The 67105-nt window shown below is 39.3% G+C and overlaps 2 protein-coding genes across 3 annotated transcripts; one reads left to right on the top strand and one right to left on the bottom strand.

Annotated features, from left to right (window-relative positions):
• Nucleotides 1-21581: 21581 nt before the first annotated feature.
• Nucleotides 21582-53751, bottom strand: LOC137272796 (phosphoribosylformylglycinamidine synthase-like). The gene is made up of 25 exons (XM_067805192.1): nucleotides 53665-53751; nucleotides 51552-51711; nucleotides 48054-48180; nucleotides 44333-44631; nucleotides 42174-42282; nucleotides 41687-41827; nucleotides 39542-39669; nucleotides 38512-38640; nucleotides 37534-37794; nucleotides 36855-37085; nucleotides 36277-36500; nucleotides 35566-35691; nucleotides 34420-34551; nucleotides 33671-33775; nucleotides 33041-33166; nucleotides 31783-31963; nucleotides 30387-30470; nucleotides 29839-29991; nucleotides 28906-29025; nucleotides 26617-26762; nucleotides 25736-25946; nucleotides 24616-24819; nucleotides 23630-23773; nucleotides 22889-23044; nucleotides 21582-21963 (listed from the first exon to the last, which is right to left on the bottom strand). Exons 2-25 carry the CDS (start codon nucleotides 51700-51702, stop codon nucleotides 21659-21661), a joined length of 3993 nt encoding a protein of 1330 aa, XP_067661293.1. The 5' UTR covers nucleotides 51703-51711; nucleotides 53665-53751; the 3' UTR covers nucleotides 21582-21658.
• A 3573-nt stretch (nucleotides 53752-57324) lies between these two features.
• Nucleotides 57325-66597, top strand: LOC137272795 (beta-1,3-galactosyltransferase 5-like). 2 transcript variants are annotated; one of them, XM_067805190.1, is made up of 2 exons: nucleotides 57325-57370; nucleotides 64433-66597. In XM_067805190.1, the coding sequence occupies exon 2, from the start codon at nucleotides 64463-64465 to the stop codon at nucleotides 65861-65863; it is 1401 nt and encodes a 466-aa protein (XP_067661291.1). In that variant the 5' UTR covers nucleotides 57325-57370; nucleotides 64433-64462; the 3' UTR covers nucleotides 65864-66597. The 2 variants fall into 2 exon arrangements, with proteins under 2 accessions (XP_067661291.1, XP_067661292.1); XM_067805191.1 differs by lacking the exon at nucleotides 57325-57370 and adding an exon at nucleotides 58038-58120 and having other exon boundaries at nucleotides 64433-65944.
• Nucleotides 66598-67105: the final 508 nt, after the last annotated feature.

Genomic DNA, 67105 nt, shown 5'->3' with positions numbered 1-67105 from the left:
AAATACCTTCTTGTTTCAGACGCCCTTGTGGCCGGGGAAGATGGGGAAGTAGAAGTCTAGAATAAAACCCTTCTTAGGAATGTCTTATACTTGAATAAATGGTTCAGTTTAAACAAAATATGCACTTCTGTTCATGTGTTAAGAGGCCTGAAAGTATGCAGTTTGAAAAAATCCAAACGGCACTTTTATAATTGCCGAAATAATATTTACAATTGTTGATGATCACTTGACCATTTTGTCTGCACAGCAAATTTGATTATAAAATAACCAAGGAAACAAAGTAACTTTTAGCCCTGGATATTGTTATGAGCATGGGGCACCAACCAAGAAACCATTTATCACATACTTATCCTCAGTCTACAGGACTCAGTGAGGTCTATATGTCTGTTATTTTAAAACTATGATTCTTTCCTACCATATCTTAACAGAAATGTTTCAGCAATGGTGGTGAATACGTATATTACCCATACACTTTAAATAACGTCGTGACAACGTTATGTTTATGACGTTTTTCTTTGGTCGCGTGAACGTACAAAATAACGTTGTGAGGACGCGTTTTCGACACTAAACAAGGGACGTTATATGATGACGTTCTGGGGTCGTAAACGTAACTTTGTGACAAAGTTCTCACAACGTAATTCTGTTAGTTGGGTAGCCCTACAACAGGTCCTCTCGGTGTGCAGCGACCTTGACCTTGCCGTTTTTGCATTCATACGCTTCCAGGCTATATTTAGATCACTCTCGACATTCGAACTGCTGGTAAAACAATACTACTCGCAATTAAAGCCTTCTTACTAGTAGGGGATAATAAAGAACGTAATACACTGGCCTAGATGTCATATTGTATTCGCAACATTCATGCCAGAAAATATGGTGTTTATCCCGCTCTCGCCCGAGGATTATCATTTTTCAGACACTTGTGTTGTAAATACAATATGACATCTACGCTCGGGTATAAATCTCTACTTACAGCACTTAAAATACAAGACACATAAACATAAAACATAGCCATCCTCAGTCTGCAGTTTCAACATTCAATACTTAAGTCAACGATCTAGGTTGTTTCGAAACTACGCTGAATGGTATCATAGCTTTTATCACGTTCAATATTTCGATTGTTAACTGTGTGAAACCGTCTGAATATTTAATGTTGGTGGATGGGAGAGAAAAGACGTCAAACCGTTTCAGGTTTTAAGCCATAACTTAAACAGTAGACCCTTTTCATTAGCTGGCTAAGCATCACTTCTGACACAGGTGAGTTAAAAGTCCTCAAAAACGTTTTGTCTACCATTTGTCTATTCTCGCCCCATGTTGTTTTTCCTGTGAAGACATAAATGTAAAGCATCACTTGAAACCATTACCCCTTAGTTACATCAACCGCGTATAAGACAGATTTGTTGATGACCCAAATATTGTTAAAGCGAACACGATAGAGAAGATTATATTCGTTGTCCCTTCATTTACCCTCAGCTTTCGGACATCACGTGCTCTTGTTCCTTCTATATAAATGGATACAAGAAACAACGGAAATGAGGATTTTAGTCTTCTTACACAAAGTGAAACCAGCAGAATTTTATTTGATAAATCGAGTAGTGTGAAATACCTCTGATACTCCAGTTTAAAACTGATCATAAACAACAGTTTGAACTTTCTAGTTAATGTGTATGATGTGTTTACATCACTGAGACAGACAGACAGACAGACAGACAGACTGACATGTATTTGGGGATAAAAGGAATTTGAAGTGAAAACGTGTGCAAGATTACACTTTTTTAAATGAAAGAGGCTGAGCGTGAGTTTCATCTATACTGTTTGGTGCTAAGCCTGCTCTGTAAATCATGGCCACAGGTTGATCAGTATTTGTAGGTGCTATGTTAGGTTATGTCATTTTATATATGCGGTGCCCGGGACGATACCTGTCACTTCTCAAAATACAGTGGAAAAACTGGTTCGTTGATTGCTTTGTTTTTTAACTCGGCACTCAGCAATACTGCAGCTATATGGCGATGGTCATGTAAATAATCGAATCTCGACCAGACTAACCAGTGGTCAACACCATGAGCTTCGATCTACACAATTGGAATACGATGCCACGAGTCCATCAAGTCTGTGAGGCTGACCACCCGATCCCATCAGTCGTCTTTTACCACAACGGCTGCGGAACACCAAGTCTTACCGGGATCGCCACGGGCCATATGCATCGTGAAGCTATGTTGTGTGGCGGTTTACATATAGTCTGGTTCATAATTATTGAGAATTTTTCTTCTTACTTTGAGCTATCCTAACACCTCAACTGATTCACTGATACTTAAAACTAAGTAATGGTATAAGGGAGGGAACTCATCTTGGCCTACTGAGTATAGTACAATTAGAGTTACCTCCCCTGAATTTGTAGCAGACGTCATTTTCCTCAGCACTGTCAACAATGTCTGCTGAAGATAAAAGAAGGTTGATTTTTGAATCAAGGAATTGATGATGTAAATACATTGGCAGAGAGAACAGGAACTCCTCTTTCTACTGTGTATAGGATTAGGAAGAATTTTAAAGAGGGAAAGGATTTGGGGCACCAGAAAGGAGCAGGGAGACCCAGAAAATTGGACTTCTCAGATCGCGTCCGGCTGGGAATTTTAGCGTCTAAAAAGCAAAGGGCAAGCATCTCCAACATCAGGTATGAAATGATAGAAAGGGGATCAACAGTTGTATCAAAATCTACAGTTAGAAGAAATTTGATTGATCTTGGATGGGAGAAAAAGACTGGAATTCCTTCTCCTCTCATGAAACAAGAACATAAAGACAGGCGTGTTGAGTGGTGTTTGGCACATGAAAACTTTGACTGGGAAAATGTGATTTTTACTGATGAAAGCTCAATATGGGTATATCCCAATAATGTGAAAATATGGACAAAGTCTGCATCAGCACCGTTGTATCAACGACCTAAATACAGCCCAAAGTTTCATGTATGGGGAGGGATATCCTTATTAGGAACGACCCCGCTGTGTGTGTTTGAGGGAAATCTGACAAGTCAACGCTACACTAACATATTAGATAATTTTCTGCTTCCAAGTGCACATGTGTTTTATGGAAATGACTGGATTTTGCAGCAAGATAATGATCCTAAACACATCGCAAAACATGCCAAGCAGTGGTTTCAGGAGAAAAATGTGACTGCATTACCATTTCCTGCATATAGTCCTGACTTAATCCCATTGAGAACATTTGGGGGATGATGAAGGAATGTGTGAATCAATAGGGGTTGACAGAAATTGAAGACATGAAGAGAGAAGTGGTCCGATACTGTGACAGCATAACTCACGAAACACTAACCTCTCTGATAGGAAGTATGCCTACCCGTCTTAGACTGTGCCGTGAAGCTCAAGGAGACTTGATAAAATATTAAATTGTTACCTACACAACATGAAAAGGTCAGTTCACTTTCACAATACATTCAATTTTATCTGATTTGTTCTCGTTTAATAATATGAAATGCTTTAGCTATTCTCAATAATTTTGAACCATACTGTATATTCTCGGTTAATCTGTGATTACGGACGGTCGGTCGGTCAAACAGACAGACATACTGAAAGATTGAAATACTGATGACAATATATATACCACGTTGGTATATTCGAAAGGATAAAAATCAAACTGACTAGGTTTTGTATAATTGTAACAGTGATCGTCATGAGCAACTTGAGTATCATCATCAACAGCATCGTCATCTCCCGGTAATGATGTCCGAAGAGTACCTGCAATATGTACAGGTACGAGGGTTGGCTGAAAAGTTCTCAGCCTGAGTGGGTTTTCCCCACCAGGTAGAGACAGGTGTTTGCCACCAATGAGGACAATCATTTAGTGACTCACAGACACAAGAACTACAAACGTACTAATAGTTTTATCTCAACTACAGCTCTTTTGGTAAACCTACCCTCTGAAATCATCAGAAATGGACAAAACTGAATACAGGGCAGTCATCAAGTACTTGCGAAAGAAAGGGATGTCCCCAACACAGATACATGCTGACATGGTCTCCACTCTAGGGGATGATGCTCCTTCATTTTCCACAGTAAAGAAGTGGGCTGCAGAATTTAAGTGTGGCAGACAAAGCCTTGATGATGACCCACGCTCAGGAAGGCCTTCAACAGCAACCACTCCAGAAAACATCACGCGAGTGCTCGATATGTTGATGGATGATCGACGATTGACTACTCGACATATTGCTAGTGTAGTGGGCATCTCTCATGAGAGGGTTGAGCATATTATCACCAACGAATTAGGAATGACGAAAGTTTCTGCAAGATGGGTGCCAAAGCTCTTGACAGCAGAACAGAAACGTGTCAGGTTCCAGACGTCCCTTGACAATTTGCGTCGTTTTGCTGATCTACTGAACTAGTTGCGAGAAGCAATCAAAGCCAAACGACGAGGGATGATCGCTAAAGGTGTCCTCTTCCACCAAGACAATGCGCCTGTCCACAAATCGGTGGTGGCCATGTCAACAATCCGCGATTGTGGCTTTGAACTCATTGACCATCCTCCTTATTCACCTGATTAGGCTCGTTCTGACTTCCACCTGTTCCCCAAAATGAAAAAGGAACTCGCCGGTCGCCATTTTGCAAGTACTGATGACGTCATTTCCGCTGTGACTGATTTTTAGGGTAGCTGAAGAAGATTTCTTCCTGACCGGGATTCGGGCCTTGCAGCATCGCTGGCAAAAGTGTGTGAACTTGGAAGGGGACTATGTAGAAAAATAAATTACAAACGTGGACTTTGTAAATTTTTTTCACAGTGAGGCTTAGAACTTTTCAGCCAACCCTCGTAAACTCGGTGACATAAATTGTTCCTGACGATATGAGTGACATGCGATATTATTCCTGGCCACACATGCCGAAAGAGTGTTGCCTGTACATATTTCGAATGACCACCCTACCTTTTCAGACATCTACAATGACCTTTTGATGACATGGCGTATTGGTGTGATGTTGTAGCGTTGTGCCTGCATGTGGCCGGTTCCGTCGCGAGGGCTGACTTGCAGCAGTATACGAGAAAACCATTTGGTCCTGCAATGTGTAACTTGCTCTGTTGTCAGATTGTTGGATGCTCCGCCTTCTCTTTATCAGAATCACATCTGACTTGTCAGATAAAGAGTACACTTCATGAAATAACAAAGGTAAGTTCTAAAACATCCGCACCACTCATTCCTTTCAATATCACCTCCTTTCAACACATGCCTTTCTGGAATATTGCTAAATGTGGTGAATAATCACACTCGTTCGCTCACTCTCTTCGCTTCAGATCAGAGTGTGTCTGAGCACGGACATATTTTGTTTATTTCTGAACAGTGTGAAAGTATATGCATGTCTCATATTTCATTTTCTTGTTTGTGATATAATGCATCCATCAAACGTCCAAGGTCAGTCTCGAAACACAAAAGCTCACCTTTCTTGAATGTTTAATGAAACTCTTATTAAAGTCAAATCTTTGTACTTGCTTCTTCTACACGAAAACTGGGAACATCCTGTTACAGGTCATGTCAGAATGAACTTACACCAACTAATGAATAACTAACCGGGTTAGACATTAATCAGTCAGGAGACACCTTTCCCCAAGTTCCTTGGGCCCCGTCTGGTTCCAGGGTGTAACCTAGTGCTTGCTGATAAAAATAACACATACTTTTTTATATGGACCCAGTTTTCGTGTGACATGTATCCGTTTTGTGGTGAGGGAATGGTATGAGTAATATAGCGTGAGTCTGAAGTCAAGAGCATGTGAGTTAGACGGATAAACATCACTCATATGTAACCATCAATGAGGCCTCAGATCTTGTGTAGCGTAAGTGAGCACTAAGATTTGATTTTGTAGAAAGGGAATCTCTGAAAATGTTTGTCAGGAAATCCGGAACTGGACAACACCTAGTGGAAAGGAATGCCCGCCATTCTCGCGCCTCATCTTCACTCGGACTAAAAATGTGCAATGTGTTTGGGGTAAGTGCACACTAGATACTACCGACAATTAAAATGATTATTACTCTTGTATACATTTTGTTTGTTAGTGAGTGAGTGAGTGAGTGATTTTAATTTTACGCCGCACTTAATATTCCACAAGTCGCCTCTGTGTTCTGTGGCATCATCACCTTCAAACTGGGGATGCGTTCATTATAAGCAAAAAATTGACGCATTACTGGTACTACAAATGGAACAATAATATAGCTGAGCTGTGAGATTTCCTTCCAAATGAATTGTCCTACAACGTACCATCACTGAACAGGCACCAAGTTGGTCATGGGCTGCTACTGTTATATCAGCAAAACGCTCAGTCTCACGTCGATAAACCCAACTACGACCGTGATGAAATGATCGGTTAAACCTGCTCTCGTCGGAATAAAAGAACAGATGACCAACCGACTGATTCCAACGAATTGAATATGAGCAAAACCGAACGCCATTCGTGCCTTGCGATGACCTTGTCCATGACCTGTTGCAGACACGATTCCGGAGAAAAAACTTTCCTAGCGTGCTTGTCTTGACGTTGCGCAGTGGCACGAGATCGACCTGGTCCTGTGGCATATGCCACAGTTCCTGTCGCCTGGAATCGTTGCTACAGTCTCCTCATGACACCCTAAGGCACATGAAAGTCGTTGACTATGTCCTATATTAAGCATTCCTAATGTTCGTTAACAGGAACAATAGGAATCTCATTTCTAAAGCACGCTGTGATCAAAGATATAGAATCTAAAGTGTCCAATGTCACTTGAAAACTCTCATTACACATTTTCCACGTGCAATGACATGCCACTGGGTGTGCTCTTTTGAACTGTTTTGAGCACTGTTCACAACACACCAAATTTAAGGAAAGTGATCTTCATTCAATCATCGGTTTGGGAATTGTGAACTAACCAAACGTGGAGACACAAGTGCATGCGACAAAGTAAGGTCACGTGGATTGCTAGTCGGCGGCTAGATGACTACAATACCATTACCAACATAAATGAAAACTGATGTAAATTAAAACATCAAAATACTAGTATATAATTGACCCTAGACTTCTGTTAGCATGGTGTAATAAATTGTCGTTATTCCCATGTGTTAATAATATATGGATATAGTTTTTTTCCTGTTTCAGGAACAGACAATCGGGAATATGTACAATTGTTTAAGAAAGGTGGGAAAAGAATACTGTTTGTCCCCATTACCCATGACAAATCACACCTTAATGTGCTGCTTCCTTACAACAGATCAGTCAGTAGCTACAGGAATATACAGCTGAAGTCTGTTCGGACCATAGCCTACGTGGAAACGAAAAGGTGGCTTATGGTATCCACACCCACACAGATCCTCTCCTACACCGAGAAAAACATAAATCCTAGTGTTTTTTGGATTAGTTCCGCATTCGCCATTGTGGTTGATCAACCTAGGGTACTCCTCTTTGTGCTGTCAGAATTGTCACAAACGAAGGGGTATGTAGTCTTCCGCATGAACAGCAATGGGAGGAACAAAAAGATTATTTTCATGAACCCCATTCGCCCTCGAGCAGTTACCATTAGTCCTAGAGTTCAAAGGGTTTACGTAAGTTTTGATGATAAGCTGACTTCTTTCAGCTATACAGGAATGAATGTGCGCCCTATCGCAAGAGGTGCCGTAATCGATAGCCTAACCGCAGATCCGTTTGGGGAGACATTATATTACCTCTCTGATCAGTGCCTATATAAATATTCGTTCAAGATGAAGACCGCAACCAAACTGAAACATGTCGGAGAGAAATTCCACCAGCTCCATCTCTATGTAAGTAATGTATTGCTTCTTACCATGAAAGGAAGAAATATAATCCTCGCTTTGGATTTTCTGAACCATGATGCCAAACTTCTGACGGTGACGGCAGCTGAGGGCAAAGCTAACGGCACAGCTATGTGTCTTATTCCATGAAACATACAATTCAGAAACAGAGGATTGATAAGACTCCAAAGATTGATGGAACAACACTGAGCAACCACATATGTTGTTGGACACGTCATATAGCTTTTTCGTAATACATGCAATCAGAATACGAAGTGAAGTGACATTAGTGCTGTGGTAGCTCAACAAATATACTGTATGTCTGTATTCAAAAGTGCCAAGCTTCATACTCTTGTACGACAACAAATATAATGGAGAACATGTGCACAGTTACGTTTGGGTGAAACGTTAATTCTTCAAAAAAAAACGGAAATAAAACAATCAAACAAACAAACAAAAAACACCTGAAAGAAACCGATAAACGTCCTTTCATGAAAGTCTCTGAAATTCAGATTCTTGAACTCGAGATAACAGTACAGTTTACAGTAAACAATATTCAAATTGAACTAACGAATATAACGAACGTGTGTCTTGTCCACTTGCTGTATAATTTCAATGGAATTCATGTAACGTAATGTGCTTATAATGATCTTACACTGAGTGCGTTTAAGCCGTACCTTGTAGTAATTCTGTACGTATTTATCAGATCATAAACAATTGGAGAAAAACAAAACGTCTGAATAAATATTAGAACTCATCTCCAATTGCAACTGAAACACAAAGAGGATACTGGTAGTGGTTCCTGGGAATGATCAGCCATTTACAGCTTTCAATCTATTGTTAGATCTTCTGGATGTCAATAAAGCAACAACTATTGATTCTGAACGAGTGTTTGTTCTTCAGTTATCTTTAGTACAATGCACATCATGTTGTTTTTTCAAAGAAACATTTTGACACAGCAACAACAACTTCACATGCTACTGTTTAGCGTGTGTTACTGAGTGAGTGAATGAGTTTAGTTTTACGCCGCTTTTAGCAATATTCCAGCAATATCATGGCGGGGTACACCAGAAAATGAACTTAACACATTGTACCCATGTGGGGAATCGAACCCAGGTCTTCGGCGTGACGAGCGAACGCTTTAAACACTAGACTACCCCACCGCCACTTAGGGTGTGTTAAAAATGTCTTGATACAAGGGTTGGCTGAAAAGTTCTCAGCCTGAGTGGTTTTTCCCCACCAGGTAGAGACAGGACTTTTGCCACCAATGAGGACAATCATTTAGTGAATCATAGACAAAAGAACTACAAACGTACTAAAAGTTTTATCTCAACTACAGCTCTTTTGGTAAACCTACCCTCTGAAATCATCAGAAATGGACAAAACTGAATACAGGGCAGTCATCAAGTACTTGCGAAAGAAAGGGATGTCCCCAACACAGATACATGCTGACATGGTCTCCACTCTAGGGGATGATGCTCCTTCATTTTCCACAGTAAAGAAGTGGGCTGCAGAATTTAAGTGTGGCAGACAAAGCCTTGATGATGACCCACGCTCAGGAAGGCCTTCAACAGCAACCACTCCAGAAAACATCACGCGAGTGCTCGATATGTTGATGGATGATCGACGATTGACTACTCGACATATTGCTAGTGTAGTGGGCATCTCTCATGAGAGGGTTGAGCATATTATCACCAACGAATTAGGAATGACTAAAGGATCTGCAAGATGGGTGCCAAAGCTCCTGACAGCAGAACAGAAACGTGTCAGGTTCCAGACGTCCCTTGACAATTTGCGTCGTTTTGAAGCAGATCCCGATGATTTTGTGGCATGATTTGAAACCATGGATGAGACCTGGATACATCACTTTCAACCAGAAACAAAACTACAGTCAAAACAGTGGAAGCATCCTGATTCACCAGCTCCGAAGAAAGCCAAGTCTGTTCCTTCAGCTGGAAAGGTGATGGCATCAGTCTTTTGGGATTCCAGGGGTATTCTGCTCATTGATTATCTTGGAAAATGTCAAACTATCAACGGCAGATACTACGCTGATCTACTGAACCAGTTGCGAGAAGCAATCAAAGCCAAACGACGAGGGATGATCGCTAAAGTTGTCCTCTTCCACCAAGACAATGCGCCTGTTCACAAATCGGTGGTGGCCATGTCAACAATCCGCGATTGTGGCTTTGAACTCATTGACCATCCTCCTTATTCACCTGATTAGGCTCGTTCTGACTTCCACCTGTTCCCCAAAATGAAAAAGGAACTCGCCGGTCGCCATTTTGCAAGTACTGATGACGTCATTTCCGCTGTGACTGATTTTTTTAGGGTAGCTGAAGAAGATTTCTTCCTGACCGGGATTCGGGCCTTGCAGCATCGCTGGCAAAAGTGTGTGAACTTGGAAGGGGACTATGTAGAAAAATAAATTACAAACGCGGACTTTGTAACTTTTTTTCACAGTGAGGCTTAGAACCTTTCAGCCAACCCTCGTACAAACACAACTAGAAGCCAAGAACGAAATCTAAATTCACTATATTTCTAAACGGTAGTCGGCTACTCGAACACATAAACAAAGTAAACAATCATGAAGTTCTAACGACTTCTAGAAGCAGATTAATTCACTTCAATTCCAAATTACAACTTTTATCAATAATTAAACTTAAAGTTGTATCGTGTGACAACGAGTGACAACGCCCCATGAAGACCTTTACTCCTGGTTATAACACCTTAGGAACCGCTCTGTCACAGCGATGTCCACGGCGGCTACAGCAATGGGTCACATGTTCAGTCGACAGACCGTGTACAGAAGACTCCGACAACATGGTATCCGGCCACGTCATCCCTGCCGCGGACCGCTCCTGACACTTCGACACCGGACCCACAGTTTGCTATGGACCAGGTGAGTTCGACCTTGGCAACAGCGGGACTGGATCATCAGGAGGGATGGTCGGCAGCTTGTGTACCGAAGATATGGTGAACGTTTGGCTCCCAGTTGTGTCCACCAAGTCCGGTCGTTTGGAGGCGAAGGGATAATGGTTTGGGGTGGGATATGTGGTGACGTCAAAACGAGGCTAGTCGTAATATTTCGAGGAAACTTGATTGCACAACGTCATCGCGATGACATTTTACAGCCAGTTGTGGTATCATTTCTTCAACAACAGCCTCGTGGAATAATTTTTCGGCATGATAGTCAAGGTCCCACACAGCAAGATTGACTTAAAACTTCCTCGCCAACGCCAACGTTCTGGTTTTGCCATGGCCCGCATGTTCACCGGACATGAACCCTATCGAGCACTTATGGAACCATCTCAATCGGCAAATCAGACGTCACCGGTCAACCTCCAGGAACTGGAATGATGCCTTTTCGAGGAATGGCAACACATCACCCCCAACGTCATTAGACGTTTGAGGTCGTCAGTCCGTAGACGTGTTTTGATGCCCTCAGTGGACATACCAGTTACTGACGTGACTTTGAGACGTGTGGTATGACATTTCTTTTTGATCAGTGTTTTAACGAAATGTCCATTTTTGGACCCCGTCCATCTTTATATTCTTGTCCTAATGTTACACATTTATTTGAAATGACTTTGTGTGCACGTTGTGGAAAGGTCTCTCAAGAGAATTACACAAATTTAAAATGCCTGCATTGTTTTGTTTTTATTTCATGTCATTGCAAACATGTGATATCGTTTCCTCTGGATACTAGTTTATTTACAACACTATTCGTACACTTTTTTTGCATCGTTACACCATTTTATGAAACAGACCACGGCACGACAAGGTACACTTTTGAATAGTGTATAGTCAATACTGTATTTCTTGGCACTGTTTATCAGTCAGCATGAACACTGATCTACACAACTGGGATATACGTGTCAACATTATCAGCGAGCTTGACCACCTGATCCTGTCACTCGCCTCTCACGACAAGTATGGATTGCTGAACATCAATTCTAATGTGGAGCTTCACGGGTTGAGCAGCATGGATTCCCATGTGTTGCTGGCAGTGAAAGACAAAACCACCATAAATACATTCAAAATTTAACACAATATTTATTGTTTGATAAATGATAATGTTACAAGCAGTTGCTGCTATTATTTGACATAAACAATGGATACATAGCAAAACAATATACTAGCCATACAGAGTTCGTGAATGTTTTTAATGATGCTATATGTAGAGCAGAGGTTCACTGCAATGTGCAAAGCAACAATAACAGTTCCTGAAGGACCTGGCAGTTAGGGTTCTGGTCAAAGTGGATCTCACCTGATACAGGTCCTGAAAATGTGAGCAGGTAACTGGGGCTTAGGGTTGCTTTGATCAGTCCTTCAGTTTCATCAAGGTATGTCAGCTTCATTGTGAAGAAAGTCAAAAGTGATACATACTGCCAGGATTATTAACTAAAGAATACTACTAATCATGGTCCTGTTTCGCTAAACTTCTGTAGTGCTATGACTATTGTAAGTCAACTGTTACAGTATGGGAAATACAAACCATATGGGAACATTGTGAAACAGGGTCCTGCGGTTCAATGCCACAATCATCAGATCCTGGTGTGCCCAAGGCCCATAACTTGTCAAAAAACAAATGAACAGCCGGGGCAGGGTTCTCATGAAAAATGTGACACATATGATAATTATTTTGTCTGTTGTAAGTACAACACAGGATGAATGACCAAAAAGCCATGGGATGGAAAAAATGATATTTTTTTAAAACACTGAAGTATGACAATCTAGGCCAATCCATCCTTACTATAAATGACAGGTTCCTTCAGGATACAATTACAGGCTGTCATATTATATATGACAACCTAAACAAACATTTGTATCTGAAAATAAAACTGATGCAGAATTAAAACATTCAGCACATATATATACCAGATACACACAAAATCTACCATCCTTCTTAAAGGAGGTTCCACTACAGCTTCCATGGTTACAACTGCAACACCAGGTCATATTGGGATATCATTTTAAGTCCAGCAGACTTTCACGTGAAACAATACACAAAACAAAAAACCCAATTTGAACAATCATTAATAATTGAAAGAATTAACAAATACAAGTACTGATAAACAGCCCAACAGGGCTGGACCTGAACTGGATACTAGTGCATGGAATCTACTGTCAGAAAAGCTGCTTACAACACGGATATGTTAAAATACAATTCAACACACACACACACAAAAAAAAAAATCAAGAACAGAAAGATTTAACACTAAGCCTAATGATATCAACACCACAATGTCATCATTAGAGGATACATACAGTTCACCCCCGTAGCATGTTAAGGTGAGAGAAGTATGCATTTTGAGAAAACTTAAAAGAATAGTTAACAAGTTTCAAACAAGTCCATTTTAACATCATGTCCAAAATGCAACATTGGTTGGAACAAACACGCTATATTTCTGAGAAGATGCTCAGGATAAATGATGCATAATGCTTGATATTGTTCAAAATGACAAATGTGATTTCCCACTACAAGAGAGAAAAGTGCAAAATTACACATCATTATCTTGTACCATCAAGAGCAGATCACCGACCTAAAAGTGTTGCTGAAGATTACAAAATTTTCTTTTAATCTGGCAATCAAATGAAACTTCAATTTTCATGCTTTGGACCAATTAGCACACACTCATGACACTAAACATCCACACAAAATTTCAGCTGAGGCAAATGTTGGAAGAGTGAAAATAATGACAGATCTTATGGTCTTACTAGACAGTGACCTAAAGAGAGAAAAAAAGGAAAGAAAACCCCTTCCCCCAAAACTAAAAAAAAAGAAAGAAAAAAAAAAGAAGAAGAAGAAAAGAAAAAAAAAAATCCTGTTACAGTCTCACAGCTTGCCTGATTTGGGCATACTGTACCCAATATATTAAAGGTTTGCAATGACAGGTTTGCATCACGACTAATGAAAATTAACTGGGGTTTGGACTTTAATGAATCCCAATACACCCACTTAGATATGTATGGCTGCAATGTGAACTGTAATTAAAACATATTACACTAGTACAAATGAAATCAATGAATCTTGCAGAGTATACGTAGTAGCGCCAATTTTACAAGGACAAGAGGATACACTGAAGGTTAAACGATGACAACATCTTAAAACGGCTGTAATAAATGGTACTCCAGCAAACAGTTTCAAATGGCATGGTGACCACAGTAAGAAAACATTAATGCAGAATTTTACCACAGTATTTTGTAGCAGTGATTAGAAATGTAATACATGTTTGACCAACACAAGGGAGCAGCTTAAAGAAACAGTTAAATCTTTTGGAAATCAGGAAATTTAATAACTGCCATGTGCACATACACATAATGCGATTTTGCTCACTTAAATGTGCTTGACTTTTACAACATAGATTGTAAGTTAAAAGAAACCCAAACATGACTTTACATGTCATAGAGAATAGAACTTGTCCTAAACAGCTACACTTAAAGAGCCACAAACAGTGTGCTGAGTCTCACTACAATGGGCACACATTCCAGAGTTTTCCAATATTTGTATTGAGGAAAGGTGAACTACATTCCACTCATATTATAATATGTATATATCCATGTGACTGCCTGTACTAGTCACCACTGATGCTGGTTTTACAGTGCTACCTCACTCAAACACTAAGGAGGAGTTAAACATGGACACAGACTAAGAACTGACCGGTCTTTGTTGTAGCCCCATGATCGGTTTAATCCACTATCTTCAACTCTCTGGGCACTCTTTTCGTTTGTCCCGAGGCTGTTCGTTACAGTTTGCACTAAAAAGGCATAACAATGGCCACAACTATCGTTACACAATATTGCAGCCATATCGTACACTGTACCCAAACATTCCAATCAATTTAGTGTGTCATCGCTGGTAGGAACAAGCATTTGAAGTGTCAGCTTCATTTGACAAGTTGTTTCGATGGAAAAAATGACTACAATGTTGAACAAACATGTCATTATATAAGCTCACTTGATGTTCAGTCAGGCGAGATAATAGATGCTTCTTTCCAACCATTAGAACATGGCTTATGACATTCACACAAATATTTCAAAGTTCTTAACCTTACCCTTCTACGTCTCATTTGCCATGACAACATGACACAAGAAATATTGAATATTATTGAGTATTATTAGTAATGACATATGAAGCCAATAAAAAATTCATATTAACAGATAACTAAGTATATGAATTCAGGAAAATGTTTTATAACAATTTGATGACAATGGAAATATTTGTTTAGGCCAGACCAATTTTATTTCTTGCTTTACGGATCTGCATGCCGTATTTTTTCAAGAATGAGAAAAAAAAAAAAAATTAATTTCCCCTGCTCAAAAAGTACAATCCTAATGTTTTTATTGGCTAAAAACGTAAACTCACAAGAAAATACTTTTGGGTTTTTTTTTTACCCATATTCATTTCATAAATAGCCAAAAGTAAAATATTTTGAGTATTTAGAAGGAATATCACATTGATTGGAACTTTTATTTTCTTTTTTTTTTTCTGCCTGCCTTTAGGTTTTCTGAGGACAAAAATCCGTAAAACAAGAAATAGAATTGGTCTGGCCTTACTATTCATTAAAAGAGTTCTTCTTGGGTTACAAGAGTTCAAACAAGTACAGTCAGTGCTAATGACACATGATGATTCATACAGCTTTCTTAGATTAAGGGTATCACTTTGTTTCATTTCTTTTGTTGTTCAGTGCCACACTAAGCAATATTCAAGCTACATGGCACCAGTCTGTAAAGAAATGTATGCACTGTACAATCTTGTGCTTGACATTATGAAAATGCAGCCAGAGAATTGGAACCAACCAAGTAATTAGGGTCTGATCTAGTTAGTTGCATCTTACAAGAAAAGGTTACTTAGGGCCTGTTTTCTTACTCTGATCTTTCAGGACTTATGTTCCAACTGAATTACAAAAATCAGGAGAATTTTGTGTCTGGCCACATCAGTTCAGAGTAAAATGTTGGAAACATTCAGAAGACGTTGCGTTTAAAATAACAGCATTCAGAAATATGAAATTGCCAATTCTCAAATTGTAGTCCACAAAATACTTGTGATACTTGCTAGAATGTATTTTCTTGTCATACAATATGTAAAGTTTGTTAATAAAACAAGATATGATCTCTAAATTGTGTGAATGCACTACCATTCATAACAGGTCATCCCGAGCTGATGACATATCAAAACAATCATCTAAAACTTAGAAAAGTTTTTGTTTGAGGTCAAAATGTTTGAGGTAAATAGGATGATGGGCATATAAAACACATACATTTCATTTTGAAGCATCTTTTGTACCTACTTATGGGACCCAGGTTGAACCTACAGGCAGAATCCATAAAGTCACTAGTTGAAGCTGTAAGGAGGCTGTGCAGGTAGAATCTACAATAAGGCCACAGACTGAACCTGTAGGCAAATTTCACCTGTTGAACCTGTAGGTAAACTTATGGGGTAACACTGTAGGTGTAACTCATGGGTTGAACCTGTAGGTGTAACTCATGGGTTGAACCTGTAGGTGTAACTCATGATTTGAAGCTATAGGTGAAGTCATGGGTTGAACCTGTGAGCAGAACCTGTAGACAAGAGCTCCAAAGTGATCTGTGATGAGAGAAACCTCACTCACTAAACGGTCAAAATTTAACCATTACAACACTGAAGGTACAACATTAAAAACAACATCAGTCCAATATCAAAGTAACTAGAAAAATTGTATTACAGATTTGAACTGGGCAGTGACAGGATAGACAAAACATGCTCTGGTTATTCTATGTCCTCAAATGATCTTGTCACATGGAATTCATTTCCATTTTCTAATTTACCTGCCACCTCTTTAAAACTAAAAAACTACAATTTTCTAAAATTTACCATATAGAATGTTAGAGGTACAGAATCATGTCCCTATAACAGTGACAGATAGACACAACCACACTTTGCAACTCTTTGACAAAGAAGCTTGATAAAGAATTAGTTATTTTCTTTTAAAAATTCCATTTGCAGACACAAACCACTTAATGAATATTAGTAGTCGTACAGGATATTTGCCTTTACATAACTGATGACAAATTTCATTACGGTTGATGTCCTTAAAATGGATTTCTTTTTCCTTATTTTTCCAATATAAAACATCAAGTTTATGATTATCCCCACTGTTGGTTGACTGAAGCTTATCTTAGTACCCATACACCTTAGCGATCTAATCACATTCTCTTCTCATTTCATCCTGGACAATTCCACTTCCTGCAATACTAAGCACAGATCTAATTACAACATTTACATGAAGTGCTACAAGCATTTCATACCAGTCAATCAATATCAGGTCTACAATAGACTCCTCTGCATATACAAAGACAATCTTGAGCTGAGGGTCACTTGAGTAGGTCAGGGCTCATCAAAGAATCAAACTGTAAACAACCAGTATATTCTGTTCTTCACTTATTAAGTGAATGGGGGAGTTTGGTTTAACACTGCTTGCAAATGTGTGCTATAAAATACCTCAGGTCAGTTTGATAAGAGAGCTCGATGATAGCTCAGGAATTGTTTTTTCTCCACAAGCATGGGTAAGCACCTGGCAAACTTATAAGCTTAACCTTGGTGAATCTGGGATTCAGAGATCATAGATTTGGCAACAAATTTGGTACAAGGGAGGCAACCATGTGCATTGTTTGCATGGCATGCAAAGGGGAGGCAACTCTTTGCATTGTTTGCTTAGGTTACACAACACTAAATGATTTTCCACAGACATCGTTTGTAATGCTGTATTTTCCTAAAAATTATTCAGGCAATCAAAATTCATTCCATGTACACGTGGGTAGAGTCTGATCGTTGAACTACAAGAAAAACACAATTTCTGGCTAACTTGTCCTGCCCAGCTTGCCAAGCACAGGAAGCTGAACACATCAACATCAGTTCCGCACAAAATGTGACCTACTTCAAAATATCTGTCAACAGTAGAGGTCCCAGACTTAAAATGACAGCACTAAAATCAGTTATCATTACTACATGCATGTGCTTAAAAAACAAATAAACATCTTATACTATTTCATCCAATCACAGCTGTCACATGTCTGTCTCTTCACTTCTTTACATACACACTGGCTCAGCATGAAAGTGATTCTATTTTTGTGTAGTAGAACCTAAGTCATGATGACAGGACATGCCCTCAGAAGCTTGTCATGGCACACAGCACTAAAATCAGTTATCATTACTACATGCATGTGCTTAAAAAACAAATGAACATCTTATACTATTTCATCCAATCACAGCTGTCACATGTCTGTCTCTTCACTTCTTTACATACACACTGGCTCAGCATGAAAGTGATTCTATTTTTGTGTAGTAGAACCTAAGTCATGATGACAGGACATGCCCTCTGAAGCTTGTCATGGCAATGCTGAACACAATCAGGGATTGGGAAAGGCAGGGGCCATGGGCCATTTTGTTTCCAGTAGCCCATTCTAAATTCAGAAAATGGTTAATAATCCTGAAATATGGCCTGCTGTCAAAGATCCCTGCAATATTCCAGCAGTCTGTAAATAATCGAGTCTGGACCAGACAATCGATCTGCGCAATTGGGAACCAAGACACCTGACCACCCGATCCCGTTAGTCGCCTCTTACAAGAAGCATTGTTGGTTACGACTTCAGGTTAATGTAACCATATTCAAGCTGTATATCCAAGCATAGGCTAATGCCTTCTGGTATCGTGAGATCAGCTCAATACTTGTCCATATACATGATATATCAATAATACATTCAGGAAGCGAACTAGTTTTGGCACAGGCTGAAGTCAGACAACTTATAATTTGGAATACATAATTTACGCTAGGTGTATTCAATGTTGTTGTAGTGTGTTTCAAGCAGCAAGCAGATGGCGACAGTCTGTATGTCAATACCATAGTCGAGAGACCAATGTTGGATCTGACAACCTTAGAGTGAAGGGACATAACTCTGCTTCCTGGAAACAGGATCCACTTAGCCAACAATGCAAAATAATTGAATAATGAGACAAGGAGGAAGAAAGACTACAAAATGTGTTATGTCACATCATTGTCTGATTAGACTATGTAAAGTATAGAGGCTTCCATCAAAAAATATGTCAAGATTTCAATACTGCATTTAGGAAATTATCTTCTAAACAGGTGCTTCACAAATTCATGGAGGATTCTAAGCTATGTGCCCTTGGAAACTAACTTGAAAATATTTCAAAACTGTGCAAGATTGGGAATTATATACATGCTCATCTGAATCATAAATCTTCTCTGGTTTTAGCAAAGATTTGTTATGTTTGTGAAATGCTGTCATTTCTGTTTGAGTATTTTCAGAGGCATTACTTCATAGTATCCTATACATCAATGCCTCTTCCATTCCACCTGTTCTCAGTGAAATTCAAGCCACTTCTACTAAGCCTTACTGTTAGTCATGTCTATCATTTTGTCTGTTCTGGAAATAGAGGGATGCATGAAGAGAAAAAAAATCTTAATTCCAAATTTTCATTACTTCCCACATCCAAAACAAGTTGGGACTGAGTATCAGACTATGACTAAGCTCAAATATATCCCTGTGTGCTTACTACCAAAGCTGTGGTTGGACTGTGTTTGTGACGTTTGTAATGTTTGTAATGACTGTATCAATGCTGGGTGATTTTTGCATGGTTACTGCTAATGCATACAACTGTACACGTGAATAAACATTTATAGTGTTGGGTCAACACCGACTAAATAATCAGCATCAATGCTTTGGCAATTTGTCCTGCTATAATGATCATATTTAATTTCAGCTGTCAAAGTATCACCACACAACTACTCAGCATAAGCTTCATATACCTGTCCACACAAGGGAGGTAAGTTTGAAAAAATAAAAACAATCGCAAATGGTCTCATTTACCTTGAAAGTTATCCTAGAAATACGTTCTTCCACATTATCTGAAGGCATACATCAATTATCAAAAAGTGATACAGTGAATCTGTCATATCAGTATACAACAATAGTGATACTTCTGGTGATTTCATCAAATCAGATATCAATTTAAAAGTCAAGATGTCAGCAATTCACATCTTTTGTTACAAGTCTCATGTATTTGAAGTACAGCACTATATATATAATCAACACATAATCTCACAAAATAACACCTTCAGCTTTAACTATAATCACGGTAACACTTTGGTTTTCTGAATAAGATTGTCAAAGAACATACATAATAAAGTTTTGTGTATCCTTTCAAATGGCATACTTATATCATTGTACGTTTCGTGTATGTTTCAGTAGGACACTGTTGACATGTTTGTGGCACACAGCCAAGTGAATGCTATATGAAAGCATTACAGTGAAATTACTTCACTCGTTAGTGCCCTCTCATTGGCAACTTCATTTACAAGACAGGTTCATATATTACATGTATGCAGGTGTCAAAATGAACAGTAAGTAGGTTGTTAATCACTTCAACGTCACATTTCAAATGTTTTATGTCACACATACGTTTATATCTCCTGACATTTCAGTAGATGTACAGCAAGCCATGGATTCCTTCCTGTGGATCCTGCATTGTCAAATTATCCTCTCCTGACTTCCATCTAAGTTCTACCCACTAATCAAGGATGCAGATAAAGATTAGCTGCATGGTTAAGGCTGTACTGGCAACCGTCATTAATCATAAACATGGAGATACACTTCCATCTAAATACATGTAGTTGTACAAACCTTGTTCTTGTCAGTTTCCAGTGTTGAATTTGTCTCAAACTGTATCACTGTCAACGTAGTTGATATTTCTACCCCAACACTAAGACTTGTTTGTAATGCATTCCAGTTTGTCTGTTACATTTTCTTCCTTAACAAATTAAAATGGCAGGTAATTCAAGACTGCAAGGACTGATGAAGAGGATCCAAAGAATGAGTGAGAGTGTTTAGTTTTATGCCACCTTAAGCAATATTCCAGCAATATCACGACAGGGGACACCAGAAACGGGCTGCACATATTGTACCAACATGGTACACTTGGCTTCATTGTGATAAGAGAATGCCTCAACCATTAAGCTACTCCACCGCCCAAGTAGAGGTTTAGAGGTTTATTAGTGGGATATAAGAGACAAGTTTCCCCTCAACACAGGGCCAAAACTCTCCGCTACATAACATTCTTTCATCAAACACTGGTAAATTGACTAATTGTAACTACCCAGGTAAGTACTTCATAATAATGTACAGTCTAATGAATGACATCAGAAATAACTAACAACAAACTTATGTCTTGAACAAGTGTGGTGCACAGAATTGCACCAAGACCGATATGTATCTCAAACCATTGTGTGGCATCTTGAGCACTTTGTGCTCATGGCCACTTCTTATGCTTTCTACAATCACATGTAATATATCTGGTGATATGGTGGTATCAGTCAGTTGTAATATATATCCAGTCACTGACTATCCTTGTGAAACTGTTTTCAAGGTGTTGATATCAACATGCAAAAGGCTGATAATATTTCTTCATATCCACATTGAGGTGCTTGATATTAATTGGAGTTGTGTAACATTCATATATATCAAAACAGTTTCTTGATTATCAGCACTGGGTACATGATTAAGCTGATATCCATGCAGAGATTCTCAATATTCACACAGGGGTGCACAACACATACATTGTTAGAACTGGTTGATACCACAAGAGTTCCTTGATATCAACTTTGAGCTATTGATATCTATGTTGAGTAGACTGATATCCATATAGTATTAAGATCCAAACAGAGATGATGTTGAGCCTTCTGACACCAATATTCAATCTGTTGATATCAACATGCAGCTGAATGACAAATACAGTGTCTTGCTACCTATAAGGAGCTGGTTGATATCCAAATATACAGCTGAAATCTTCTGTGTCTTGTCAATACTTAGAACTAATATAATACTCTTACAGTCTATTGCACACACCAGTTGTAGGCATTGAGGAACATCCGAATCCATGGTGAATAGGTGTTGTCCTCTCGCCATTCGTACGGCATCCAGGGACACTGCCAAGTGAGAAAGCATCTTTCTGGGTGGGGCATTATTGCCAGATGGCGACCATCTTGAGAACACACGGCTGCTATCCCATCTGGAGAACCATTGGGATTGAGAGGGTAGCTGGTTGTCGCGTCACCATCATCATTGACATAGCGGACTGGTGCAAGGTTGTTGGAGAGGATGTCATGATGTAAGCTGTCTGACTTGAATACCATTTTGCCTGAAAATATTTTCCAAAAATTATCAATTCTTCAGAATGTAAGACAGATGTTATAATATCATTTCCCACTAAAACATTCGCGAGACAACATAGCCCAGTTGACAAGGTGCTAGCATACAAATAATCAGTTGTTTTATCCTAATTACATTAGGTTTATAGTGATCATGCACAGTACGACGGCAACTGCCAGTTGTCTTGTGGTCTGCGATAGTTGTGATTAGAACCCCCAATGCGGGGATATGTATGAGACATACCACTTTGATTCTGATTTTAAAAGTCAAGTTAGGAGGTAGGCTTATCTGAGAGATCAGCATATCTAGAGTAATATACAATATTTGGTTTTTCCAGCACCACACATATGCTCCTGTATTTCACCATATTGGTTAACACCTATCACCCTCATCTCTGTTGGTAGAGATCCCACATAAGCTAACACGAGATTCACTTTATCAATATACAGGTAAGAACAAAACCATTCCAGTTATTACTCTGACTTGATCCCTATTTAGGAGAAAGTCCTTCTACAATGAGGATCTACTGGCCTGGAAACTCCACAGACAGACAAGCATGAATAACTCACACATCCATGGGAATTTGGCTAGGAGACTTGTAACAATTGCACACACACAAACAGGTGAACCTACAGCAGGGTATGCAACTCCCAAACCTTTCAGCCAGACCACAGGGCTGGTTTGATGTAAAACTTGCCAGGCCTTGCCAAATCTTACCTACCCACAAAACATCTTCAGATATACATGACTAATTTTAATCCAACTGTTGGGCAGGTGAATTTGAGAATCTGCCAGTCTGTGTTGAAAATAACCCATCCTTGGCAGTTGGGTATTTGGAACACTGTCTACAGGGACACAGGTATCAGGTACTGGTGGACTTTCTCTTCTGAATTCCCTATTTGTATGTTTCTCACCTTCACCATGAGACACCCACATGCCAAATGTGGTCCCCTCCATCCCTGTGAGCATGACTGCCGGGCTCTCCTGTACCTGCACTGTCACGAAGCGAGACTCGTAGCGCTCAGAGACATTGTGGTCTAGCAACAGACCCTGCTCATTCATACCCTCTTCTGCAACACCATTGGGACTACACTCAGATGGGGAAATGTGAAACAGCTCATTTATGAATGACTTAAACATATTTCATTCATGAAAGGCTAGCGATTGGGCACAATTCATCCCCCTAAGGTAAGCCATTTCATTGTAGTGACACAGAAATATTTGCAGCTTAAGTAAACAAAGTATAAGAAACAAGAAATCGCATGGAGACTAAGTAATAAATGGAAGCCGTACAATAGCATATTTGATAATCATGGGAAGAATTTGTGATTTCCAGGGTGGCAAAGATTCTTTATGTCCATGATTTTTTTATCACAGAAAATATGCAGAAAAAGTGTGCATTTTCCATTGAAAATCTTAATATTGTTTCTGTGGAAATCTTTAGAACTTTGTAGGTATTCCTCCTAATCTGATCTATACCTGACTCTTAATGACAACATAACTGTCTAAAGATCTATGGCAAAACATTTTTCCAACAGCACGACACAAAAAAAAGAAATGATTTAACAGACAAACCACAAAAAAATGATGACAATGACAGTAAAATCAAGCGTTACAACAGATGCAGTCCTCGTACTTGGGCCAGAGTGACTCACCTGACTGATCTGGTGCCACCCATCCAAGAAGCGCCATCAGCTGGCAGCCATTACACACACCCAGACTGAAGGTTTCAGGACGCAGGCGGAATCGCTCAAACTGCTCCTTGATTGTCGGATTGAAGAGAGCAGCAGCAGCCCAGCCTGACACAAAAAGGTCATGTTTCAACATAAAAATCATACATATCAACTTCTTTTTCAAAGGAACACAATATTTCACAGTATGCTCTTACTGTTACTCTCTCAAATGGATGCCATTTAAAGACTCCATGTTTTTCTTGCATCAGGTAAGTGACTTTGAAAATAACTGGAAAGGCAGAGAAATAATCCTCGAAACCTGAACAGAAACCTGAAATCGCTCGAATCTTCAATGTACGTTTGGTATAAGTACTCTGTAAAGGAACTTGTGTGGTGATATATTTATAAGTCTAAACATCAAAACACTTTGTGCATTTTCAAATCAAAATCAAGGGACAGGTTTGGTCCTTGTGAGATCAACAGTGTCATGAATTCATTATCACTTATATTCAAATACATGTACTAACTGCCTCTGTTCATACAGCAGAAAATGCGAACCCCGTGGGATAAAGTTATGTGACTATAACCCTCTAGCGCCTAATAGGCAGTGTGGGTTATTCTGGGCTATCCTTGGTAATGATAATCAGATTGTTTGAATGCGTGGAGTATGCAATGTGCGTGGAGCAATACGCATGAATAATGGACTATTATTATCATTGAATATTATGAATAATGTTCATTGTAAGTCTATATCCAATCAAGCTGAGGAACTGAAAGCCTACTTCTCCCAGATGCTCAGACAGTACTGTGTGTAGAACTAACTACTAAATTAAATCAACAGAGTGAACAAGCAACATAATAATGTACTATGTTCGAACTGAACTTTTAAAAGGGACTCATTTGTTAAGTGAGGAAATAACATAAAAACAGATCCGACTTATTATAAACTTTATCAGCACCAATGATACCTTTAGCTGAACCCAATACATCTGCATAGCTGAAACCCCCAACGAACACCAGCCCTCGGAATATGTCCAGGTTGATCTTGCCATCCTGCAGGTCCTGCATGTTCACATCCCACACATCAAACCCCGCAGACATGAACGCTGCACACATCTCACGGTCACCATTGCTCCCTTCCTCCCTCAACACAGCCACCATTGGCAGATGACCTGAACATGGGAGAAACATTGTCACAAAAAGGGCAACATTTATGCAAGTCAAAATCAAACATCAAAACACTTTTTGCATTTTCAAATCCAGACTAAGTCAACAATAAAATAAGATGACACAGTCCAGTGATTACTTATCTAAACTGCTGGCATACAATGATTGAGTGAGTTTTAGTACTTTTTCTACCCTTTCAGTAATATCAAGGTGGGGGTGGGGGTGGTGGGGTTGGGGGGACGCCAAAACTGGACTTCATACATTGTAATCATGTGGGGAACTGAACCAGGGTCTTTGGCGTGACGAGCAACCGCTTTAACCACTATCCACCCTAACACAATGACATGCATTCATCCAAAATAAAGCTTCTGAAACCTTGGTCCATTATGAATGGCATGGGTTTCTGAGGACCAGTTCCAAACCTAGAATACCCACGATGTATTTGTCCATTTGCCCTTCCATATGTACATCATCAGTCTATATGTATACCATCACTCTGTGTATGCAATCATTCTACATTTATGTCATCATTTTATATGTACGCCATTGTTCCATGTGTACATCATCATTCAATGTGTGTGTTATCATTTTACATGCACATCATCATTCAGCATGTAACATCATTCAATGTTTACATCATCATAATTCCATGTGTACATCATTATTCAATGTGTCCATAATCATTCCATGTGTACATCCTCATTCTATGTGTACGTCATCACTTTATATGTACGTCATCATTCAATGTGTACGTCTTCTTCTATGTACATGCCATCACTCTATGAGTACATCAATATTCTGTACGTCATTATTTTACGTTTATGTCATCTTTCTAAGAGCACATCATCATTTTATGTATACATCATCATTCAATGTGTACATCATTAATCTATGTGTATGTCATTATTCTGTGTGACCTACTCAGTTCCTTGTGGACTTTGATGTCATCATCTGGGCAGAAGGGGAGTTGGTATGGTGGGACCCTGCGAGACTTGAGACCCTCCTGCTCCTGCTGCACTGTGTGGGGGTTGGCCTGGAGACGCTCTAGCTGGAAACTTGTCTCCTCCCAGATGTCTCGCAGCACCATCATTGTCTCAGTCAACACTTCCTCATCATTGACACTGATCACAATCTGTTGAAGAATAACAGGTAGGACATCCATTGGTTTTGTTGGTTGATTTCTTAAAGAGGCACTCATTACTTTAACAATGTCATTGCATAAATTGACAAGAATGGCCCAGAGAAACCAGGGGGTGATCCAAACAGCATCAAGATGCAAACAAGTTTCTGTTTCTTGTGAGTGAGTGAGTGAGTGAGTGAGTGAGTGAGTGAGTGAGTGAGTGAGTGAGTGAGTGAGTGAGTGAGTGAGTGAGTGAGTGAGTGAGTGAGTGAGTGAGTATATAACGCTAGATTTAGCAAAGTCAAAGCAGGTGACACCTGACAACACATTTTACCCAAGTAGGGAATCACACCCTGACCATCACACACTTTTTCATTCTGAACCCGTGAAAATCAGGGTTACAATTGGTATTCAGTAGCCCATGCTTGTCATAAGAGGCAACTAACTGGATCGGGCCATCAGGTTTGCTGACTTGGTTGACACATCATTGTATCCCAGTTGTGTAAATTTATTCTCATGTCTGGTCCAGATTCAAAGTACACCCATACAGCTGGTACACTGCTGGAATATTGCTGACTGCACTGTAAAACTAAACTCACTCACTTCCCTTTTCATTCTGAGCTGCATTAACAGTGTGAATTACATCAGCCAATAGTCTCACCCTGATAAACAATAGAGTTACCTTATCAGACAAAGCCTTGGATCGACCAATGGGGACGCATGGTACATTCTCATCATCAAACATTTCAATAACCTCCTCCTCATCCCCTGTCCGGACCTCAAGGATGACTCCAAGGTCCTCACAGAACAGGAAGTCGACAACCTCATCTGGAACACAACCATACCCTGCTACCATGGTCACAGAACATCATGAAGGCACAGGTACTTCCTTCCTTCTAAGAACATCAAGAAGGTACAAGAACTTCCTTCCTTCACAGAACATCATGAAGATACAAGTACTTTCTTCCTTCACAGAACACCAAGAACGTACAAGTACTTCCTTCACAGAACATCATGAAGGTACAAGTACTTCCTTCACAAAACATCATGAAGGTACAAGTACTGCCTTCACAGAACATCATGAAGGTACAAGTACTTCCTTCCTTCACAGAACATCATGAAGGTACAAGTACTTTCTTCCTTCACAGAACATCAGGAAGATACAAGTACTTTCTTCCTTCACAGAACATCAAGAATGTACAAGTACTTCCTTCACAGAACATCATGAAGATACAAGTACTTTCTTCCTTCACAGAACATCAAGAATGTACAAGTACTTCCTTCACAGAATATCATGAAAGGTACAAGCACTTCCTTCCTTCACAGAACATCATGAAGGTACAAGTACTTTACTGTTTCACAGAATATCATGAAAGGTACAAGTACTTCCTTCCTTCACAGAACATCATGAAGGTACAAGTACTTCCTTCACAGATCATCATGAAGGTGCAAGTACTTCCTTTTTTCTCAGAACAAATGAATAAAAAACATATTGATCGGGCTAATAACATACCTATTGTTGCCATGGGAATGTTTGGATATGTTTTAATCATCATATTTCAGGAATATTAATTACATTCCAAAGGTAAAAGTGAGAAACTACCTGTAAACATGAACAATAGGACTGGCAACCCACACTGTCACACAGACAGCAACAAGTGTAGATGTGAGCACAGCTCACATACCCCAGCTTCCCACTTGGACATGGAAATGATAGGTCACAGAACTTTCCCCTTGACTCTACTGAACTTTATACACATGTTACATAATAGTTTTCCGATGTACACCTTTATTTGCATGCATGAAATGAAGAAATTAACTATTTTGAAGCAATCAGAACTATGTACTTATGACATAAACAAAACAACCCATGTAGATACAGAAAATATATCACATGTTGATAACACCAAGGAAATAACTAACCTAGATACAGAGAATAAACCACCTATTGGTACATATGACACACAAAGAAAGACCATGAAAAGTGAAAAGTTAACATCACACTTTGAATAATCCCAAATAAATAGCACATGGAATGTCTGCAGGTCATGATTAACTTGTGTAATTTTGGTGAACCTAGAATGTACAGTTTTGGTGATATGCTGCGGCCTGGTAAGCATCAAACACATTCTGCACCAAGTCGTGTTTCCATGGAAACAGCAAAAAACAATATTCTGAAAATAGCAAAAGGTGCATCAATGGGTAATGCTTAACGTGTGAGTGAAGTATGGTGAACCTAGCTGAACCTGAAAACTTTTATGCTCTGGACAAAACCGTCAAACACATTTGGCACGAAGTCGTGTTTCCAACAGCAAAAACAAAATTCTGAAAAACATCGTCAGCAAATAAGCAAATGGCACATCTAAGGGTAATGATTAATGTGTGTGTGAAGTTTGATGAGCCTAGCATGTGAACTTTAAGAGATATACTCCAGACAAAGTCTTGGGAGGGAAGGACAGACGGAAGGATGGATACTTCACAGTGGAGGTATAATAAGCATAGAAACAACTTATGTGGCAACAATTGTGATCATGTTCAACTTATTTTCAATTTGAGTAGCAGCCATGACTTGGTTGACATATGTCATTGCATCCAAACTGCGTAGATTGATTCTCATGATGTTGATCACTGGATTGTCTAGTACACACTCTTTATTTTGACACTGCAGCCATATAGCTATAATATGGCTTAATGCGGCATTAAACATGAAACCAGCAAAACAAACCATGCACATTTTTCAAACACTATTGTCATCTTAACGTACAAAGAGTGGTTGCAGTGTATCAAGACATCAATAAATTTATCAAACCACATTTTTAACAAATCTGTCTTTCAGTTTTGTCTTTCAAATCTGTCTTTCAAATATGGGTTACACCCTTTCAATAACTATTTGACACAACCATTTTGATTTTGTTTAAACATACACCTCATGTTTCGTACTTTTCTACACAACAATGTCCGAGAGCCTCACCTTCATCCTCCAGAGTGTGTAGACTGACGTCAATGCCGCAGTTGCCTGCAAATGCCATTTCTAGCAGGCAGGTGATCAACCCTCCATCACTCACGTCATGCCCCGCTGTAACGAGCCGCTCTGAAACACGCAGTGATGAACTTTCTATTAAAAACCTAACCACACGATGCACATGAAAATTTTTAACATTAAACATCGCAGGTGATTTACAGAAATGATGCAAGGAAGACAATGCATCCAGTATCACGATGGATAACTGTGTTGTGTATGTGTGTACTCCGTGTATTTTCCATCATTTCCCATCATATCCATTCATCTCTTCAATCCCATCCACCCATCCATCCATCCATCCATGCGAGTGACCGAGTAGATTTTATTAGTGGTTTATAAATATCTTAGTAACATCTTTTAATATGTCTCCTTTCTGTCTCTTTCAAGTGATTATAGTTTCAGAGTGAAGACACGTAGATGACGATTTGGTAAGAGCTCAGCCCATAACCCCACTTGAAAGGTATTCTACTAATTATGATTATTTCTACATATTAAGGTTATCCTATATATATATATCCTAACCCCTAGAAATAATTATAAGTAGAATACATAAGATATATGTATATTTTATTGTAATATATTTTAGTGTGATTGTATGTCCTTTCAAAGAGGTAACTTCAGTGGATTTCAAGTGTTCTGCTACCATTTGCATAGTGAGAGGAGACAGGCATATTAAGTATGAGTCAGGATAAGGACAAAAAGTAAGATCTAGAAATCAGTTAGGTTCCAAATACATAAAAACATGTTGTGAATTATTAATTGGCGCTATGTGTTAGAACATAAATTCACAAATAAAACATCAAGGTAAGTACAATTAGTAGGTCTGGCTGCATCAATGGATAGTTTATGGCCCATAACATGTCTTGTCTGATAATGACCTACCTTCAAGCAGGGTCTGCATCACTCTGAAGGCCGAGACCAGGAGCTCCGGTTGTAGGACATCAGACACATCGTCCCCGATCTGGTTGTAGCACTGCGCCAGGGCTGACCCACCCAAGGTCACGCTGCTACTCAGGTTCACGTATAACAGCGTACCTGTACAAGGCAGGGTGAAAATATGCTGTGATATACAAAATCACATCTCAAACTTCAGTTAATAACCTATATCGATATAGAAACTTTTCATACAGGTCTTGCCATCACAAACTACTTTAAGGTACTAATCTGTGACACTCAGGGTGCTTGTTTATTCACAATATCCAGTGCTTTTTGTTTGGGGAGTCTGGAACACTGCAACATTAACTAGCAAACAAAGTCTCAATTGAAGAGACACCACATATTACATTTATTTGAAGACATAACATACTTTAAAAGACATTCAATACAAGTCAGGTTATGCGGACATGAATAACACTAAACATGTATTTTGTGCCTTGTTTTAGAAGGGCTACATGGAAATGCCCGGCTGTAATATGCAGATGTAACGTTACCTTCACCGCCGAGACACTTGAGGTCCGGAGTCACTGTTCTTGTGATATCTGGACAAGCAGCATAGGAGGAGACCACTAATGTTCCTGTTGAAAAAGATGCATAGGTATGAAACTCCCCAAAGAGTTGAGTCACATCACAGGCCTGGTTACACGTACAACTTGCCAGTCCTGATCAAAATTCACCATCCAAGAAAACATACTTATTTACTTAGTATGATTAAATTAAATGATTAAATTTCATCTCGGAGAGAAGAATTTGAGAATCTGTGAGAATATCACCCATGCTGGAAATTACCCATTCCCTGCTGTTGGGCAGGCAGGTATTCCAAACACTGCCATCTTAAGCAAGTAAATGTGTCGTTTCAATATGGTGTCTGTGTTTTATTATAGGAACAAATATCTAATATTGTTGTGGGTTTACTTACATGATTTACAGTAAAATGAATTCAAACTCTGTTCCTCAAGAGAGTGACTTCAGGTCAGTTATAATTCATCAGTATTGCCATTGTCAGCTTAGTTTGTGCTGCTACACACGCAAAAATAATAAAAATGATACAAGAATCTGTACTGAAATGTCGCATCATCTGAATAAACAAATTGGTCGTCCATAAAGTCATCATCGAGATCTCCAGGGTGCATGTTATAATTCTGCACTGTACCCTGGATGCATCTACAGGTCAGTCCTATGACTTTATTACCTCCCTTTGCTAGCTCCATATTCTCAATGTCGCCAATCAGCTATACCGCCATTACAACAGAGCTTGCGAGCATCAACAAACTGATTGGTCTGAAACTTTAAGCATATGCAAGAACTCCTTCTACCTCTTTCAGAGAACCTCTGCAGGGTTTGTGTTGCCAAGTTTTATCACTTCGATCAATTAAAAAGCGAAAGCAAGTTGTGATTGGTTTGCTGATTGGATAAAAAGCCAGCTGAGGGAGGTTATAAATTTATCAGGATATAGTGGAGATTCATCAGAATGTTTACCCTAGAGATACTGAGGATGCCATAAACTTTGTCTTCATCCAACTCATAACAGTGTCAAATCACACTAATGCTGTGGCAAAAATGACCACAGCATTAGGTCACTCCTAGACAATATTCCTACAAATATCAACACAACTTGGAACACCTCATCAGTCACACTTTGAACATCATGCTAAGCCTTGATGTCATTGCACGAAGCTGAAGATAGTCAAATGTATTATATGTCATATCTTAGTAAAGTACAAGTGCTGGTGAGTTGCTGGTGTTTGATAGGACTCGGACACTACGCAAAGTGTCCTGAAATTAATAACTAGGAAAGTGTGACCATAAATACAATATGCACATCCTACATGCTGGTCAGAAATATGGACAGTTTTGAAACTGAGGCAAATTCTTGTCGCTACCCCTCACCTGGTGCCTTGACAGTTTCCTCCCCGACCCGTGCTGCCATGCTGAGGGAGTCCTTGCCTCCGTCCACCGCGATGCCGATCTTGCCCATCAGGTCACACATGGCTTTGCAAGCATCTACCAGTGCGGCCCCTTCTCCTGGCAGCTTAGCCGCCCACATCCAGTTGCCGCTACACTTGATGTCCTGCCACAGACAAATTTAACACACACAGCTACACTGACTGAGTGTTTTCAATTTTACGCCATATAGCAATATTCTAGCTATATGGCAGTGGACTGTACAGAATGAAATCTGGACCAGACAATCCAGTGACTTGCTGGTCAACCAAGTCCAAAAACCTGATCCCCTGTTCCCTTTAGCAACCTGATATGACATGCATTTGTTACTGAAGATCAGTTCTAACCCAGATCAACAGTCACACTGCTACAAGAAGAGGGATAGAAATCTGTGTGCCGTCATTGTGTTAAACACATTTTATTGTTCAAAGATACTGGGCACTCACTGTTGCCTTCTCCCTATGTGTCTTATGTTTTGATGCATGGAATTCAACAAACATACATTAATAGTCATAAAATTTGACTGTAACAGTTTAACATGGTCACTATACTTACTTAAATGTCAGGTTATATACTTTAGTTTGCTTTTAATTTCTGCTTTTCTTTCTACATCATTCTGATACAGTTTTAGTATTCCTTCAATAGCATTCCTCTCAACAACATACAAATTACAAGGTAAGTTCTGAACTATCATTATACAACTTTTGAGTGGCAATGGGAGTTCATTATTACGTTTACAAGCCCCTTTGACCGTTTCCTTTCTTAATAATCGTAATTGTGATAACAGGAGTAACTATAATGGGAGTTAATCTCCTAATCTCCCTGACATTAGAAATTGTAAAATGTATGCCTGTGACACCGAAAAGTATATTTTATTCTTTAGTTGTCAATATGTTCAAAACCCATGATTTGTCTACCACTCTCAAAACTGAGAAGCTCTTGTAGTTAAAAGTTACTTTCAGATAAACATGGACAAGAGTTGTCCCCCTTCCTACGAAATATCATGGAGCCATTTTGCTAAAAGACTGAATAGTCTCAATAGGTTTTTGATTTGGGTTTTTTCATATTTAAATGTTTTCAGTCACTACGGTAAACTGAAATGAATCAGGCCAGAGAAGGAATTACTAAACAGATCAAAATTGAAAAAAATAGTACCTTTCCATTTGTGGGATATCTGCTTTGGAAACATACAAAAAACTCCTACCTTGAGATCTGTGACACTGGCAAACATGAGGTTTGTGAGAGATTCAGCCACAGCCATCCGGGCACCAGCCTCAGGGTTGATAAGACCTTTTATTGGCTGCTCTCCAATGGCAGTTGCTGAACCAACCTGAAACCAGATCACTTGACATTGTATAAAGTATTCCACTGCCAGTTATCAGGCACCATAAAGATAGTGTTAAACATCTCCTGCATCACATGCCCAGAATCAGAGCTAACTCACACATGGATCAGGTGCTCATGATGTGTCATTTGTCCAACTGTGTGTCAAAGCATTATAGAGGAAACAATGGAGGACAGGCATGTCTTTTAAAGTAAATGAGGGAGTGAATCAGTTCAGTTTAATGCTGCTTTTAGAAATATTCCAGCAATATCATGGCAGGGAGCACCAGAAATGGTCATCACACACTGTACCCATGTGGGCAACTGAACCAGGGTTTTTGAGCAAACACTTTGAAAACTTGTCTACAGCACATTCGAGAGAATCCAAAATGGAGCTTTCTGACAAAATGAGAAGGCAAAATAAACAGAAGTAGCTGACTGCATAATCCCTGTCTCACAGTATGTATGTCAAGGCTGTAATCTCCAGATGAATGTCATCAATACAACTCACTGCATCAAAGTATGAGGTAGCAGTGACGGCCACGTCTGCAAGAGGTGTGTGCAGTGGACCCACACACTGCTGCTGGGCGACCAGTCCCGTCACTGACCGGTCAACCTGAAACACAAACACGCCACACCGTAACACACAATGAAACACAAACACGCCACACTGTGACACACAATGAAACACAAACACACCAGTTAGTAAGTCACTCATTAATCTTGCATCTCCTAGTTGTGCCATGTGGATAAATAGTCTGTGAGGTGGGCAAATGAAATTTCCAGCTTTGTGCCTGCAAGAACACTTCAAGGCTACAGCTATGTCTTGGAAAGAAGATGTACCTTAAGGACATATATATATACTTGACCCTATGGCAAAACAATAGCACATCTTACAGCCACAAACTGGTCTGCATCCACTGTTAATACAGTCATCACTTACTACTGAGACACAAAACACTAACATGAACAACAGCAAATAGTCATCCAAACTGCATTATCGCTTGTCCTGACAATGAGCAGGGAGCTAAGATAACATCAACCTCTAGTATTTATACATCTGCTGATACTGGTGTCAATCTGTTCCAAGAGGATATTCCGACCATCTTGTGTTTAACAACAGATCATTTTGTTTCATGGCAGGAAGAATCAGAAAGATCAGAAAGAGTTAATATTGTGAATATTTTGTTGTCAACATAATGTAAACCATTCATGAAAAGCATTTTCCCTACCGCAATACAAAGAGTAAAACTGACTTACCTTGTTAGTGAGGTATCGCTTACTGGCAACAGACGGCAGACGCAGGACTCGTTCCAGGGCATCTCGCACTAGCAGGTTGTCAGGAAGTTTGATAGGTGTCAGCACAGGTGTCATGTGTTCCAACTTAAACATCTGCAAGAACAGAGACATTGTGCATTAGACAAGTTACAAGAAATGGTGAAGTAACATGCACTGCCAACCTTTTGGCAAAGTCTGACCCAGTTCATCGGGCAAGGGCAGATTTGTGTTCCAAAAAGAGACCAATGCAAATATTGTAGCTCCCATACTTGCAACTGCTGCAGGGATGTAACAGCTTTTTGGAATGTGGTCCAGAAGTCACTGTAACAGCTAATGATTACAAAGCATTGCTGCTTCTTTCCCTAACTGAATCGTCCTGGACAACAGTTCAATGACAACTTGCCATCAGTCATCTTTGACAGACATTTAATACAAACCTCCACCAAACAGTTTCCACCTATATTTGCCATCCCATCATCATTTCAACCTCTACTGACATTGATAACGTCTGACATGCTGATGAGTCTTTAAATTAAAGCCACAAGTACAATCCTGAATTTTAACAAGATATGTTTGTTATCCTGGGTATCAAGGCAATGAAAGAAAGTAGGGAAGAAGGGCAGTAAAGAGTAGTTGCTAGACACTGTCTTGACACTTGGTCTTGTCAGCTTTGCATGAGGAACTAATTTACTTGCATTCAGAAACACTTTCCTGGCCAGCTGGTCATAAGTACTTGATCTATCTGAGACTGTCAGTTTGTCACTAGGACCTGATGTACCTGAGACTGTCAGCTGATGTAACTGAGACTGTTAGCTTGTCACTAGGACCTGATCTACCTGAGACTGTCAGCTTGTCACTAGGACCTGATCTACCTGAGATTGTCAGCTTGTCACTTGGACCTGATCTACCTGAGATTGTCAGCTTGTCACTAGGACCTGATCTACCTGACACTGACAGCCTGTTACTAGGACCTAATGTACCTGAGACTGTAAACTAATTACTAGGACCTGATGAACCTGAGACTTTCAGGTGGTCACTGGGACATGATCTACCTGAGACTGTCAGGTGGTCACTAGGACATGATGCACCTAAGACTGTCTGGTGGTCACTAGGACCTGATGTACTTGCCTTCCTGGGCATGGACCCAAGCACATGCTCCAGCTCCAGGTCTACAGGCAAAACAGCATCTGTCTTTGCAATCTTTGACTCTGGTGTGTCCTCACCAGACCTTGAACTGAAGTCTTGTAACTGGATCTGTAATGTCCACAAATAACTATGTGATAACAGTGATAAACAGTGGTCATGGTTATTGATAGGTAAAGTGAAGAAATAAATCTCAGTGCCGTGTGGGTCTAGTACTCTTTATCTGTGACACCTGGTTAATAGTTTCACAAGAGGCATCACCTGACCTATAGATCTTTACACCAACCTGAAGCATAGACACACTGAACTGCTCATATTATCATGAGTATAACAAAAAGACAAGGGAATTATATATATCATAGCATGTAAACACATACACAAATGGTTAAAATGTTGCAATGTGATGAAAATAGTTGCCATGTGCTAATCAAGGAAGAGAGTTTTTATGGATGCCAAGTTGTTTTGGAGTATATCCTTACTCTGAAACATTGTGTTTCTCATAATATAGAAATTGTTGTCCATAAAACCTCTTTTCCTTATGTGTATCACTTCGTTAAAAAATCTGAAGGGCTAATCAGATTGTGTACAAAATTCTGTCTCTGATAACAGCTTGGAGATCCTTAAAACATCAAAGTATTGACTTCTTATGGATCACAATGTAACCTTGTTATCTATCTATGATATATGCCAGCTCACCCTCCCCGTCCCTGTGATTGTGCCCACAAAGCACACAGGGCACCTCTCTCTGTGACCCAGCTGCTTCAGGCACTCCACATCTTTGGGCCGCACCAAGATGGCATCACTCTCCTGGTACTCAGCACCCCACAGCTCCAGGATGCTGATTGTCGGGTCACCCAGCTGGAAGTCATCTGCTCGAATGATGGCTCCAGACGGCTCACAGATCTCTTTGAGAACATTGCCTAGAATCGGTGTAAAGATATCAGAAATATATACAGGCAATTAGAACTCCATCTTTTTTCAAAATGTGTGTTCACTTTTAATGTTTTGAACAGAATGTCTGTGGTTAATCAAGTCTGGACCTGACAGTCGAGTGATCAACAGCATGAGCATTGACCAATGCAACTGTGCTACAATAACATGTGTCAACCAAGCCTGTGAGGCTGACCACCCGAAACCTATAGTCACAACTTAAAACAAGCATGGGTCTTCATTGGTGTACACTTGTTGAAGCAGACAGCCTTATCAAATATAATTGGATGCTGCACAAGTGATAAAAAAAAAAAATTACTACCACAGGTGAATTAGTGGCCTACCGTTACCCCCTGCACCCTGGTCGTGTATGCTACAGATTGGGTTTTTGTTCTCCAGCTCCACACAGCCCCGAATGAGGCGGTTCAGCTTCTGTTCCATTTCTGCATCTCCCCGCTGAACAGCTCCAAAGTCCAGGTCTGCCTTGTTATCCCCCTGAACATGCACAGACGAAGCTGCACCTCCTCCCACGCCAATCCGGAAGACAGGTCCACCAATCTTCACAACCTTCATACCTGCAGGGTGTCATATTTGGAACCAGCAAATCAAAATTTACACCAAGGCCATTGTAATCTGATCAAACACAAAAGCAAAATTTTACATCTACAAAATATGTGGAATGTCCTGAAATGCTTCTTCATATGATGTATGTCAGTTTATTCCACTTGGAATACTACCTAGGTATGCTTCATCGATAAAATACATATCCACACAATAAGGAAACATTTAACTACACAGAAACAAACCACAGATTTGCACTGATTAGGTATCTTTTACTGGTCATCACGACTGGTTAGGTGACTTATATGGTAACTCACAGAAAGAATGATCTGTTCCATCTTTTGACATTTGGGATGTGAAAGTAATATGGAAAGTAATTAAATCAGTTTATCATAAAAAAACCCCAAAACAATACACTTTTGAGCATTTTATTCCAAACATCTTAGAAGTTAATATTTTTACCTTTCTCTGTCTCTGCCTTGTGAACGTGTCTGCCGTCCAACGTCCCGATACCCCCACTGAACATGATGGGCTTGATGTACTCTCGCCTCTCACCTTCTGGAAGGGTCATCCCAAATGACCGGGCAAAACCTGCCAGAACCGGCTCACCGAACTTGTTGCCATAGTCCGAGGCACCGTTACTGGCCTCCACAGCAATCTCCAAGGGAGGGGCAAAGTTTGGAGGATACTTTGCCTGCTCATCCTCCCACGGCAGCTTGTAACCTAGAATGTGTGATGTAAATGCTATGTTGTTTTCTCCATGTCAAATCCACAAATGAACTGTACAATACTCTCTGAATGACTCGGTGTTATATGACAGCTGACAGTCGACTTTCATGAAAACTGTTTGTTTGTTTTTTGTTTACAATGTCACTAAGAAGCCAGGAATTCAACGCAGCCTTTTGAGAGGTTGCAGCATTGTCAGTAAATATTCCCTTAATAGCAGTAGAAACTCAAACACACTTCTAGAGGTTGCAGATTCTTTGAATATAGTCCTCCTTTGGGTACACATAAGCATTTAAATGTCCATTTTAAATCCCTAAGACAGTTGTAAAAATATTTGAATAAAATATTTACAAAACAAATAACTATGGAATTCTTATTGCATGCACGATGGTGCCATATAAATAATAAGGTCTGGACCAGGCGAAATGAATATTAGTTGCTCTCAGGTGTGATGACATGCAGTTTGTCAAGTCCCCAACACTAAGTCTCAAGAGACTCCGGATCACAGATCCCTCTCCAGAAACCGGAGAGGATGTTGCGTGTCATGCCATGGTCACAATGCTTAGAAATGGCAGGGGATCATAGAGCTGGATGAGATTATTCTCATGTTCATAACTACATATCTAGATAAGTAGAATGTCTCTATCAAAATACTTCACAAGATGCATCAGGTCAGTGACCTTTATTATGCCTATTTGTCTTTATCAGGTTTACCTGGAATGTGAAGGTTACCGAAGCAGTAACCAGCAGTGCCTGCAACAACATTAGCTCCTCTGCCCGTGCTATGAACGTCACGGATACGTCCTCCTGTACCTGTTGTTGCCCCTGGAAATGGAGCCACTCCTGCAAAAACACATGGAGTGGAAGAAGAATGCCTGTTGTACAGTGTCTGCAAAATGCATGGATACATATTGGAATCATATTGATGTCACCAGAAATATAAATTCAAAATGACTGCACACTGTTTCATTTCTGGGACTATTTTAGTTCCTCCACATAGTTCGTAATCCAAATACATGGAGGTAATTTGTCCGTGTCCATTAGGTGTGCACGATGTGTCAACAAACCAAATGACGTCAACGTCACAGGGTTCTGGCATGGCACAACACCTCAACTCAGTCAGTTTGGGAAAAGTCACCTGGGACACAACCTATGCCACAGGACATTTGTTTAATCCTTGTTGTAAAACACCACAAGGCAATACGTAAACATATCACACAAACAAGTGAGGTGAGGCGAGGCACTTTGTAATGGGGTTTAACATGGCAAGTAAGTGAGTGAGCAAGAATATTTCGCTCATGTGTAAACGTGCATACGTGTGTATGTGTGGCTGCATGCACTAGCCCACATTTAACCTGGCTCACTCAGATACCAAGCCACAGTTGAGCATGTATACCCACTATACGACCTGTGTTCAAGTGGAAGCTGTTTGACAGACATCTTAGGAAGCTGTGTAATGACAAAGTTACATTTCTTCGATATCATTATGGAGAAATTTTGGTATTGATTCTTACCCAATGAGCTTGCAAATAGTGCTAAACATACAGTGCTAAAATCAGATAAGCACTGCTGTAAAGCACTTTGAGTTCCACATCTATACAGCAAGATTCTTAGTTTGATTTTGAGGACCAATGCACCATAAGCTTGATAAGTTATCAGGATCTTCACTGAAATGTCAGCACATAAATATTAAAGAAGTCATAGTCCATAAACTTGCTCTCTACACACAAAAGTGAGAACTTACCTGTTGGAAAGTTGTGAGTCTCTGCAGTGAATATGACATGCTGGAGGATGTTTTCTTTCTTGACCATCTTGCTGGGTTCAGTAGGTTCCGTCGGGGTCAGACAGGTGACTGGATGGCCATTGATGCCACTGGCGGACACACGGTGAGAGAGTGAGATTAGTTTTGTGCCGCACACAACAATATTAAAGCTATATTACAAAACTTGATTCCATAATCACGCCATACACAAACAACACTCTGAGACAAAGTGGCATGGTTTGTTCTGTCAAGGAAAACAGCTGCTGCTAGATAAAGCAACACCTTTCCAGCATCTAACTTGTCAAGCGGTGCCAAAACTACAGTAAAATATATCCTCCTTCTTCATCGTCAAGTTCATCAAATACAGCAAATACAGCAACTGGTCTTTCATTTTTTTTTCACCAATCTACACGTAAATCAGATAAGCATCCTGAAGACTAATTTCACCTGGAATGTGTCCACCATTTAGAACTCATTTCTTCAAAAATTTATTAACCGCTGGGTGGTCAGTTTTAGACAATGGGATATTGCAGGCAGTACGCATTTTCACCCTTGCATGACATCTTTCAGTTTGTTCCTTTTCAGCAATAGTTTTGGAATGGAGAGACATGTCAGTCATTTTCTCTTTCTTTGACTTACTTCCATCTGTACCTTCAGCTGGTCTTGCAAGATTATTTTTCGATTTACGTAGGTGATCTCTGACAGTACTTTTAGATGGCAAACTTTGCAAAATAGGTTTCCACCATCTTCATAAAGATCGCTCATCATCTGATTTCCCTTGTTAGCAGACACATTTCCAAGTTCAGATTTCGTTTGACTGGGAGGAACTTGCTTTTAAAGAAATTTCTCCATGACGGTGACCGCACTTATCAACTGGCAACTTAGCACAAAAGTGCATCCGGTATTAACCGTAATGGTGCATGTAAAACTAGGACAGACACAAGGAATATGATTGTTAATATAACACTTGTTGCTAATTGATGTGTTCTAATAATACCAATTGTTCGTACTCTAATTTCAGGCTCATAATTCTGTATTGTGCCATAGTTCAAATCAAAATTACTGTATTTCATATGACTAACATAAATGTCATACATATGTTTAAAACTGCCTACCCACCTTATAGTAACACCTGGTTTAGCTGGCTAAATGGGGTTCACTGAATAACATGGTTCAAGTTCAGATCATTTGTAAACAATTGCAAGTCAAATGTCATTAAAATTCTGCATGAAATTTTAGGAATGCTGCGGTGAGGAAAAACAAATTCTGCAAGAGTTCTACATGAAACTGCTTTTCTGCAGTTTATATGACATTCTGCACTCGCAGGTGAATTCTGCAAAATATTCAGCGACTGCGGAATCCAGTAGGGACGTGATGAAAGCATTGTTATCGTATAATTGTCTGGATTAATAATTCCTGGCTTCTATTTGACTATACCCCTGACCTATTCAGCACTAATTTAGCAATTAACTATTGGCTTCTCTTGTTATCTTATGAATGTGGTTGTTTCACATGTACTTACATAGCTATCTCCTTCATAGTCTTTTTACCATTCACCTGATGAATGAGTAAGAATATATACTCTGAAACACTGTGTTCCTCAAAACAAAGGAGCTAACAAACAAAGGAGAGATTTTCTACTTTGTGGCCATTATTATCAGGCAAACCTGTGTTTTTAACTAACACCATGTCTAAAGGGTCGCATGATGATGGACACTCCCTTACTGGCTGTTCAAGCATTGCAAAAAAATATGATTGAGCGACAAGAATTACAGGGCTGATTTTCTACATCTACATGATGCTAGGGATATCTCTGATCTACCATGTTGTGGATTAAATGACATCAGATCATATAAGCTGGAAAAATAAACCTGTAAACAGCAAAATCTATGAACACAATTTGGACTAGAGACTCAAACAACATAAATTTTATTTGAGTCTGTTCACCCAGATATTCTCTGTCTGATTCCGAATGCTGTGATGTCACAGACATTGGCAAAGGTCAGGAGGTGAATATGGAGTGGCATCTATCAGCATGAGAGGCAGACAATTTGAGCAATTTAAACAGACCAACTTTTGACTGCTGAAGTATTATAATAATCTAACATCTCAGATGGGAACATGTACCTGCTGTTGTCATTGAACTTTATGATATTGTTTTTGTTGCTGGAAAGCTGGGTATCCATGATCATCTTGAAGAGAGACCGGTTCATTTCCTCGCCATCAATCACCATCCGGCCCTTAAAGAACCAGTGCCGACTGTGCTCACTGAAAATACACAGCTACAGGTGAAAAGACTTTGTTCAGGGACGGTCATAAACTTTCAGCAAATACTTCCATGGAGGAATCAAAACTACTTACTTCACAAAGGGACATTAGTTGTCACGCATCAATAGTGATAAATATCAATAGTGTATAGTCTACATTTACATTGGCGAAACAGATATTTAGATTTTCAGGACCATCCCTGACAAGAGTTTCTGACTCTCAAATAGATGTATTAATTTGGAGAACCATTCTTGATGCCTCGTCAGGAGGAGTTTCAAATACTTAGTAGTAATCTCATGTTGCATGAATCTCCCTGATTCCATTCAATATCAGACAGTAGACTCACCTGTTTGACTGAGCCAGATCAAAACACTCCACACTGGAGGGGTTCCTCTTCACTTTGTCTACAAACAAGTCAGTGTAGTAGTCGAGGTCCCAGTCATCAAATGCAAGACCTGCATTAGAATATATACTGAAGACTAACAATGGACATGCAGAAACAATGTTCACACATTTTAGAGGAAGGTGGATATGATTTCCTGAAGAAGCTTTGCTTTAGAATCAGGAACATTTTTTCCCTAATTCTACCTCTCCTGACACTTATGTGCCATATATTTAGTGCCAGCTGCACTAGAAATACTACAAAATACTAAAGTACATGTACTGAACGTAACGATAACTCAAAATTTATTCAAATCCCATATGCATCAAGTGATGCACAAGCGCATGTAATTAAAGGGAGATAACTGCTTCTAAATTATCTCCCTTGAAACAAGCATCAATCCCTTCTTACCTTTCAATGCTTGTGGTATATGCATCTACCAGACATGCAATAAGTACCACTAGACTGTATTTGTAACAATACCACATTAAAATACGATGATGATCATCATCCCAGCCATCATTTTGCTATGGCATTCTGTCAATTCAGAGTGCATGGCTTGCTTGATAATATTTCCTACCATTCCTGTTTTACTTACAGCAACTTCAAATAACCATAGTGATATTTCTTAACTTGTTAGACAGTCAATGAACAAGATCTGCTTGTGTTCCATGCAGTGTAAGGCTAAATAATGATCTTACCCATCTATGAAAATTTAGCTCTCAATTCATTCTTTTGTGAACTGAGGTATTATTCACATGAATTAAGAATGAAATCAAATATTGTATTTGGGTTTACAAAATAAGCATGCAATGGAATTCTTTATTTGGGTGCAAATCCAAAAAGAATCAGATTCTGTATTTGGGTTGAAAATACATGACAGATGTAAAGTATGTATACAGGAACAGGAATCGGTATGGCTTTAAATCCACACAGCTTCTGCATGCACTTCACTTAAACAGAGCCTTTGCACTGTCAATGATGGTGTCATTATTTTCACACATAATTCTTTCAGATGTGATTTAGTATGACATTCTGAATTCCCCTGTCCATGGTCGGGCAGTCTTGTGAATAAGTCACCCCCTTTCAGGTACAGAGGAATCTTGAGTAAATCGATTTTCTTTACAATTCGGACCTTAGTGGTGGTCCTGGCAGAACTTAGTTAAGTTATCATTACACAAACGCTGAATAAATCGGACTCGGTATAATTCGGAATTCGGACTAAAATCTTGGCCCGACAAGGCAATTTACTATGAAAACACGCTGACTATGTTGGACTTTCTGCCAGAGGCGGAGTGAGTGGCCTAATTAGCGGTCCCCAACTTCAAGTGGATTATTGGGTTAATCAGTAAACATACAACTCAACCAAGACGACTCAGTGTCACTAAGTGTTACTTCTACTGGTAACAATATACTGCCTTGCATACACGTTTTGTTCTCTACTGGTCATGTGACAGTCAGCTGCATGCAAGAAAGGTTAGGATATCACCAGCTGACCACAGAAACGTAAGATTTTGGATGAGGTGAGGGCACTACAGACTGACCACACATGCAATGTGATATAGGGTTGCCTGTGCCTTGTGTTAGTTTGGACTTGCTCGTCGGACAGAGACCTGGCTGATGACCCCCTCAAAGATGCTGCTTGTCTCTGGTTGTATACACTGTATGGTATAACTATATCTCAACTCGATTTAGTGCTTCATTTCTTGCTCTGATGCAACCCAACATAAAAAAGTGCAGCCTAGTTATCAATAAGGTGCAAGTCATTTTTTGAATAGGTACACTTGTGAATAAAACATCAAAATAAATGAACAGCATATTTCTTTCACTACATACTGGACAAAAACAGCAGTGCAACTGGAATTTGGTTGGTACAACTAGGTTTTTATTTTTAGATTCCACCTGGTGCAATTAAGTTAACATTTGTTAAATCGAGGTCTGAAAGTGTTGTGGACATGCTCATATGTAAGAAAACACTGATAATCCAAACATGACAGGCTGGGGTACTTGCAATTTGGTTAGCAGATCAATAAATTCATGAAAGGAAGACCATTTAGTACGCTGTTTAACCTGACTAGCAAGTAACTATCTTATCCTAACCTCGATTATTTGTCCAGCCTTACCAAGTTCTTTGTTTGCTTCTTCTAAAGCTGACCGCCCACGACCCATGATGTCCACTTCAAACACAGGCTCTGTTCGCACAGACAGCTTAAAGCTCTCTAAAGGTTTGAGGTATCTGCATTGTGTCATACGGTCATGCAGTTGCGATAGAATGAGGTCTTCCTCCGCAGGTGAAGTTTTAGCATCACTGGTGAAGGTTATGAGGTAGCGTGTGGACTCTTCAATCCTAGAGATCTTGCTCAGACCAACAGACTGGCAAATTGATACAGCATTGGTGGAGAATGCCGTCGAGAAGTTTAACCTTAAACAACAGATACAAGACTTTTATTCCATCATTCAATGTTTGAACTAATGCAGAAAACGTACTTGACACACAAATTACCTTAAACACGCAGTGAATATAAAAGCTTGCATCATTACTGACACAATGCTAATGGGCTCTCTGTTCAGATAATCAAAGCCTGTAATTTGCTGTTGTTTAAAACTACTTAGTTTACTATCTGCCAGTTACTGCTCAGTGCATATTCAATACTTGACCTGCTTCACCTTGCAGGGATTGGGGAAGGCAGGGCGCATGAGCTTTCCTTTTTATTTCAAGGGCAGTGCCCCATTCTAAATTTTGAAAATGTCTAATAACCCAGAATATGGCCCATTGTCAAAGTCGTCTATCCCAATCCCTGACCTTGCTTTTTTCATCATTATTTAACAATGTCTTGATGAATTCTCCACACTGAAATTGACTCCAAAAAAACCTGTCCATGACTCACTCTCATGACACCAGGGAGACATGATAACTCCAAAATTTTCATGTCTAGGGAAAACACTGCATCATTCATTGTGTTCACTTGATGTTATTACTGCATTGATATGAGAGTTACTACTGCTTTTTTTGTGAGACTGATGATGTTATGAGAGTTATGCCATGATGTTATGAGAGTTATGCCACGATGTTATGAGAGTTATGCCATGATGCTTTGAGAATTATGCCATGATGTAATGAGAGTTATGCCACGATGTTATGAGAGTTATGCCATGATGCTTTGAGAATTATGCCATGATGTTATGAGAGTTATGCCATGATGTAATGAGAGTTATGCCATGATGTAATGAGAGTTATGCCATGATGTTATGAGAGTTATGCCATGATGTAATGAGAGTTATGCCATGATGTAATGAGAGTTATGCCATGATGTTATGAGAGTTATGCCATGATGTAATGAGAGTTATGCCATGATGTTATGAGAGTTATGCCATGATGTTATGAGAGTTATGCCATGATGTAATGAGAGTTATGCCATGATGTTATGAGAGTTATGCCATGATGTTATGAGAGTTATGCCATGATGTTATGAGAGTTATGCCATGATGTTATGAGAGTTATGCCATGATGCTATGAGAGTTATGCCACGATGTTATGAGAGTTATGCCATGATGCTTTGAGAATTATGCCATGATGACTGACATTATGAACTCCATGATGCCATGATGCTTTGAGAATTATGCCATGATGTTATGAGAGTTATGCCATGATGTAATGAGAGTTATGCCATGATGTAATGAGAGTTATGCCATGATGTTATGAGAGTTATGCCATGATGTAATGAGAGTTATGCCATGATGTAATGAGAGTTATGCCATGATGTTATGAGAGTTATGCCATGATGCTTTGAGAATTATGCCATGATGTTATGAGAGTTATGCCACGATGTTATGAGAGTTATGCCACGATGTTGTGAGAGTTATGCCACGATGTTATGAGAGTTATGCCATGATGTTATGAGAGTTATGCCATGATGTTATGAGAGTTATGCCATGATGTTATGAGAGTTATGCCACGATGTTGTGAGAGTTATGCCATGATGTTATGAGAGTTATGCCATGATGTAATGAGAGTTATGCCACGATGTTGTGAGAGTTATGCCACGATGTTATGAGAGTTATGCCATGATGTTATGAGAGTTATGCCATGATGTTATGAGAGTTATGCCATGATGTAATGAGAGTTATGCCATGATGTAATGAGAGTTATGCCATGATGTTATGAGAGTTATGCCATGATGCTTTGAGAATTATGCCATGATGTTATGAGAGTTATGCCACGATGTTATGAGAGTTATGCCACGATGTTGTGAGAGTTATGCCACGATGTTATGAGAGTTATGCCATGATGTTATGAGAGTTATGCCACGATGTTATGAGAGTTATGCCATGATGCTTTGAGAATTATGCCATGATGACTGACATTATGAACTCCATGATGCCATGATGCTTTGAGAATTATGCCATGATGTTATGAGAGTTATGCCATGATGTAATGAGAGTTATGCCATGATGTAATGAGAGTTACCACTGCAATGTTATGAGAGTTACTTCTGTTTTGATTTCAGAGATACTGTTTTGCTCTCATGAGCAATTAAAGCAATGTTAAGAGGGTTACTGTTACATTATGTGAGTTACTGCTGCATTATGTGAGTTACTGCTGCATTATGTGAGTTACTGCTGCATTATGTGAGTTACTGCTGCATTATGAACGCTACTTCTGTCAGTTGCTCCTTGATCCGCAAAAAATTTAGGTAAATTTTGCATCCCATTTTTCAAAATTGTGCAAAAGGTTGTGCAGGTAAAAGTTTGGGAAAGAATTTATGATAAAAAATTACAAACTATTCAGTTCATGTTTTTCTTGCATAATGTTTTTTCACATTTAGTAAGATCATCCGAAACACTACAAGTTTGACAAGGGTGATCAAGACTGACATTATGAACTCTATAAAATAGCTTCCACCGTCATCATATAAATCTGAATTTGAAAGGCATAATTCCACTGGAATTCAGTTTTTATCATATTATTCAAATAATACAACTACAACATAAGTAATGTAATATCTAATGGAAAACTGAAGCTAACACATTTATAATACCAAGATAAACCACAAAGGGAGCCATTTGTAACAAGCACCAGTGAAGAACCAATGCAATATAGCCAGTGAAGCACCAGTGTAACATGGCCACTGAAGCACCAGAGCAACATAGCCACTGAAACACCAGTGTAACATAGCCAGTGAAGCACCAGTGTAACATGGCCAGTGAAGCACCAGTGTAACATGGTCTGTGAAGCACCAGTATAACATGGCCAGTGAAGCGCCAGTGTAACATGGCCAGTGAAGCGCCAGTGTAACATGGTCAGTGAAGCGCCAGTATAACATGGCCAGAGAAGCACCAGAGCAACATGGCCAGTGAAGCACCAGTGCAACATAGCCAGTGAAGCACCAGAGCAACATACCAAGTGAGACATCAGTGTTCATCCTAGCAGATCAACACACAGTTATGTGGGTCATTTAGATAATACTGCATATCATGTCAAAAGGGTGCATTGTTGTTTTTTCAAAAATGCACTTGCTTGAGTTTTGCTTGAGGTGCCAAGCAAAAACTAACTCATGATTAGTTTCAGATTTACATTTATGGATGCGCAGACAAGATCTGTACAGTGTGCGCGCCATGTTAAATTTGAGTGCATGAATGACGCGGTCTAGAATGTTCACTTTAATTCCCTGTGAAGCAGCAGCTCAGCACACAGGTAAATACCCAGTGAAACACATAAAATAAATCTATAGGATATATAAACTTAACCAGTGCTACAGTGGTTGTGGTGTTCACGTATTATAAATTTATAGGATATGTAAACTTAAGCAGTGCTGACAGTGGTTGTGGTGTTAACAAATTTACCTAGGTCCCACTTCTAGGAGGAGGGATGAGGGTGAGTCTTGTAGACTGGAGGTAGTCTTCAGCTTGTGGGCCTGGAATGGTACAGAGAAGATCCACTGCAACTTCCTCTCTTCCTCTGGATCAAGAGCTGAGCCAAGGAAAAATATATATAAAGCACATGTATACCAAGAGTCAACAACCTAAATGTTAATCATTCTGAAAATGACTTGTACAAACGTAACGACAAATAATTCAAATGAAAGAATCTTCGATTTTGTCCTTGCTGGCAGACAACAGACATGAAGCAGTTACAATTTGGAAATGAAGAAACACTCATAATGTTCTTACCGTGTAATCTCGTTTAGAAGGTAAACATTGCTGGAGACCGTGAGTTGGGAATATTGCCTCATTTAATAGTACACCTGTTACGTAATGTCATGTCTCACATTCTAACATGTTGTCTCACACTTTAACAGCTTTGGTAAAAAACCAGAGTTCAGGTATTGTGATGACAAATCAAGAAACACAGTATCTGGAAATATCTGGATTTGTGCACATGCTATGGCTGTAACATACAAAGGGACATAACTCTGCACAAAACTCCAATTTCCAGAGATGTCAACTCCAAAGAGTTGAAAGTAATAGTTTCATCAATCAAAATATTACTTTGACCATAAAATTAGTAGTCAACTAAATACTTAAAATCATGATGGATTCTGACTTCACATTCCTTCAACAACAGATTTACAATTTGTTAATTGAAATGACTAAAGCTGAAATATGTCATCAGATCTAATGAATGGAAGGTAAGTGAAGTTCGAAATTGTATTCAATCAACAAAAATGTATGTTTTTGGTTACATATCCAAGTTTTTATGAATTTTCTTCAAATTTTGTAGAATTCTAGTACGACCATATCGTTTTGGTTTGAGGATAAGATTTGTGGCAGCTAGGATAAAATCACAAAGGTTGGTATCTCTACATTTCCTATGATGGCCAGGCAACCCATTATCAACTGAACTTACATTCGACTTGATCAGATAAATACAATACATTTCTGCCTTCAATGTTGTAAAATAGAATGATTTCTTCCACTTCAATACCTTCCATGCAACCTCCTAAGAACATGTGCTTAGGTCTTTAAGCAGAGTGAGACAGAATTAGCTGTATGATCTGATTCAAATTACACTGATGAATCCTGGGAAAAATCAATCTTTCCACTTGGACATATTGAGAAGGATTAATATCGCCTGGTCATGGTTTTCTATGGCGTATCTACTAGCATCTAGACATGAACTTCCAGAGTGACTGAATCAGTTTAGTTTTATACTGCTCTTCAAAGAAAAATCCAGCAATATCACAGTGAGGGACACCAAGAATGGACTTCACACATTGAACCCATGTGGGGAATTGAGTCTTCAGCATGACAAGCAACACTTTAACCACTAGGCTACTCCACTTTATCATACAAGATTATGGCCTTCTAAAAATGTTCATTATATTATTAGCTTTAATGACGAAACCTGTGTTATGCCAACAATATCTTATTCTCATTCATGTCTGCAATCTTTTGCGTATTTTTTCCATTCAAATTTCAGGCTAGTGAATTATTTTGTGGGTTAGTGACTTTCAAGCATAGCCAGAAGAATTTAGAAACTATTTCGCCCACTTAGACCATCCCACTGCCCATATGGAGACACAATTCCAACTGGGGTAATAAAGCCATGGTTGATATCAAAATAACATTTTCTTCTTCTTGGGCCCTGGTGACATGCTTCACCACTTAACCCAGTGCCTCTCGTCTCCAGCAGCAGAGTGCTGAGGGTCTTATTATAAACTGAGGTCATACTTAACTAACTTGGAAAAGTCTTACATATTCTGTTGTGTTGGGGCGCTTGATCACATAATCAGTCTATCAATTGATCTTTGATACTTTGGAGATTATTGCTGGTCTCAGGAGACTAATCAATGTTTATGAAAAATGAAAAATCAAACTATCTTTTGGGGGTATGTTTCTAATTGTGATGCTTGTTAAGTCAAGACAAAAACAATCCATCCAGGTCCGGGGTAGAATAGACCCATGCTTGTCATACAAGGCTACTATGCCTGCTGTAAGAGGTGATTAACGGGATCTGGTGATCAGGCTTGCTGATTTGGTTGATACACATCATTAGTACCCAACTGTGCAGATTGATGCTCATTCTGTTGATCACTGGATTTTCTGGTACAGGCTCAATTATTGCTCAGCCGGAGTAAATTTAAGCTCAATATTATTCATTACACTACAATACTAAGTCTAACAAAGCCCAGTAGAAGGTTGCATCAGCTAACATTTAGAATAGACCAATCAGAACAAAGTACACCAAATTCCGAAAGTTCACATTCACACCCACTATTTGAACTTTTACACTTGCATTTGAACAATTCTTTGCAAATTTCCATACAAACAATTCAGGTGATGCACCCGAGGATGTCATTATTCACAAACTAGAGTAATCAGGTGATGAACATAGCATCTTTGTCAATATTCCAAGATGTCATCTACAAGCTAACAGTGCCCATGTCACAAGAAACCCCAAAGCATATATTTCATGTCAAATATCTCTGTTTTATGCAGAATTTCATGTGTTAAGAGATTAGTGTTAGCAAGCGAGGAAGAGAAAATCCCAAACCACTTCACACAGAAACTCAAACTGAATTCTAAAAGAATTCAAGTCATAGATGATTTTGAGAGTGAACTGTCATCTGATTAAGTGTGCTGCAAGTACAGTCAAACCCTGGTGATTGGTTAAATCTGTTCAGATGTTTTACTGAGTGTGCTGCAAGTCCAGTCAAACCTTACTGTTTAGATAAATCTGTTCAACTGTCTCAGTAAGTGTGCTGAAAGTCCAGTCAAACCTTCCTCTTTGGATAAATCTGTTCAGCTGTTTCACTAAGTGCGCTGAAAGTCCAGTCAAACCCCACTGTTTGGATAAATCTGTTCAGCTGTCTCACTAACAGCGCTGAAAGTCCAGTCAAACCTTACTGTTTGGATAAATCTGTTTAGCTGTCTCAGTAAGTGCGCTACAAGTCCAGTCAAACCTTACTGTTTGGATAAATCTGTTCAACTGTCTCACTAAGTGCGTTGCAAGTCCAGTCAAATCCTATTGTTTGGATAAATCTGTTCAGCTGTCTCAGTAAGTGCGCTGCAAGTCCAGTCAAACCCAGGTGACTGGATAAATCTGTTCGGCTGTCTCACACTTGATTGGACAGTCATATGTTGCTCAAAGGTTAACTGACAGAACATTCTACTGGGGTCGTTAGGCTTACTAATAGCAGTGGAAAGAATAATACTCATTTTCATCAGACAGATTATTGTCCACATTACTTGTGTCGTGGAGTCACGATTACAATATGTTACTGAGTGATTACTGATCTCTGATTATCAATCTGCATATTAAGAACGCTGACCAGCACTAATCTTCGGGCAGACTTTGTGGTCAGCATTTATATATATATGTTTCAAGTGTTCTTAACTTACCAATACCATCATTCTGTACATACAAACAAGTTTCCGTGTCAATACTTTTGACCAACGTCCCTTTTAAGACTTTGTTGATCTTTGCAGTGGTAAGTTCAGCAGCTCCTTGGCTAAGTCCCGGACATCGGAAATATCGCAATACCTCCGGCATCTTGGACACCTGCCAATAAAAAACTGAGTCATTCATGGTTTGCCCTGACGCAGAAAACCTGTGTATTATCTCACAAATTATCTCCAATACACAGTGAATTTAGAAGCTTTCATCATTGTTGACACAATGTTACTGGGCCCTTTGTGCAGATAATCTGAACTTTGGACTATGTGTGATGACTGCATGACAGAGGATGTTTTGTTCGTAACTGCTCAATGCAGATTAAATACCTGACCTGCAATAACTTGTTTTTTGTTATTATTAAACAATCACATTTGATGTCTTGATGAATGTTCCAAACAGTAGAGACTCCTCAAAACATGTCCATGACTCCCTCTCAATCACATGACAACAGGGAGTGATGATGACTGCTAAATTTTTATGGCCAGGACAAACACTGTTATTAAATGTATCAAACATCACATAGTTGATAAATGTACTTTACCAACAGAACAGACATTATTAAATATACCCAGTATCAGAGACAACTGAAAACCACACTTGAGCAACAAAACAGGCAGTTATTAAAGATACATTAGAGATTGCCAAATACATTTCATCATCCAAACAGACAGAGATATGTGAACAACAGTTATTAAATATACCAGTACAAAAGGCAGTCATTAAATCTACCAAACATAAGAGATAGCTAAGAAACGAAAACTATAAGACTTTATGGATGGCAACTTCAATATTTATTATGATGCAACGTTTTGGTATAGCTTTTTATACAGTTGTCAAGCAAGACAAATAAAGAAGTTGTTATCCATAAAGTATCATGTTTTTCTTATTATTCATCAAGTTGTAAAATGCCAATCAAATAGATCATCAAAGATAGCTGTTAAACACATCAGACCAGCACAACAGTTATTACATGTACAAAACATCAGTCTCAGACAGCTGATAAACATACATGTCCAGGACAACAATTATTAAACATGCATGTGCAGGACAACAGTTATTAAAAATATCAAACATTACGGACACCTGATAAACATTCACAACCACAGACTACACATAAAATGGTGCTACAAAATTGAACCTGGGAAACATTAAAACCTGGGAACATTACAAAGCTACACAACTTTTCACTAGCCTCAAACTATCTCTTAATAACATTGCTTCCAGACATGTCTGATAACAAATTACACATGCTGCAGCATCCCTCTTGAACCATCAGAGCTTCTACATTATTCCTCTTGCACTATCACAGATTCTTCATCAACCTTCCTTGAACTACATAGAAGATATATTTGCCATTTTCTGAAATTGCTAGATGGACAAGATACAAATATAACCATTGAAAAATTACATTTGTGACAAACTGAGTGAATTCAGACGGACCAACAAGTTACTCTAAATATTTCCGTGTTCGTGGATACATTTATATCATGATCATCAACCAAGAGTCACAATGGTAGACAAGACATCTGACCCTGCTTTGTTCAGATATCATTTCAAGAGCATCTCTCAATGAGCTGGAACATGACATGCATATCATGTGTTTTTCATTTTCTCTGCATGGCCACACGCACTTGGTTGTAGGAATTCTTCGTTTCTCGGCATTTGATTTGTGTATTGTTAGCTCTGCGTGTTGGTAGTGTCAAAGTCTCGACGTAGCTTATTCTCGAATGAACAGAACAGAAACAGTTTTTTAATTATTTGGCAAAAACAGAGTAACACACTTTCAGAGATCTTTCCAAACAGGCTGATCAGACAACTAGTTTGTTTAATACACCTTGGATGTTCACCACTAACACACTGATATCTGTATTTAGCCCATGCTCGTGTGTAAAATAACTGTCAACAACACGAAATTGACATTGAAAATGGCTTGTTGTGTTTGTCCTCGCGTGACTTTCGCCATCAAAATTTGCAGTATTTTTGCAGCAATGATTCATCTTTGCATCATTCATTGAATGCATTCATGTTTCTTAAAATCAAAATATGGCATTTCATCACCTGTTTACTTTCAGAACGATGTCAATTTCCCGTGTGATAATGACAACATCATTCGTGAACCACGTGTTTCCAGTTCGCAATCTCCCGCCGATTACGGCGTCAAATAATAAACGACGGTTAGCTCCCTTGTATTAGCTTCCGTTAGAAGTATTCGGGTTACGGCAGCGGCGCCTGATCATATATTGTGTCTGGACATGTCCATTGTGTCTATACGGGGTTGACCTGGACTGTGATGTACTAGAAGCCATATTTATGTAGATGGATATTCGAGACAGATTGTTTGAAAAGTGTTACACCATACTTGTTGACATAAACTGTGCATTTACGGCCTCATTTTTTCATAAGAGTAATAAACAGAAACGCTGGGTGATTTTGATAAATGTTACACCATAGTTGCTGAAAAAAACTATGCATTAACGGTCAATAAACATTAATTGTTTGATCGGTGTTCAACATCATTCGTGTACCACGTGCTGCCAGTATATTATATTATTCATGTAACTCTTTTAAAAAGCATTCATAATATGCAAATAATCTGTATTACAGTGTTGTCTATACTTTTGATCTTTTCAGTTTGCTAATGGAACGTTTATCGAAAATAGTACTATATAATATCACATGAAGGATATAACATCGAATTTGACAAAAAATATGCATTTATGGTATATGTTAAATCATTTTAAGTAAACTGGGGCATTTTGACTAACCCCAAGGGCAACCTGACTGAGGTGTTTTGATCAAATTTGGTTTGGCATTTTGTAGCTGGCGCGATTTGACAGACACCCATTTATGTAGCCTTTCTGGTTATAATTTAATTGTCTCCAATTAATTCATTTATTTAATGACAAATGAGTTCATTTTTGTCGGACATGTAAACTTGCGGTAGTAACAACAATTGCACGTCCGAGATTTGGTGACCAGAGCCATTTAGAGCGTGACAGCGGTCGGAGGTATTTTTCAAAAAAGATTGTGACTGACAGTGCTCGAGGCCGGATGCACACAGTAATCGTGTGGACAGTCATCATTTCTATGTAGCCCATTTCATTCATTTGAATGACACTTTGATTATAGGACACTTGCTGATTCACAGACTGTTCGACTTATGGGATCGGGTGGTTCTGATCGCTGACTTAGTTGACACATATCATCGTAGTCCAGCGGCGTAGATAGGTGCCCATGCTGTTGATCACTGGACTGACTGGTCCATAATCGATTATTTACAGACCATCGCCATACAACTGGAGAATTGCTGAGTGTGACGTAAAGCTAAACTCACTCACTCACTCACTCAAAACATTAAACACCGGTGATAACACAGTTGAGCAATATGTTCACCCGTGAACCAAGCATAGCCACCTAACATGGCAAGCATGAGTGAGTGAGTGAGTTAATTTTACACCACACTCAGCAATATTCCAGCTATATGGCGGCAGTTTGTAAATAATCGAGTCTGGACAAGACATTCCAGTGATCAACAGCATGGACATCGATCTGCGCAATTGGGAATCGATGACATGTGTCAACCAAGTCAGCAAGCCTGACCACCCGATCCCATTAGTCGCCTGTTACGACAAGCATAGTCTCCTTTTATGGCAAGCATGAGTTGCTGAAGGCCTATTCTACCATGGACCTTGACGGGCGGCAAGCATGAGCTTGTGAAGACTTTAATCCTTTGAAACAGCATCACTATCGCAACATACCATAACAAAGGTCTATTTCATGGGATCCGGAATACCCCATCTTCACTTGGATAACAATAATGTGCTAATTTATAATGCGAAAATCACCCCCAAGAGTAGTACGCATTTTTACCGTTGTTTCAGGGTCATGGCATTGACTTAAAATTAATTAAAATATCTACTGTAAGGGGTGTATTATTCTCAGTAGTGGCGTGCACGTTTGCTTACATATTCTACATTTCAAAACCCAACTCAGCTGAATGTAGATTACAGTTCAGGGATGATTACGTCACGTGTTCCACACGCATTAAGGGTATATTTAAACAAGGCGCCATACAGGGACATTTTTCGATAGGATTTGTAGATTTCGGACAGAGGTCTGTGGTAGGTGGTACATTATCATTTTATATGCATGCATGCATATATTTCGTGACTGGGTGTGCCCCCACAGAAAATCTTGTACGAAGAAAGATACTGCACAAATGGCAGAGTTATCACGCACGTCTTCACCGAAAAAAATGCATATTTCAGACTGTTAACTGGAACAGATTTATAGTCCTGCCATGAAATGCTGACCCTTGTTATTGAAATTGCTGGTATTGCTTAAATTGAAGCAAAGCCAATGTCACTGACGAGTGTAATTGTCTTTGAAGAGTTTTGTAAATGGAGGTAGGTTGTGGGACTCACGCTTTCATTGAAATAAGTCCTGTATTCTAGGTCTAGAATCTGATCTGGCCAGACAAATCTGATGACGTCACAAAGGGTCAATAAAAGGGATGATAGTTTTAATACCGGCACTGTTGGTAAAGTATGACACTGATTATGCGGTTAGGTACTTTCTGATAAGAGATGAACAGTAGTTTGTGGGTAAGAAGTAAGAATACGAAGCTTGGCTTTTCTTGCCCAGTACTCTTGCTATAACGTTCGCCGCCACTCGCACGTTAATATATATACATGTAGTCTGTTCTGAAGAGGTCACTGGTGGACCAACTCTCTCAAGCGCTGTATTTTACTTTGCACTGTAGAGTCACTAAGGCGTGACAGAATTCAGTGAACAAAGGTCACGAGGGTTATGTTTGTTGATCTATTAGTACAATACCCGTGCTGATAGTGTTTCACACACAAAGCTACATTTACTAGGCCTTGTCAGGGGACTGTCTATAGAAGACACGCCGTCTCCCTCTTACACGTCAAATTCCTATACGTTCATTCAAACGGCCATGATGTAAGTTATGTGTATGTAGAGTTAGATATTTATTCTAGTCTCGCCCCTACACAACACATAGTGAAAATACATAAAAGTGTTGTATTAGCCAGCCCAAATGGGTTATGGGAGATAGTTCCTTAATTTCCACTTAAAACAAACAAAACTACAACAGTCAGCTCATATCCACACTTGTTACAACGATATATGCAACCAAAGACACACACATCCCCCTCTCACACACACGTGACACAACGAAGTTAATGGCCACACGGGATCATTCCCACGCCCCCCCCCCCAACCCCCCACCCCCCCACACACACACACATCCCCCTCTCACACACACGTGACACAACGAAGTTAATGGCCACACAGGATCATTCCCACGCCCCCCCCCACCCCCCCACCCCCCCCCCCCCCCCCCCACACACACACACACAAATTCCCTCCCTTAACCTCCACCCCCACCCCACCCCACTTACAAACACATCCTGGTACTCTCTACTTCACTCGGATATTATGCTCAATTCTTCATCCCACTCAGACGATCAGACGTTTTATCTCAGTGCGCACACGCACACACTAACTGCTAAATGCTAACATGTACGTAATATCTACCTGCAATGCAGTAACGCGTAACTTGTGGGTAATGCCCCGGTACCCCTTTAGAGTTCACCAAAGGACGACTACCTATTCATTGTAAGCTTCTTTTCACATGTAACCAACCATGCATAGCCTACGGTAAACCTGAAATACCCCACTCCCTTCAGTGCTCAACACAGAGGACAGTTGTACACAGGTTTACAGCGGCCACAGGTACGGGGTAAGTAATAGATAATAACATGTTGACAGTAGTTATATGTCTCTGGTTCATACAGTATACGATAGTCAAAACATATGAAGCAAATGTTTACGTTTAACATTCAGTAGTTCGGAACCTCTGCCTTCTGGATATTTGTTAGCTTCTTTTTAACGATGTACGTGACGGTCTGATGTAGTCTGACATAGCATTTGTTTATCACAAGGGTCTGGACTTCAACTACTGTCAGATCCGGCTTTTCTCGATCTAGGCGTTGTTTATCATACAGTGAACTACGCATCTGTCAAACACGCTCATTACGACTTCACGGCTGTTTTTCTGTCTCGACCTCTTTCTGAATACTGCTGTGTATAATATTGTGGATCTTACAGTAACCTAACCTCCACATCAAAGAGTGTTCCAAACGCTTGCAGAGTTCCACGGGTCATTTACCAAAGACACTTAAAATAAACTAGACATGGAAAGTATATCGTGAAATGTTTCTAGTGGTATGTACCTGACAATTATTCTTGGTAAATGGATTGGTGACGAACCATGTCCTTCCAACTGATGATGAAGTTGTCGATAGCAATCTGTTTGTAGTCGACAATATGACTATGTTCGCCTTTGTAGTATGTCCATAGGTGTTCTCTGTGGTTTGGCAATCGTTCTGACAACACTTCCAGTGGATAGAAGGTGCTCTCCGTGTCTTGATACAAAATCTGCTGCCCCTAAATACCAAGTACATGCCTTCTCTACCATTTGGAATGAAATGTAAGTCAACCAGTGCGTTTGCCATGGTGAATGAATGTACTAGACCAAATTGCAACATTATATATATGTATGTAGTTCAATTGGAGTGATGTTGCAACAAATTAATCTCTATCTGTGTCGTGGTGAAATGCTGTCAGAGGGCTAACTGTGTGAACCAGTCCTTCAGCGTAGCGGACCATATCTCACAGTATTTGCACGGTCCAGCAAGCATAACTGTTAATACCCGTAAGCTGCTGGGTGAACGAGAAGACACGTCATTACTACCCTGGAAAACGCAAGTTGCATGTTATATAGTGCGTTCGGCTCAAATTGGACCCATGAATTGCAATCTCGAAAACTCGAAAACTCGAAAACTCGAAAACTTATAAACATGAAATACTCAGTGAAGCACCGATCATAATCAAAACATCATACCAACTCTGTGTGACGTTTTTGCAGAACTGTTGTTCAAAAACCGAAAAAGCTGTTGAACAAACTATCATTAAAATACTGACATAGTTCATTATTCGTTACGAGCGAGGAGTGCAGAGAAAGGGACATCCAGGTCTTCTAGAAGCACGCTTACAAGTGCCGGCAAAGTTATTTATTCATTAACCTGTACTATGCCGTCTCCCTCCTTTCTCCCACACCTAGGTGTCCCTTTCTGTGCACTCTTCCATGGTAATAGATGGTAAACTGTGCCAATATTTTAATGACTGATTGTTTAACAACATTTTAGAGCAAAACTTCTGCACAAACCTCACATAGATGGTATGATGTTTTGACTATCGGCGTTTCATTGAGTATCTTATGTTTATTAGCTTTTGGGCTAGATTGCAATTCATCGATCCGCTTTTGAGCCAAACAGCCTACAGTCGCATGATTTATCCCACCAGGTACCCATTTTCTGCGGAGTGGACAGAGGCGATTTCGAACAAACTCACTTGCCTAACGTGAGACCACATGTATCATCCGTGTTTCGTTGTTGGGCAGGACTAAAGTCCTAGAAACCGTTAGTGATCGAGCCACCAAACGCCGTCACGCACTCAAGAACTCTTGTAGCTTATCTTCACCTGATTTCTGACCTAAACCTTCTGCACAGGACCACACACATCTAACATCTAGAGTCTTTTTGCAAACTCATTATTCATTTAAAGGGGCACTGATGCGGAGCAATTTCCGTGGACTGGTGTAAACTTTTGTTATTGTTTTTCTCCCGTGCGTACCCGGAAGATATCCCAGAATTCATGACTGGTTCGTGACCTCTGCTGCGCATTCCGTAAGCGCAATTGATAGTTTAAATATAGACAGATCAACTTAGGTGAAGTCATTTTTACTTCATTACAAATGTATTATGAAAACAAATGAAACACTTTGAAGGTTAATTATCTGCCAGTGGTAGAAATGGTAAAAAACTATTAGGACGGAAAAATAACGAAGCCAATGTACGTCTCTATATTTTGTCTCATAACCCTAATTGGTTTATTGTCATATTTGTATGATTCTGAAAATTAATGAAAGAACACACGATCTGCTTATACTCATAGTAAATTTCTAACATAACAGCAACATTTATACATTGTATAGATTGCCAATGTGGATCCTATTTCACACACATACGCGATCTAGTGTGTGTTTTCTGTCATACAGATTCTGCTGAATGCTACAACACATAAATTAAAACAAAATGCAAATAATGAATGTAAAACAGACTAATTTTATAGCAACAATGTCAGGCTACTACCTTGTTCAGGAATGTATCCATCAATATCCACGTAAAAGAAATCGTATTCCATTCATCTGCAGCTGGTAAATAATCCTGCTCTGTGTCGCGTGTCTTACAACTGTCTCATTTGCGATAAAGTAACACATCGTTTCACGTCTTTCGTTGGTGAAAACCAGATAAACCTCTCATTGGTCTCCCAAGATTGCACACCTGGCAACTAATTGTATGATGTCCACTATTCTAAGTAATTTAGTTAACCAATAATGAGCAATCAATCAACGCAAGGGTGGTTAATTCTTTGAAGGGAGGATGTTGTTTTTGCACTCACTCTTTACGACAGGGTGTAGTCATCTACACACACTGCCTTTAAACAAATCCGCTAGAAGATAAAAGTAATTAATCAATCAGTGTGTTATCGGTTAATCCTTTGATCGATGTTTGTTTTTGTAACTCAGCTGATAAACCCTCTTGCATCACGTACATGCACATATTACATAACATACAATACATTTGCCATTACAGACCTTAATTTATAATGTTGAGTATTTACTCCAGACAGGAGAAATGCCAAATGGGAACCTTTGTTGAGTAACCGAAGTGGTGCTACTACTAATTATACCTGTTATAAATTCATGAATTGACCATCCAGAGAATGATGACAAATAACACGTGTAGGTTTACGCCATCAAACGCGAGTTACAGCAAGGAGGATGTAATCTCTGTGTCGCATGCAGCCTGAAAACACTTATGGGCCGAAACTGTTTTGAGGATACCAACGGAATTTCGTTACATAAGGAATACACACAGGCATTTGCTGTGTACTTGGGTATGTAGGTGAAATAAGGGTTTTTTTACGTAAGAAAATTTTCAGATTTCTCTACCAAAGGCAAAGTCATCGTTTTTTGTTTACGAATTCAAATAAATCAACTGTGTGTTTTTATTATCATAAATAATAAACCATTGTAGCTACCATAGCTACCAAAATTTACGTATGATATTTGCTATCACAGCTGAATCAACACTCAAAACTACCTATATATAAAGCTTTGCAATGTTTCGGACTGAAACAAATGGCTTGATACGTGCCTGTAGACATCATATTTTCATGTAACATGATTAAATATCGAGGTTAAAAACACAGAAATAGGATCAAATTGGATCAGTAACTATACCATCCAAGCATCCGAAAAGAACTACACTGCTGGGATATTTGGTTACGATCAGACAAGGAATACCATGGATATTTTTGAACAAATGGCATATGATGGGCATCCGGCCTCCTGACTGTTTAGGTGAAGAAATTCTGCTAATATGGACAGGAGTCCAGTTCCTTTGTCCGTCACGGTCGAAGGATCGGGCGCTGACCAATTTGCGGTTTGGTTTCGTATTTCGACCGTTGGCGAGAAACATTATTCGCTCCGCATCAGTGCCCCTTTAAGTACATATATTATTTAGCTTCAAATAGATATTATTGAGAGAAGCGTTAGATTTGTACGCTGTCGCTGCATCTAGGAGAAAGATACATGTCGATTTGACGGGCTCTTTACCTCTCCTCAATAGAAATATTCGGAAACGTTTAATTTGTTATTGGTGACACAGATGAATATAGATCACTGCTTATTAAATATGTTAAAAGTATAATTTTACTTCAATTCAATACAAGTACGTACATATGTAAAACGATTCAATACAAGATCAAATGCAAACATGAAATCTGGTAATCGGTTAACACGTAGTACATACATACTTGTACATAAACCAGTTGTATTAGCGTGTATTTCCCTATAAAGTGATAGCTATTTTAATAACACATGAATGACAGGCTACCCTTTCAAAGGATAAGGTACCAATGTGTTTGGCAGGGATCAGGAAAACACTCAAACACGTTAAGGATATGTGTAGTTATGTATATGTACATTTCTCTTAAACAACTCAAAACTTTATCAGTTATCTGTTTTATAGTACTGCTTGTGATACAGATAGGTCTTGACTTCAATTGATATAACATGTGGTTATAAGCATCCATCCATCCATCCATCCATCCACCCAAACACCCATACAATCTGTAGGTACATATTAACCCACAATACTACCGGTGGAATACCGTCATAATATGATTAAAAACTTTAAATGACGTAGCTCTGCATACTGTAACAGCCATCATACAATGGCACAAACAACAAACAACCCCCAAGCACACACAGTTACCACGCGCAAATGCGCACACAACAATATACGTCAAATTATGCATTTTTATGCTAAAGGGTTTGACCTAAAATCATTTGCTAAAAGAAAAACTGTTCGTCAATAGTAAACAAAGAACGTTTAATCTCAGTGACCTTTAACATACACTGTTTAACAATGATTGGCTTTATTCCTCGTTTTGGCAACATTTATGCGTATGTCATTCACATTGTACATTCACCATGACATAATTTACTCTTCCTTAGTTTGTATGCCGAAGCGGAATTCATATAAACTAATACCAATTTTCCCGCCGTAATTGGAAGTAAATATGTGTAAATAATAACACGAGACACATTCTTAAGCCCACAAAATAACACCCAACCCTTCAGAGCCGTAAAACAAGCCGAATACAAAAGAAAAGAAAAGAAAAGAAACAACAACAAAGACAAAAAGAAACAAAACAAAGTACCCCTCCACCCCCAACCCAACCAAAAAAAAAAAAAAAAACCCCAAAACAAAAACAAGCAAAAGCAAATTTCAACCAACCCACCCGGAACATTAGTGATCAAACTGAATTACTGTTCACAAGCACATTTTAACTGATGATGTTGCTGTGCGGATGCTGTAAGCAATATCTGCATCTGAAGCATCTCTTGCTTTCAGGGACAAGCTTGTTTCCATCTGGTAGATCTAGTGGATCCAGCTGTTCCACGTTGTTCCAGGCCTGGACATCTCACAATAGACGCTGTTCTTTTTTTGTTTTTGTTTGTTTGTTTGTTTGTTTGTTTGGGTTGTTTTGTTTAGGTTACCAGACTGCAGTTGACCATGGTTTTCAGTTGTAGTCTGTTCTGAGATTACATCCACAGATCTAAACACGACACCAACATATTCAAACACAATGTTTCTGCCTGCCTGTAGATTCTCCTCTTCCGGCTTCAAGGTGTTGGTACTTCCCTCTCATGGGTGTCAATCGTCCTTCCTCCTGACCAATTTCTGTGTGTGCCTGCTCCTTCTTCAACATTTTCACGACCTTGAACATGTTACGACGGTTCCAGTCAAATATCCAATGTATATACTGCGAATATACGTTATACATTATTATAATTTATACACAATTAGATAGTATTATTCGGTATCATTCCTTACTGCTAAGCTCTCCTTGGTAGATGACACGCAAAGCTGTGCCAAATGTATTAGCCTTTGATTTCAGAGAACAAAAGAATCACTGAATCTTGATGTCCTGTTCATCACCCTAATATCCTGATATCTCTGAAATGGGTAATAATGTTGTTGTGGGTGTTGGTGGTTGCTGGAAAGCCTTCTTGCATCAGTGCCAATGGAGTTTTGTATTCTTCCTGATCATGATACGAAATCTGTGTTGAGACTTGGCAACAAATCTCATAAGCATATTAACATCGGCCATTTCACTGACATTCGAATGCATGTACTGCATGTTTGCCATTGTATGTATACGTGAAACGTGTGACAAAACTCACACTATATTCTGTTATAAACATTGACATGTTCCCTGATCATTTATAATTCATAACAGAGCTTCGACCACAACTCATATATACTGTGAACCGACTACAACTAAAACTATTCACGGACAACCGTTAATTCCATGTTAACGCCTTAAAACAGCATTGACAGTGCGGGCATAGTGAGGCTAAACCTTCCATGTATGTGAGTGCAGGCTCGGAGTAAGACGCACAAAAGATTCTTGCTACATGGTTTAAACGTATTTTTATTTCAAAATGGTGCTGAAATCTGGATAGGCGAACAAGCCAAGAAGCTTATATTAACGCCGCTCCAGTACATGAAAATGTTCCAGTAGGTGGAGATATAGTTGAAGTAGTTCGACGACAAAGATCAATAGTAGGACCAAATAACATACAACTGTTGCTAGGTGTTGGTTATGCCTAGTAACCAAGTAAGCTGCTGCAGAAAATCGGGTTACATCTAGCTTCCCTTACATTGAATATATATGCATAGATCATAATCAGTGTTCCCACATCGTTTCAGACACCACAAGGAAATACAGGAAAAAAGTATGTGTACGAACAATTTTATTTGGTGAAATAACGGTATCTCCAGAAGGCATTCACGAGGTAACCAATTGTGGATTTAGTGTATCCTGATGTTAAGTATTGAGTTACTGTCACCAGTTGTGGAGATATCGTTTTAGCAACTTGATATATTTGTAAACCAACGGTGGTATTTTCTTCTGAGAATAAGCTGAAACTGAAAATAAGGGTGATATAGAGGCAGGTGGATTAGTGACAGTACCAAAGCTTTCTTCATACAAGGACTGTGTCTGAAAATGTCATACAATGTGAGAAACAGAAGAGCTGTATGGCAGAAATAACAAAACCGTATTGCGTTTTCAATAGCTAAACATGCTGTTATTTCTGTTACAGTTACAGCAGATAACCCTCTGGCAGGAAGAGATGACATGGAACACAACGATAACGATGAGGCTGAAACATGTGATGTACTTTATGTGCCTGATGATAACCGTTATGTCTTTAAACATATGGTATGCACTTTTGAAGAAAAATCCTTCCACGAAAAATTCTCCAACACATGAACGATTTGTGAGCACAAACCGTAGACATTTTCAAAATATCTACGGAGACGATCATGTTTTACGTGTGCCCGACAACAAAAGTCTGCAAACTGTTCCTGTTGGCCTTCAAAAAAATATCGTCACAGATGTATTAAGAAAATCACACCCAGTTATCACTAAGGACTTAATAAGAACGCATCCTACCAAAAGGGTGGACTTAACCATTTCACATTCTATCACGAGGCCGGTGTTAACAAAAGCACATCCTACCAACAGGACGTACTTAACAAAATTACATTCTACCAAGAGGATGGAGTTAACAAAATCACTTTATGTCAACAGGACGCAGTTAACAGAATCACACCCTGTAAACAGGACGGAGTTAACAAAAACAGTCTCTAGGATAAAAGAGGAGTTAGCAAAGAAATACATGCATGGAAACGGCTGGCTCGTTCGGCCGCATAGGTGTATCAACTGTTTCAGACACGAATTCGCGTATCTCATACAGAATGATGACATATGTAGCGAGGAAAACAAGGACGCAGTTGACCTAATTATACTCATTCTGACAAGACACACCAGCATATACAGGAGGAATGTCATACGGTCAACGTGGGCTTCAGTCTCCAGGAACAATACTGGAAATGTTCGCTACGTCTTCCTACTTGGCAAAGTTCGTCGTTATGAGTTGATGGAAAACGTAAAGCTCGAGGCATTGTATTACAAGGACATGTTGATGGAGGACTTCAGAGACTCATATTCCAACCTGACGTACAAAACAATCATGGGTTTAAAATGGGCCTCTTCATTTTGTGACAATGCCAAATTTGTTCTGAAAACAGATGATGACATGTGGGTTAATGTGCCACAAATATTACAACTGGTCAATCGGAATCAGTTATTTTTGTTGTCGGGTGTGTTAGGGAAATGTGGACTCTCTGAAGTGATAAGAGACAAGACATCAAGGGGATACATTACTTACAAAGAATATCCTTTGTCATATTACCCGCCATATTGTTCTGGAAGTGGGTACATTACAAGCATGACAGTTGCAAAACGCATATATAATATATCTCGTTATGTGCCTTTCCTGAAGTTTGAAGACGCATATTTGGGATTGTGTATTGCGGCCCTTGGAAACGTACACGTGAGAAACGAAGATAGATTTTTCTACATGGGAGACCTTAAGAAAGACCCATGTTTCTATAAATCCGAACTTGTTTTGACATGTCATTATGTGCCTGTATCATTATTCAAAACGGTAATGCAAGCCGAATGCTGATGATCAAGACATTTTAGATGTGTACAAAACATTGAATGGAACACACAAAGCTGACTGCACACATTTTAGAAGGATGATGGTGAGCAATCATTAAATAGGTTGTTACAAAAGAATAACATCTTACATAACATACATAAATCTTACATAACTTTACAGTAGGTTCAAGTCACATTGATAGCATTTCGGCCACATCGTTACCAAAATATACAGTGCAATAACAAGGATATCACATAGATTGAAACTAGCAAATAACCCTAAAATCACTTGAACTTGAAGATAATACAAAATATAAATGAGTTATGGATCGACAGTAGCTGAAGGAAGATGACCATATTAGGGACCAAGTTGATGTACCTTTCCTGCTCGAACAGACGGTCAACGCTTGTAATTGCACATTGCACAATGACAGACAAGAAACGCCCATGGCTAAGGTAACATTATGATAGCATTTCTATTGAAATGAAAAATATTAATATACCACAGTTCCCAGGGGTTAACCCCGCTTTTCATCCATGTGTATTATATCCAGTGTCCTTACACGTATTCTGTACTGTTGGTCCATATGCTGCTTACATGACTTTCGAAGTTGACTTGTACATCAACTACTGTTGTGCCAGTCGCAAGCTACACATTCATCATCAGATGATATCAATACAAAGAAGACATTGCGAGTAAGTGAATATTACTCGACGAAGCATCGGCAATTTGGCAACTGTTCAAAACATTTATAGTTTTATGAGACTGTACCAAACAGAATGAACCAGTTGTTAAACACTTCTTCAGTCTCAATAAAATATTCATTCAAAAGTGACAGAAAGAGTTGTGTTCTATGAGAGAGGCGGCTTCTTTCAGACCTTTGGGTTTGGACGTTAACCATTGATGTCAGTGCATCATGAATTCAAGCTGAATGGTACCAGCTCATAATGGGTAATCCAGTCTTTGTCTGTTAAGGCAGTTAGCCTTCGTACTTCAGTTCATCAAAGTATTGGCGATATGAATGACTGATTAGTTCCAGACTTGTTTAGTAACGCCAGTTCCAGATTGGGTAGATCTGCGGAAAGGTGTTTCGTTATTTCTGTAATCGGAAAGATTACCAGAAAGAAAAAAAATATTCTTATTTCATGTGGGAATGCATGCGAGTGATCGAGTTTAGTTCTCTGTCATGTAAACGTTAGTCCGAGCAGATACGTGTCATGTTAGACAGATGGGCGAAGTTTAGTGATATACGTTTATGATAGTATT

The sequence above is a fragment of the Haliotis asinina genome, chromosome 2, assembly GCF_037392515.1.
Source record: "Haliotis asinina isolate JCU_RB_2024 chromosome 2, JCU_Hal_asi_v2, whole genome shotgun sequence".
NCBI lineage: Eukaryota > Metazoa > Mollusca > Gastropoda > Lepetellida > Haliotidae > Haliotis > Haliotis asinina.
Note: the sequence above shows the minus strand (reverse complement) of the source record. Positions and strands in the feature narration are given on the sequence as shown.

Bases quoted from the DNA above. Each gene is read 5' to 3' on its own strand.
- LOC137272796 (XM_067805192.1), bottom strand. From the start codon at position 51,702: ATGCCGGAGGTATTGCGATATTTCCGATGTCCGGGACTTAGCCAAGGA. The intron at 42,283-44,332 runs GTAAGGCTGGAC...ATTCTAATGCAG, and splicing joins AGAAGCAAACAAAGAACTTG to GTCTTGCATTTGATGACTGG. The intron at 29,026-29,838 runs GTAGGTCATTAT...TGCGTGTTTCAG, and splicing joins GATGCAGACCCTGCTTGAAG to AGCGGCTCGTTACAGCGGGG.
- LOC137272795 (XM_067805190.1), top strand. From the start codon at position 64,463: ATGACATGGAACACAACGATAACGATGAGGCTGAAACATGTGATGTAC.